The sequence below is a fragment of the Lottia gigantea genome, assembly GCF_000327385.1.
Source record: "Lottia gigantea unplaced genomic scaffold LOTGIsca_48, whole genome shotgun sequence".
Lineage (NCBI taxonomy): Eukaryota > Metazoa > Mollusca > Gastropoda > Lottiidae > Lottia > Lottia gigantea.
The window spans coordinates 993,653-1,058,964 of NW_008709663.1; the positions used below are offsets into that span (position 1 = coordinate 993,653).

General features: G+C 32.9%; 4 protein-coding genes across 4 annotated transcripts; 3 read left to right on the forward strand and 1 right to left on the reverse strand.

The window, feature by feature from the left end:
• Positions 1-4,033: 4,033 nt before the first annotated feature.
• LOTGIDRAFT_124813 (hypothetical protein) lies at positions 4,034-4,255 on the forward strand (the record flags this gene model as incomplete). Its single annotated transcript, XM_009061424.1, has 1 exon — positions 4,034-4,255. A coding segment is annotated over one exon (222 nt), but the record flags the coding sequence as incomplete, so codon positions are not given.
• A 1,124-nt stretch (positions 4,256-5,379) lies between these two features.
• LOTGIDRAFT_164919 (hypothetical protein) lies at positions 5,380-6,533 on the reverse strand (the record flags this gene model as incomplete). Its single annotated transcript, XM_009061425.1, has 2 exons — positions 5,380-5,852; positions 6,482-6,533. 2 exons carry the CDS (start codon positions 6,531-6,533, stop codon positions 5,380-5,382), a joined length of 525 nt encoding a protein of 174 aa, XP_009059673.1.
• Positions 6,534-20,633: 14,100 nt separating this feature from the next.
• On the forward strand, positions 20,634-42,265 carry LOTGIDRAFT_204318 (hypothetical protein). Its single transcript, XM_009061426.1, has 17 exons — positions 20,634-20,716; positions 20,804-20,865; positions 22,281-22,331; positions 32,681-32,743; positions 34,750-34,846; positions 35,370-35,490; positions 36,106-36,186; positions 36,777-36,882; positions 37,355-37,437; positions 37,847-37,913; positions 38,199-38,233; positions 38,630-38,809; positions 39,182-39,280; positions 39,480-39,666; positions 39,977-40,117; positions 40,425-40,556; positions 40,785-42,265. Exons 1-17 carry the CDS (start codon positions 20,695-20,697, stop codon positions 40,899-40,901), a joined length of 1,644 nt encoding a protein of 547 aa, XP_009059674.1. The 5' UTR covers positions 20,634-20,694; the 3' UTR covers positions 40,902-42,265.
• A 3,643-nt stretch (positions 42,266-45,908) lies between these two features.
• On the forward strand, positions 45,909-58,212 carry LOTGIDRAFT_179001 (hypothetical protein; the record flags this gene model as incomplete). Its single annotated transcript, XM_009061427.1, has 10 exons — positions 45,909-46,306; positions 52,296-52,428; positions 52,987-53,136; positions 53,542-53,712; positions 54,394-54,519; positions 55,035-55,255; positions 56,006-56,228; positions 56,463-56,567; positions 57,083-57,199; positions 58,180-58,212. 10 exons carry the CDS (start codon positions 45,909-45,911, stop codon positions 58,210-58,212), a joined length of 1,677 nt encoding a protein of 558 aa, XP_009059675.1.
• Positions 58,213-65,312: the final 7,100 nt, after the last annotated feature.

Genomic DNA, 65,312 nt, shown 5'->3' on the forward strand with positions numbered 1-65,312 from the left:
GACTGAATTTACCAGTCATGTCTGACTAGAGCTCTAAACTGTTGATTCGGCTGTATTTATCAGTCATGTTTGACTAGAGCTCTAGAATGTTGATTTGGTTGTATTTATCAGTCATGTCTGACTAGAGCTCTAGACTGTTGATTTGACTTTAGTTACCAGTCATGTCAGACTAGAGCTCTAGACTGTTGATTCGGCTGTATTTATCAGTCATGTCAGACTGAAATTGATATAAAATGTTTAAAATACATGCAGAATGAAAGCTAGAGAATTAGATATAGGTTTATATATTTGAATAGTAAAATCAATCTAAAAGCAAATAATAGCCAGGTAAAAACGTGAAACAAATCATTAGACTAATCATATATAATATCTCAAGTAAACATACAACACATTTTAATTATAAAATCAATTTTTATTGTATTCCATGTTTTTAAATTACTAAGAAAATGTCTGTATCTTTCAGGAAAATCAATATTAAAAGAATAACGATGTAATTCAATGGCACCAAAATGTTTTAAATGTTTGCAATCAAAGATATTGATACCATAAAAAGGCGTAAAGGCAGGTATGATCATTATCAATATAGAGATGATCAGACCAAGAAATTTGCCAAGCTGTAGATAGGATCCTCCAGAAACTAAGTAGTTATCCTTGTAAAATCTATTACCAAGAGATTTGACCAAAGACCAGCTGGTAGACAGGATCCTCCAGAAACTAAGTTGTAATCCTTGTAAAATTATTACCGAGAGGTTTGACCAAGGACCAGATGGTAGACAGGATCCTCCAGAAAGTAAGTAGTTTTCCTTGTAAAATTATTACCAAGAGGTTTGACCAAGGTCCAGCTGGTAGACAGGATCCTCCAGAAACTAAGTAGTTATCCTTGTTAAATTATTACCGAGAGGTTTGACCAAGGTCCAGCTGGTAGACAGGATCCTCCAGAAACTAAGTTGTAATCCTTGTAAATTATTACCGAGAGGTTTGACCAAGGACCAGATGGTAGACAGGATCCTCCAGAAAGTAAGTAGTTATCCTTGTAAAATTATTACCAAGAGGTTTGACCAAGGTCCAGCTGGTAGACAGGATCCTCCAGAAACTAAGCTGTTATCCTTGTTAAATCATTACCAAGAGGTTTGACCAAGGACCAGATGGTAGACAGGATCCTCCAGAAACTAAGTTGTTATCCTTGTTAAATCATTACCAAGAGGTTTGACCAAGGACCAGATGGTAGACAGGATCTTCCAGAAACTAAGTTGTTATCCTTGTTAAATCATTACCAAGAGGTTTGACCAAGGATCACCTGGTAGGCAGGATCATTAAGTTATGATCAATGAAGTGAAAGGTATCACTGAGTTGAGGCAAATAATGGTTTCAGTGCATCGTATTCAAAAGAAAATTTTATTCATATGACACACTTCTCAGGGTAATATGTCTTGTCACATGACAAATCAGTATTTATTAACCCGATAACATGATCCAAATTAAATCTTTCAAAAAGATTATTATTCTGCAATGAGATTGAAGAGATTCATATCTGTTTCTGACAAATGGATTCCTCACAACATTCAGATTATAACTGATTCACCTAACTCTATTGATACTTTTAGTTGATCAGGCTGTAACTAGGCAAAAATCCTGTTGTCTTTGAATTCATGTTATTTCTTTCATCGCAACCCTTTCAGTACACTTTAAATAGTAACCACTTTTACTTTTAACATAAAATCAAGATGATATCACATGTATATTTTTAATTTTCAAACAAAATTTATTGTTTGTTAAATTCAGCGTGAGGTATTTGCCTAATTTGCCTTGATAAAGTTACGCCCCTGTTGATAAATAATATTATTTAATAGAGGTAGGATATTTTAACTGATGTTTCTCATTTCTAGATTTCTATAGAAAAATTCTTAAAAACATCGTGATGGATATAATACCTAGATTCTAATACACTGGATAATATATAAAAATGAATTGACATGAATGGAGTTTTACATCCTACTTTTTTGCACCATGTGGGCTAATGAAGACAGGCAACACCATGCAGTGTGCAATGAGGGAAATTATGCCAGGACAGCAGCATTAGCCTGCTCTTTTTTGATTTCTTACTGTCAAGGGATCTTTACCATTGTAGCACACAGGGACCTCGGTTTATTGTTCCAGTGATAGAATGAACATCAATATTACATAAAACAAGTTGATGCTTCTTATATAATTTGTACAACATGCACAGAATACTTCATTAGATTAGCAATAGAAGGATTTTATTAACTGTCAAAATATATGATTAAGATTATTGAACTTAGAGTTCTTATTACTTATTGCATTGAATGGCGCTTTACACACACAGATATATCTACATTATAGTCAATATCTATATATATACACACACACAGTTGTTATAGGTAAAGGTTCTTGTAAAAAGATATGTTTTTAACTTTCTCTTAAAAGAGTCAACAGATTTACAGGTTTTAAACTGTTCAGGTAACTTGTTCCATAACTGTGATCCTGCTACACTGAATAACCTTTTCGTAAAGGTTTTATATTTTTTTTGTTGGTAAGACAGCTTAAGACTGTTTTATACTTTTACAAAGGTATATTTCAACTAGATTCAGAAGTATTACTGGAGTCACGTGACTGAATGTGACATGATTATTTCTGTCTGTGTCTGTATTCTCTTTTTGACTTTCAGGATTTATATCTCCAAAATTTCAAATAATGATCAAAGGGAAATAACTCTGTATTATTTGTACTTAATCTGACTACTAATAACTACCTAGTGTATATACCAGTTCCATATTATCATATCATTTGCTCATTTGTTAAGCATTATTCAATAACTAAATTAATTAGGATAGATTAATTTGTTAGGATGAGTTGGTGTTTAGGCAAAGGATAAGTAGTATAGTTTTAGACTCTTTGCTATATTTTGCTGATATTTTTTCACATTGTATGACTGTTAACCATCACTCGCTAACCTGAATGTCCAGGGATCAATCCAGGCATAGGCCGAGATAATACCTTTAGATTTTTCAACCCGGTTTCTCCCTGTCAGTGATGCAGGTAAGAGGGGCTATCATGGAAAAAGCGTCTAGTCGTTCGGATGGGACAATAAACTGAGGCCCTGTGTGCTACAGTCTGTAACCTCGACAGTTGGAAATCGAAAATGAGTAGGCCGCTGTCCTGGCAAAATTTCCCTCATTGCACCCTGCATGGTATTACCTTTCTTCATTAGCCCACATGGTGCAGAAAAGTAGGACGTAAACTCTATTCATTTTTATGGCTGTTGTAGTGATAATATGTACTAATTTTTTAATTAAATTTAGCAATATACTGGAAAGGAGTCAGAGCTTGCTCACCCTTGCAGCAAAACTATTGTGTTATAAATTTGGCATCACTCTGAGAGCCCAAGCGGCTAGTATTATAATATAATAGTTGGAGTAAAAATATATCAGAATTTAGCAAGAAACAGATGTTACAAATAATTTCAATTTTTAAGCTCAATTTGTTTTAAATTTTTTACATAATTTATTTATTTTTATTTGTCAAAAATTAAAGTACTAGTTACTGGATAAAAATATCAAACCCAAGGTTTTTTGTTAGACATGTTAGAGTAAATCAGAGAACTGTTAAAATGAGAAATAAAAAGTTTTTTTTCTGTGTGACTTTTAAAGAGTTATTTTATTTTTATAGGTTTTTCTGATTATAAACACAAGACAATTTAACCGCGAATAAACAGTGTCCCGTGTGGTGTATGGTGCAGAACAATCGATGTAAACAGAAATAGAAGAAGTGAACACATGAGGACACAGTGCAGACACGATTGGTTTCTTCTATTTTCTACTGTATCAATAATCTCGCACTGTACACTGTACATCATCCATTCCCACCTTATCATGGAAGAAACAATGGAGTAGCCAGGATTTCATTGAGGGGGTGATTTTAGAGGATTTCATTGAGGGGGTGATTTTAGAGGATTTCATTGAGGGGTGATTTTAGAGGATTTCATTGAGGGGGTGATTTTAGAGGATTTCATTGAGGGGTGATTTTAGAGGATTTCATTGAGGGGGTGATTTTAGAGGATTTCATTGAGGGGGTGATTTTAGAGGATTTCATTGAGGGGGTGATTTTAGAGGATTTCATTGAGGGGGTGAATTTAGAGGATTTCATTGAGGGGGTGATTTTAGAGGATTTCATTGAGGGGATGATTTTAGAGGATTTCATTGAGGGGGTGATTTTAGAGGATTTCATTGAGGGGTGATTTTAGAGGATTTCATTAGGGGGTGATTTTAGAGGATTTCATTGAGGGGTGATTTTAGAGGATTTCATTGAGGGGGTGATTTTAGAGGATTTCATTAAGGGGTGATTTTAGAGGATTTCATTGAGGGGTGATTTTAGAGGATTTCATTAAGGGGTGATTTTAGAGGATTTCATTAGGGGGTGATTTTAGAGGATTTCATTAAGGGGTGATTTTAGAGCATTTCATTGAGGGGGTGATTTGTTGTTATCACATGAAATGAGGAAAACATTTTTCTGTTGTTTTAAAGAAAAAAATGAAATGCTTTGATGAGGAAAATGAATTTGATAAATTTGATAAATTGTTTTATTTTCCTTGTCATTGACCTGTTGTTGTTTGTTTTTCATTTCGTCAGTTTTTGTGTGTCAATCAAATTAAGAAATTAAAGGGGTTTTAGAAGATTTATATCTTTCTATGTTTTTTCTAATTTTGTCCTACCTGTAGGGTAAAACTAACCTGTCTTACGAAGGTTGGTAAATAGATAATATCAAGATAAAATGTCTTTTTGTCACAAAATATTCTTTATGTCGACATGTTTCATTACATACAGTGACTATGTCTCACTATGGGGGAGCCGCGGTGGCTCAGTGAGTTAGACGCTGAGGAAGGTCCAGGGCTCAATCCTGGCATAGGTTGAGATAATACCTTCGGATTTTTCAACCCCTGTTTCCCCCTGTCAGTGATGCAGGTACGAGGGGCTGACATGCAAAAAGCGTCTAGTCGTTTGGATGGGACAATAAACCGAGGCCCGTGTGCTACAGGCTGTGCACATTAAAGATCCCTCGACAGTTGGAAATCGAAAAAGAGCAGGCTAATGCCGCTGTCCTGGCAAAATTTCCCTCATTGCACCCTGCATGGCGTTGCCCTTCTTCATTAGCCAACATGGTGCAGAAAAGTAGAACGTAAAACTCCATTCATTTCATTACATTTTTTTCAATATGTAATGAAACATATAAAAGAATATTTTGTGAAGGTATTTTATGTCTATATTATCTATTTCTATATATATATATTAATAAGTATATTACTTGTTATTTTATTACCAGGAATAAATTGATGGAGCCTTTTCGTGTCTGTAACATGTTTTTTTATGAATAATTAATCAAAAAGAATAAAACATAACTTACGGATGGTGATTGTTCGATCACAGCAATCCCAGAATCCACTTCATCATTCTGATCCTGACTTCCTGATTGGCTGTTGATTAAATTATTGCTTTTGGTAGACAACTGTGGGGTCAAGGTCGGGTCACTTAAGCTTCGTTCCGGAGCGTTTCGTAATATTCCGGCCGTGGCTGATTCGTAAAAATTTTCAATTTCCTCTTGATAATTAGAAATATTTGGCTGACTTGCCGAAAGTCTTTCTGATTGTACATCGTTTTCTTTACTGTTTTTTGTTCCTCGGAACCACTTTTCACGTTTCTTACGAAAACTGTTCAGTAATTTTTTACGACGGGGTGCATGTGTCCCAGGAGTGGTGCCCCCTGGTGTTATAGTTCCATTGTCATGTCTCACATCACTGGCGCTTTTAAATTTCTTTTTGTCTCTAACTTTTTTAGGGTCTGGAAAAGAAGGTAAAAAATTTAAAAATACAAAAATTATTGTCTGTGTTTTAAGACTGCTATCTGATGCAGACATTATTACAGAACATGGTGGCAGACATTATTACAGAACATGGTGGCAGTCATTATTACAGAACATGGTGGCAGACATTATTACAGAACATGGTGGCAGTCATTATTACAGAACATGGTGGCAGACATTATTACAGAACATGGTGGCAGACATTATTACAGAACATGGTGGCAGACATTATTACAGACCATGGTAGATAGTTTGTTTTGTGTCTGTGTTGTCATGACACTCATAATTCAAGATCTGACAACATGTTTAAATCATGTATCATTATTGTTAAAACAAAAAACAAAACCCCAAATTTATCACTTGTAGTCAATAATATTTCCTTTTTTAAACAGTTGATCGAATTGGTTGTTCTGACCTAGAACAGGAGAGACATGACAATTTTGTCAGATCATGGATGGTAAGAGGAAATACCTATAAATAAAAACAACGAAAAACATGCAGCATTAAGATCTTTATTTTAATCAGATTGCAAAGTCACTACACTTTTTCACTCTTAAAAATATGTAAGCCATGTTTAAATTCGTTAAAAAATCATAAGAATTCAAACCTTCATCTGTATCATCGCCAAAAGTGACATGACCAATTTTCTTCCCACCCATATTCAAAACAGGATGGCAGAAAATTTATAACAGTAGGTCCACAGAAAGACCTGGATTTTAAATATCCTTGACTAATACACTGATCGATCACAGCCAATGAAATCGAAACACTGCATTGACCTATCACAGTTAGATTATCGAAAAAAAAGAGTTATGATCGTCATTTAAACTCAGAACATCCGTGATACGCTCCAAACAAAGCTAAAATAGCTAACTGAGCAAGGAAATAACATAAAGCTAGCTTAAAACAGCACCAATGAGCACGAAAACCACATGAAAGCGTTGATACTATTAACAATAAACGAAACACAGTTACAAAGGAACTAAATGCTAATAAAAGCGGTGAATAACGAAGTCCCAGTTTAAATGATCTTTAATTAGATTTTAGCAATAAGCATTGTTGACCAGCTGTTGTATTTAAATTATACCAGAATATATATTACTAGAGCTAACAATAATTCTAAGTTTCAAGTATTTACAATATTAATAATTCTAAAGCCAGTCAGTTGAATAATCAAATTTTTGTACAGTGAAGTTATTCAATTTTTATAATACTGAATATAAATTTGGGTCATATTTTTGAAAATTATTACTGGTATGCTTTGGTCTTTTTTGAACTTTTTTTTTTAAAAATCTATTTTACACTGACTTCTATTAGCTAATACAGAGGTTTTCAACTTGACGGTAATTTTGACATTTTTAAGGGGGTTTTTTAGTCTAGCATGAAATTTTTAGACAATTATAATTTAGTTGTTCTATTCTGTCATCCATTATTTTCCAATATGGCAGGTAAAACCTAAAAATGAAATGAAATGAATAGAGTTTTACATCCTACATTTCTGCACCATGTAAGCTAAAGAAGACTGGCAACGCCGTACGGGGTACAATGACGGAAATTTTGCCAGGACAGTGGTTTTAGCCTTCATATTAGGGAGGGGATAATGTAATTTATTAAGGATCCTGAAAGGGGTTATAGAATTAAAAAGGTTGAGCTAGCATATATTTTGAATTGTCAAGGGCAATAACTGGATTTGTTGTTTTATATCTGGCAACTTGGATACACTTTGATAATGGTGAACTTTTTGACAAAGTGCCTATTTTCCACTTATTTTGACTTAGTGTCTATGTTCCACTTTTTGATTGGCTAACAAAAGTTTTACCAGCACTTTGTCAATGGCAATAACTGTATATATTCTCTCTTTCTGCACTCTTTGATCAACCATATATCATATGTCAAGGGAAATAACTAGATTCAGTGGACCATTCTTTCCCTCTTTGAAATTTTACACATATTTATTTTTTCTACACATATTTGCATAGTTGATATAGTTTTTGCTTTTATTTGTAAAGTGTACCAATTAAAAATTCTCGTGGAGGCATCACACCACATCAATTCTTAGCCCTGAGATTTTCATTCTCTAAAAGCCTGATGAATATTGAACAAATCACCATGGACAAGGGATTATTAGTATGGATAATGATATAAATTTGTATGAATAGCAGAAATTTGTACCATTAAAGGGTTCAAACACACAACAATGGAGCTTATAGAGTATACGAGGTAATTTGATCAATATACTCTAGAGGTCTATTCACCTATATTCTATCCATTGTGTGGAATATATCTAACTCCTATCAATCTAATATTAGGTCAACAAAAATACAATAACACATTTTCGCTATCAATGTATTTATAATGACTAAACTTTTACAAATTATACAGAATAACTGGAAGTAAATTGTTTTACTGATATAACTATGCTCACTCTTCTAGACACCTAATACCTCTTTTCATTATGAAATACTCACTATGATTGATATAATTCCTCATATGAAAAGTTCATTATCTGCTACCAATGTTTCGCCAGTATGTTGTTTGGATTTCAGGTTTAGTTTTGCAGTTCGGATTGTTAGTACTTGTTTTTATTATTTGTAAAAAATTAAGGGCAACTTTTTACTGCACTAAAATAGCTCCAACACAGTGATGACAGAAATATTTCAGAAGTAGAAATCTTCGAGATGATATTCATATGGTTATGCATGGGTGAGGATGAATAAGGGTTGAAAGCTCACACCAGACTCAGCGATTTTGAAGATCACTGCAGAAGAGACCCCTGGATTGTACTTGAAACTGGGTTTGAACAAACAGCACTGAATCGTTTAGCAGATGACAATGCAACTCACTACCATCTGAGCTTTCCCAAACTCGATATAATATTGATCAACCTATCATATTACAGAAGTATTACATTATAGAAGTGTAAGTGAGAATTTTTTAATGTTTGAAAGTTATTAAGTAATGAAATACTTTTCTGCATCAAGCGAGATAATGGAGACAGGCAACACACTGCAGTGTACAATGAGTGAAATTTTGTCTAGAAAGCCTACATTGTTTCTTTTTGAATCTGTCAAATGAAATGAACGGAGTTTTACGTGCTACTTTTCTGCACCATGTGGGCTAATGAATACGGGCAACGCCATGCAAGGTGCAAAGAGGGAAATTTTTCGATTTCCAACTGTTGAGGGATCTTTAACATGCACAGCCTGTAGCAACAGGATCTTGGTTTATTGTCCCATCCGACGCTTTTTCCATGTCAGCCCCTCGTACCTGCATCACTGACAGGGGGTAACCGGGTCGAAAAATGAATCTGTCAAGGGATCTTTAATATCCACTGTAACACAGTTGATTGACCAATCTGTACTAGATCCTTTTTCTATCTCAGCCTCTGTGACCTACATTAAAAGCCCTTGATCATAACAACTACATCATGCACAGAGGAGGGGGAAGATTTGAACCTATAGCGCTTATATGCCTAGCAGACGAAGTGTGAAGTATTGAAAGTTTATAACAGTTTATTGAATTTTACGTGTTACAACACTGTATGATAAGAGTTCTATTATAACTTTTTACAAATAACCTGGACTTCTCTCACTGAAGTGGGGGAGGATTTGAACCCATAGCGCCTAAATGCCTAGCAGATGAAGATGTAACTATTGAAAATTTATAATGTTATAATTTTAGTGTTCCAAGACTGTAATAGGTCTATTATGTTTCACACTACCCTGCACTAGAAACTAGTATTGATTATTGAAAATGAAATGTAAACAATTTAGAATTCAACTAGTTTTTAAGTGTATTTGACTTAAATTAGTCGCATAATTCAAACTCAGCTTTTGAAACAGAATGTAAGTCTGGTTTCACGTTAACTATAACATCAGCACTATGGAAATTTGGTATACATTCTCCATAAAACTCCAATCTATTTCATTAGTCCAATAAGATACAGAACAGTAGAATATAAAACTCTATTTCATTTCATTAGTCCAATAAGATACAGAACAGTAGAATATAAAACTCTATTTCATTAGTCCAATAAGATACAGAACAGTAGAATATAAAACTCTATTTCATTAGTCCAATAAGATACAGAACAGTAGAATATAAAACTCTATTTCATTTCATCAGTCCAATAAGATACAGAACAGTAGAATATAAAACTTTATTTCATTTCATTAGTCCAATAAGGTACAGAACAGTAGGATATAAAACTCTATTTCATTTCATTAGTCCAATAAGATACAGAACAGTAGAATATAAAACTCCATTTCATTTCATTAGTCCAATAAGATACAGAACAGTAGGATATAAAACTCCTTTTCATTTCATTAGTCCAATAAGATACAGAACAGTAGGATATTAAACTCCTTTTCATTTCATTAGTCCAATAAGGTACAGAACAGTAGAATATAAAACTCCATTTCATTTCATTAGTCCAATAAGATACAGAACAGTAGGATATAAAACTCCTTTTCATTTCATTAGTCCAATAAGATACAGAACAGTAGGATATAAAACTCCTTTTCATTTCATTAGTCCAATAATATACAGAACAGTAGGATATAAAACTCCTTTTCATTTCATTAGTCCAATAAGATACAGAACAGTAGGATATAAAACTCCTTTTCATTTCATTAGTCCAATATGACACAGAACAGTAGAATATAAAACTCTATTTCATTTCATTAGTATAATAAGATACAGAACAGTAGGATATAAAACTCCATTTCATTTCATTAGTCCAATAAGATACAGAACAGTAGGATATAAAACTCCTTTTCATTTCATTAGTCCAATAAGATACAGAACAGTAGGATATAAAACTCCTTTTCATTTCATTAGTCCAATATGACACAGAACAGTAGAATATAAAACTCTATTTCATTTCATTAGTCCAATAAGATACAGAACAGTAGAATATAAAACTTTATTTCATTTCATTAGTCCAATAAGGTACAGAACAGTAGGATATAGAACTCTATTTCATTTCATTAGTCCAATAAGATACAGAACAGTAGGATATAAAACTCCTTTTCATTTCATTAGTCCAATATGATACAGAACAGTAGAATATAAAACTCTATTTCATTTCATTAGTCCAATAAGATACAGAACAGTAGAATATATAACTCTATTTCATTTCATTAGTCCAATAAGATACAGAACAGTAGGATATAGAACTCTATTTCATTTCATTAGTCCAATAAGATACAGAACAGTAGGATATAAAACTGCATTTCATTTCAAATCTGCTCATATTGTTAAGACACTTAGTGCTACTCTGTGACCGGTCTGTCAAGTTGACATCCTATTTAAAGTTTATCTGTTGTGTGTTTTGTATTTTCATTACAAAGTACATGTTTATACTAATAGTAAATGAAATAAGATAGAATAATATTTATAAACATAATTACCGGTTCTTATTGAATTTCTAAAATAACATTATTATCTTAAAACATAATTTAACAGATTTTTATCTTTTATATAAATTACTATCAAGTAATAAATAAAATATTATAAAATTTGTTAAAACTATAGTATTGGGAGTTATAGAGGATACTCTACTATAACCTGACACAGGAAAGAACAGTCCTTTCTATATGATAACAGAAGGCTTAATGACAAAAAGATAAGTGAGTTGAACAGATCACATTGGTGAGTTGAACAGATCACATTGGTGAGTTGAACAGATCACATCGGTGAGTTGAACAGGTCATATCGGTGAGTTGAGTTGAACAGATCTCATTGGTGAGTTGAATTGATCACATTGGTGAGTTGAACAGATCATATAGGTGAGTTGAGTTGAACTGATCACATTGGTGAGTTGAACAGATCACATTGGTGAGTTGAACAGGTCACATTGGTGAGTTGAACAGATCAAATTGGGAACACATCACAATGGTGAGTTGAACAGATCACATTGGTGAGATGAACAGATCGCATTGGTGAGTTGAACAGACCACATTGGTGAGTTGAATTGATCACATTGGTGAGTTGAACAGATCAAATTGGTGAGTTGAATTGATCACATTGGTGAGTTGAACACATCACATTGGTGAGTTGAACAGATCACATTGGTGAGATGAACAGATCGCATTGGTGAGTTGAACAGATCACATAGGTGAGTTGAACAGATCACATTGGTGAGATGAACAGATCACATTGGTGAGTTGAACAGATCTCATTGGTGAGTTGAATTGATCACATTGGTGAGTTGAACAGATCATATAGGTGAGTTGAGTTGAACTGATCACATTGGTGAGTTGAACAGATCACATTGGTGAGTTGAACAGGTCACATTGGTGAGTTGAACAGATCACATTGGTGAGTTGAACAGATCACATTGGTGAGTTGAACAGGTCACATTGGTGAGTTGAACAGATCAAATTGGGAACACATCACATTGGTGAGTTGAACAGATCACATTGGTGAGATGAACAGATCGCATTGGTGAGTTGAACACATCACATTGGTGAGTTGAACAGATCACATTGGTGAGTTGAACAGATCACATTGGTGAGTTGAAAAGGTCACATTGGTAAGTTGAACAGATCACATTGGTGAGTTGAAAAGGTCACATCGGTGAGTTGAACAGGTCATATGGGTGAGTTGAACAGTTCACAGTTCACCAATGGAAAAAGTATAATGAAGATAGAAGAGAGAGAACAGATTTAAGTTGATTGTTAGTATTTGTGACTATGTGTTTTGAATTAAAGCTGAGATAAAATCAAACCTTACTTTGAAAGGATGTGTTCTTATCTTTTCAAACGGACGGTGGCAAAGCAGTGTTGTGTTTTGTTTACATGACCTAATTTCTGTTCTACCGATCGCATTGGTCAGATTTAAATGCCACCAATTTCATTTCCACGCCCACAAAACGAAGTGTAGTGGGCTTTGTTTAATATGCGTTAATAAAACCATGTTGAAACCCGTATTCGTGATACGATGGAATTTGCCATACTTTGGACGTGATTTTTGATTAACAGAATTATCTTGTCTAGCATTTATATTCAAGACTATATAAAGAATGGCTACAAGTAAAAAGATACACATAATTCTCATCATCTTTAAAAATTTCACAAAACTCCATAAGATTAAATAAACCAACACCTTTGGGACAAAGTAAAATATTGAAATAAGGGTTCAAAATATGTGGGTTTAAAACAAAATATTTTCAATGCCTGTGGGTTTAAATAAAAAATATTTCCAATGCCTTTGGGTTTAAAATAAAATAATTCCAATGCCTGTGGGAATAAAATAAAACATTTCCAATGCCTTTGGTTGAACGGGAGACTTTAGCCTCTTACCTGAAATTTCTTCGGAATTGTGGGTACTGGTTGTGTCGCTACGACTACGCATAAGAGACCCCACAGATCTGGTTTTTTCTGTAAATAGTTCCAAGTCAAAAGTTAAAATCTTATGTCTTAAAGAAAAACTATCTCTTAGAATGAACATACAATCTATCGCATACTTGGCCAATAACAATTAGGATTTATTAGATTATACAGGGATTCTGTTATGGCACCTTTAAGTTCACTGATGAATATAGACTTATTTTGGCCAAGTTGAAAAAAATAAAATTTATTGGTCATCCTAAGAGATAGTGAATGTGTTTTTAGCTGAAAATAATGTTCATTTTGATTCAATTTTTGATTTCCTGACTTACATCTACATCTCAATACATTTTAAGTTGGTTTGGTGGTTGGTGGTGTTTGTAAAAAAAATCATTCCGATTCTCTTAAATTCAACCAATCAATTCTAAATCTATTTGTACAGATTCAGAACAAAAATTTATATCACTTTTTCTCATTCTTCATATCATTCAATAATCCCCCCAACCCTTTTTCCCGAAAATATCTCTCAGGAATTCAGTAAACCATATAATGTTATTAGATGACCAGTAATTAGTACACAGTCAGAGAACAAAACTTTGACACCCCCTATATCCTTTATATCCTTCACTAGGCTTCCCCTTCCCCTCCTCCTCCCCCCAAAACTTTTACCCTTCCAAAAAATATCTCACGGGAGCTCAGTAAACCATACAAGGTAATTCCATACAAGGTAATTAGATGACTAGTAATTAGTACACAGTCACACAAAAACATTATGACACCCCTTATAAACTTTTTAATTTATATCAAATCCCCCCCCCCCCAACTCCCTTCTATAAAAAAAAAATCACAAAGCTCAGTGAAGCATACAAAGTAATAAGATGACCATGAAATAAGGAAAACAGTGGAAGTAATAAAGCCTAGTTTGTTTTTTATAAGATTAATGAGTTATATACAAATAGTGGACAAGAGTATACTAGAGATCACGGTTTGGTCTGTGGTCAGCGACCCATTTTATTACAATTCAATGACGTCCAGGTTCATTCAGCTTTTCATCCATTTAATTTGATTCAACGCATGTAAAACATACATAAAGCTATGTGAATTTTTTAGCTTTAGCATACCTTAGTTCAGTGATTCCCAACCTTTTTCAGCCTTCACACCCCTGGAGCAATCACCTAGACCTTTCACACCCCCAAAAAATTTGTTTCATCCACATTTCCAGCATGTGATGATGTAAGGTGCTCTCTCAATTCCAAATAAATTCTTCTCCTACACCAGTTGGCTACACCCCTGATATCCTAGTCCCCCACCCCAGGGGGTTGAGAACCAAGACCTAAGTTGTTCATTTTGAAATGCAAAATATTTTTAAAGTATTCTGACATAGACACAATCCGGCTTAATCATAAAATCTGAATTTAATGCCTTTCATTTTCTTCTATAATTGAAGCTAACAATAATCTGTGTTTTATAAAATTTGGTATTTAAATGTCCTGTGTCTTTCAATGCTAAATATTTGGAAAATTTGAAATAAAAACAGACCCAATTTCTCGCTTATCCTACCAAATCTTCACCCTTTCAAATCGTTTGATAACTAACAATGAGTTAGTATACAGTCAACCCACCTCCACACCCATCGTACTATCCCCAACCCATCCTCCATGCCTCTCACTCACCCAACCCCTGGGACTCCCTGCACATATAAAACTGTAGTAAGTAATGAAATAAATTATTGAAGTGATCGATATTGGTGAAGATTTAGCTACATTGATAATTCATGAAGACACTTTGATGTAACTTGTCTAATTCTGTGTATCCTGATTGACTGTGGCTAATTGTAGCTCCACCAAGATATCATTAGAGTTCACGTTGTGTTTATCATGTTTAAATTTAACTGAATAACTATTGAACATCATTTTACATAATCATCACAGTCAAGTTATAAGTGCGACTGATCTGTGCAAAAGGCATCGAGAACATGCGGTTTTAACAAGGGTTGCACCCCTTGGAGGAAATGGTTTAAGACAACTACTATTTCTAGAATATTCAGACAGCAATATATATTTAAATTGTTCGAACTATTCCACATTGACTAACACATACTAGTTAGCATTGGCTCACCTTTATTCTACCGTATACGTGGCTATATGGCTATCCCCTTGAAGTGAACAACTTTCCTTTAGTGTAACTTCTTTCTGAAGCTGAATTAATTAACATAAACATCCCAAATAAATAACTTTTGATAAGTGGACTCTCTGAAATACAGACAAGGTTTTAATTGTTCTAGAAGAGTGAGAACATCCTAAATAATATTTTTTGCAGTGGACTCGAGCTTCAAGGGACATTCTGCTCTTTTAAAAGGTCAAACAATTAATGATCTATAAAATATAGGAAATGACGTGTCTATGTGATTATACTAGGAGATTGGCTAGACAGGACATCATTTATTAACTCTCTACAATACATTATTCCTGATAAATTGGTGCCTGATGATTCCTGGAACCATTGGCACAAAAATAACACTTCCCCTGACAGGATTCCTGTTTCACAAAAAACTTATGATATGAAGCTGTTGGTGCAGACTTTAAAAATACCCCAAAATTATGGAAAATTGAACAAAAGAATTTTTGTAAAAAGAGTAAGGAACCCAGTTCCCTAATCACCAGATTCAGAACACCTTAGCATTATTAGGAAATGACAAAGTCCAGGTAATTGGCCAGACATGACATAATAAACACTAGGTTCCTAATTAATCCTGGAACTCTGGCACCGGATCAAATCATCAATAATTCAAACACTGGAAATAATTTAACTTCAAGTTAACCAATAGCTTCTAATAAATTATGTAACTTTAGATATTTTTTAAACTGACTATTCCTAATAAATCTCATCTGATCATCTGAACTCTCAGAGTTTATTTCACTCTTCCAAATGTCTAATTAGCTCTATTTGGTATTAAGGTTTGTCAACTCAACATCCCTTACAGGGAGTCCACATAGCTTATAATGTTAGTCAACCCGGCATCCCTTTCAGAGAGTCCACATAGCTAATTATGTTAGTCAACCCGGCATCCCTTTCAGAGAGTCCAAATGGCTAATTATGTTAGTCAACCCGGCATCCCTTTCAGAGAGTCCACATAGCTAATAATGGTAGTCACTCAGCATCCATTACAGAGAGTGCACATAGCTAATAATGGTAGTCACTCAGCATCCATTACAGAGAGTGCACATAGCTAATAATGGTAGTCACTCAGCATCCATTACAGAGAGTGCACATAGCTAAAAACTTTAGTCAACTATGCATTCCTTTCAGAGAGCCTTTGATATTATTGGTCAAAAAATGGCCCATCTGTCCCTTTAAGGTTTGTCATATTGGCATCATTTTCAGGAAATCTATGTTTGAATATTTTTATTTGGTAATTTTATACAGTTTATTATTGACAAGACGACTGATTTAGGTCAGAAATAAGGATAATTAAATACTTATAGATAAAGTCTTATTGAAAAATATAGTCAAATCAGCAATCCTGCTTGACAGATAGACAGGCAGACAGATAGACAGATAGATAGACAGATAGGCAGATAGATAGACAGATAGGCAGATAGACAGATAGATAGACAGATAGATCAGATAACTCACCAGTGGGGGCTCCAGTGGGGGCTCCAGTGGGGGCTCCAGTGGGGCTACAATAGCATTTTCCACCCCTAGAAATATCGGTTTAAATACCCCCACTTCATTTTTAACAATTTAAAAAATTTGATTTTTCTATACATTTTTTCCAAAATACGTGTCAGGATGTGCGGTCCGTTGGAGCCTGCAAACTATGCACTTTCCACATAGCTGCCGCATTTTGAATTCAGTCTGTCACTGTAACTGTCTATCAATCGTAAAGATTCCTGATTTCTGTGATATGGAACCAACAAGTAAATTTCAAAAGACATCATCAAATATTTACTTCCACTAACACAAAGTGCTATCTATATAACAGATAAAATATCAGGAAAAAATAGAATTATTCAAGGGAATCCAATTAGGCAGTTAATTTTTAATGAATACAGCATGTTGATGTATATTCAACCTGAATGTAATGTTTTACCCTCGTGTCCTTACTATGTTTAGGCTTATTGCTAGTGCCAAATTTGCAAAAATAGAAATAACAAATCTAACAAAAAAATTTGTTACACATATTCAAGAATTAATATAAATTTTAATAACTAATACACTTTTAATTTGATAGAGGAATATTAATTAATTAGGCAAACACTTCTGGAATCTTAAAGCCTACAAACCCTTTGCTACCCCCCCAAATATCTCAACAACAATAATTTGGCAATCATTCAAGAAAACATTTTCAAAAACATGTTATTTTTTTAACAATGTCTTTTTTAGAATTATAAGTTCCATCTACATTTGATATAATCTCAAACCCTTCCTTTTCCTTTAAAGGAGTATTCCACTTTTTTTTAAAGAAAGATTTCATTATCAAAAACGTTGAAAATTATACCTGAAAATATTTCTGAGGTATGCTATTTATATCTATGTATGGTATCTACTTGATCAAAATGAATTTGTTTTAAAAGGGTTAATGAGAAACCGAGAGTACTAATTGTTAATTAAGCAGTTTGATCTAGTTTCAGTGTTTGGCTTTATAATGGCTCGATTTATTAGTTAAAACCTTTAGAATATGTAGGAGACATATTTCTCTAAAAGTACGCGTTTATTTTACTCAAATCCGTACAGTGGTTTTCTTGAAAAAAGCATAAAGAACATTAAAAACCTTACACAATGTTTTTAAATATTTTTGGCTGGATTCTTACAGTTAAAACTATCAGATATATTAAAGGGAACATTTCTCTGGATTTTGGTGAATAGTTGTAACAACTTTGAGTAAAAAATTTAAATTGAATTTGTTGATCAGTTAATGAACTAAGAATTGTGATAAACCCAAAAAAATCTCAGATTCCCATTACTATTTTGAAGTTTGTTTTAAAATTTCTAATAAAGTCCTTTCGAATGTATATTTAATGCTTCCACGTTCAGGTACAAATCGAAATATCCCCATGAAATTTGGCTACAAACAATGGTCCCCCTTTTTCTAAATGACTTCATTTCCTAACAGATCAGATGACTGCATTAATGGTTGACAATTTTAGGGGATTTTAGCAACCAAAATGAAATAATGAAATAGATATTCTTGACATTTCCCTAAATTCAAAGCATTTCATGTACCCGAATCGGGTAGTTCATTTTAATCACCTGTAAATTTTGCAATTAACTTTTGGTGCAGATTGCTTTCCGTAAATTTTACCTGTAAATTTCGAAATTTATGATTGAAATTATGGAATAATAACATGGCAACCGATCGATAGATTTGTCATCAAGATCTTTTTTAAATTATTCACAAAATGATGCCAAAAAAGGTGAAAATTTACAAATTTATCAACTTTGGTTCATTTTCAAATTTAATCAATGAAAGTGAAATCCAATAGAGTTTTTTGAATAAAAACATTGTGACAGGTGTTAAACGCATTGACAGTTCTTTTATCGCCAACTACAACAATGAAAATTCAATCTACTGACAGATCCAAAATTCCTCAAAGCTTCTTCAAGTCATCAAAGAGTTAAAATTCATTTAAAAACTTAAAAACAAAGAAATTCTCTCACCTTTCGACCCGTCCATTCTGAACACACTGCAACGTGATAACTTAGCTACGCATGCTCAACTAAATAGTAAACAAAACAACACAGCTGGCTCGTTATGGACAGACATCTCAGACAAAATATATCTTGTCGACAAACATCAAAGAGATTTCGTAATTAGCTACCGTAATAAAGCAATCAATAATTCCGATTGATAGAATGCTAATTTATGCAAATAAGGCCAAATAATTCTATCTATTGGTCTTTTTTTGATAAGAGACAGGATTAACCTACTTTGGATGTAGGCCTTATTGTAATGGAACACTCAGTTTTAATCATTTTTCAAATTCAAAATCAATCAACAATGACAAATTTAAAGGTGAAAATGTAATTAGTCACAAAAGCCGTAATGCCCTGATTCTAAACTTTGCTACCTCTGGGGGTTACCATATTGAACACAACTGGTAGTATCATTAAGTACATCTAGGGGAGTCATCAAGCACAATTGGCGGTACCATCGAGTGCCACTGTGGGTACCGGTACCATCAAGCCAAACTGACAGTATCATCAAGCACAATTGGGGGTACCATCGAGTGCTACTGGGGGTACCATCGAGCAAAACTGACGGTAATATCGAGCACAACCGGGAGTACCATCGAGCAAAACTGACGGTAATATCGAGCACAACTGCGAGTACCATCAATTACAATTAATATTATTACAATCGATCCTAACTGAGGGTACCCGTACCATCTAGTACAATTGGGGGTACCATTGACTACAACTCGGGTAAATCGGGCATGACTGGGACGTACCACAGAGCAAAACAGAGCGTACTATCGGGCATAACTGGGGATGGCAACTAAAGGTTTTTGTCCAGGACAACTAAGGATACCACAACTACATTTCTCCGCCCTAATTTCAATGGATAAACTTAAAACATAGCTTCTACTTGCACCATTCACGCTACATCGATTTTGAGGATGTGTCATCGTGATCTGATCAAATTTTTCTAGCCCCCCCCCCCCCCCATTGAGTCAGTCTGCCCCCTATTTGTACCTCCTGTTTCGTAAGGCTGGCCCCCAATGACAATTCTGTGGCCGCTTCTCGGCCCTTCTGATTCATCAAATCGTCACTGGACCAACATTGAATTGAGCTAAAGAAGAAGGCAAGAGTGTTTACACCCAAATGACTGAATACAATTAAATATTCCTTGTTGTTAGAAACTAAACAATGAATTAACATGTGTCGGTGATTTAATAATATATTTAACAGTATCGAGTCGATAATTCATTATAAATATGCTAATTACAATAACTAGCAGGACTATATTAAATGGTACACAAACTAAATCTTTAAAATACGTGTCTTTCCAACCAGCCTGCTTCGTACGTTTTCTGTTCTCTGTTTAACTCTATTTTTGGGGGTATTCTAATTAGAAGTGGACCCCTGAAACATAATCCCAAATCTTTTTTTCATATGAGTCCTTTCAATAAAACTACCAATTCTGCCACCTGTGCTTTTAAAATTTGTTGCCAATTGCATCTTACACTCATTTTGCTAAATGAGTTCCATAATTCTCAAGTCTATGTGATTTCCTCTTTATAGTTATATTATAACATTTTAAGAAAGGAGATTACATTTCAATTTGAAGATCAGTTTCTAGTCGATTGAAGAGTAATTTAAAACAGTAAGCCCACATTGTCGGTAAGAGTCAATATACCCTACGGTACATTATTCCCAGCTCTCCCCTACTGATAAATTGACAGAATAGGGGAGACAACTCCATTTAATTTACTCACTAGGAGACAGCACTGTTTGACGCAAGCTCATTCCTATCAAACAAACAAGCATGGCTCAGATCATAGTCTTGAGTAAGTTAGAATTCGTCTAAATCAATCGTAAGATGTTTCTTTATTGACTCTCAGACCTTCCCTAATCGTACCTTTATTTCTTTTCAGATCAGAATACCAGACGAGAATCCGGCCGAAAGGTCCAACTCGGAAATATCGGCGCTGGAAAGGTGAGTCGCGTGTTATTTCTGGCCGTCGCCATTATTTTCTTCTGGAAGATTCTTGTCAAAATCTTAGCTGAATGAAGGAATTCTGAGTTTCAAGACATTTACGCCCTCTGAAAGGACATTTGTCCATTGTCTATTGGAAGGTCGTAGCATATTTTGTGTGATCAGACATGGATGGAAAAATGACTATAGATTGAGAGTAACATGATCCATTTTATCTGCAAAAAAGGTGGGGGTGAGGGATTATTTGAATGACTGACCAGGCTACAGTACAGGTCTAGACACCTCATCTAGTTCAGCGGTCCTGATGATAGTTAGCTTGCCCAGAATGTTATGTTTGAAGATAATTTCTTTGATTAATCTAATTATGGCAGATTTGCAGAGGGATTCATGCACAAACAGGTGACAAGATGGACCTTTTTCTTGAGGCTAAATTTATCAGTGAAATTCAGGCGAAGTTCTTCGGTTTATTTCATAACCGAGTAGATGAATTATACAATTAAAAGATGGCGTGTAAATCAAATATTCTAGACAAGCTGTATTATAATATTCTGAAAAACATGAGTCATGGAAGAATCTGTCATCATGGGAGATAACCCTGTCAACTTTCATTCATTATGGTTAATGAGAAAATAACCACAAACACAAGGCAATATTATGGAATAAGCACACTTCTTTCATAAAACTTCATTTCATCTGATGTCGACACGTGTAATTTCTGTTGAAATGTTATGTGTTCCTGTGCTTATTCCATGATATTGTCTTGTGTTTGCCCTTCAAGTTGTAGAGTAAATAACCAGTTACCAAAATATCATGTGGCAATTCACCTCTTCCCAAGTTACATGGCACTTTTCAGTACATTTGTCAGAGGTGACCTCAAGCAAAGATATATTTGTGCATTTGACATGTGCAGTCAAATGGAATCAGGACAACCCTACTGCTTTTTTTGGAGACCCAGACCACTTTTCATCACACTTGGGACCACCAAAGTGCTGTCTGTTTAACATTGGTCTGAGTATGAGTTGCCTTTAGCTTAGTACTTTTAATTTGTTCAGAAAAAAAAGGTGGTCCAAGTTTGCAATGTCATTGGTCTGAGTCTCAAAAAAAGTGGACTGAGTCTGTAATGAAAAGTGATCCGAGTTTTCATGTATTCAGTCAAATATATTTATAGGTAGTGTTAGTAATTACGTACAGAATAAGTCTGGCTTGTTTGGTTTCAAATTTTATTTGTTCTACCCATAAACTAAATGGACTGATCATGGTTATGGTTTGAACCAGACCCAGATGCGCCAATATAGTTTTGCAGGACTTATCTATTTATAAAAAATACCGACAAATATTCTCTTTTATTTAGGATGCAGCATTTATGAACTTTTGAAGTGATGAAAGTACTAATATTAAACTATTTTGTATTTTAGGCTATAGCTGATGTTATAAGAACATGTCTTGGACCAAGAGCTATGTTGAAGGTGAGTGAAATAATTTTGAAAAATAGGTGATTTATCTTAACAATATGACAGTTATTTACTGGTTCAATCTCCACCAGACTGTCACTTTTGAGACTAAAATTATTCCTTTTGGAAAATATGAATGGTGCTACTTAAAGTGATAGCACCAATTTGCACCTTTCCAATTTTCAATCAGCCGTCTGTGGTTCCTGCGTTTATTTCACAGCAAGTGTTTGATGACGTCGCTTATCGCAAAATATGCTTAATAACATTGGGTCTTCGTGATTAGCAACATTATCAAACACTTAGTTATAGTTGAATGGCAGGAACCAAAGACGACTGATTGCAAACTGGAATGGTGCACATCAATGCTATCAGTGGTACTGATACACATAAGTTAGAAAATTTAGAAAACCTCTTTACAATCCCTTTAATTGTACTAGTGACATACAAAGACTGGAAAATCTATAAAATCCTATTGAGCATATGAAGATTTTAATAGAACCCCTGGTTTGGCCTACATTAACGTGTCTGGCCAGCTTTTCTTTCCTTTAAAAACATAAAACACATTCACCATGAAAGTTTAAACCATAGAAATATTGATTATATTGATTATTCATTAGTGATCAAATATTCAAAATAGTCATCAACCATCAAGGGAATCTATCCTCCCATTGTAATATGTTATGGTTTGCCAAGTTATTGCCCTTGATTTGCTAAACATTCAGTCCTGATTGTAAATGAAAAATGAAATGAATGAGTTATACGCCCTATATTTCTGCTCCATGTGGGCTAATGAAGATGGGCAATGCCATGCAGGGTGCAATGAGGGAAATATTTTGCCAGGAAAGTGTCATTAGCCTGCTTTTTTTCGATTCCCAACTATTGAGGGATCTTTAACGTGCACAGCCTGTAGTACACAGGGCCTCAATTTATTTCCCCATCTGAACGACTTGACGTTAGTCTCGCCCCGACCTGCATCACTTACAGGGGGAAACTGGGCTGAAATACTAAAGGTATCATCTCAACCTTATTGTAGACACTGCATTTAAAACATGATATACAATTTCTGAAGAATAAGACAATGATGTTATTGATTGATTATTGATTTTTAATTAGTGATCAATCAAAAATGCAAAACAATGATCACTGATAGAAACTAGAAAAAGGCAATGTCCTCGTACTATTTCTAGATTTCAAGATCAATGGAACAGAGTTTTGTCGGCAAAAATACAAATGAATCATGTCTACGAAAAACTGAATCAAACTTCCAGAAATAAATCTAATATGGCACTTTCAGGCAAATAGGTTGATTACTATTCTTCAACCTATCAATTTAATAATTCTTCAATTGCATATTAGAAGCACAACTTATAGATAAATAAGACAACTATATGGATATATACTTCTGGAATATTTATTACTTTTACGTTTCAATGTGGTTCTCACATCATCAGGAATATTGATACAAACACGTAACTAGAAAATATATAGGCAACAACAATAGCAACTACAATGTATAAAACAAAGGTACAAGATATGAAGCCATACTGTGGATTAACTAATTAATTTAAGATCTTGAGTTTATTTTTAAAAAAAAATTTAATGAATGTAAGCTTAATTTTTTGAACTGTACAGGAAACTATTTTGTCTGAGTGATGTATTAAGCTTGAGCTCTATTATTATATATTCTATGGATGTAGTCAATTTATCTAAATATGATAATAAATGACTTGAAGCACTATCTGAAGATGAAGTGTATCAAACTGATATTATACTGATTATAATATATAAATATATATTGATACTTGTTTCACTTATAAACTTCATTTCAATTCATTTTAAGTACAGCTTGATTTGGACAGGCTTGATTTCAGCTTTATCAGTTCAACAAAAACAGACAGAGTTAGACATTAATCATTTCTACATTATTAACTTTTCACATAAATATTTCTATACATATTCTATCAATATGGTGACATTGTTATAATATTGTCATGTATGTTAAAATGACCTGAATGAGAAGGCAGTCTAGATGGAACGCAAGACATTTATTCAATTAACTATGCAGATATAAGATTTAAAGGACAATTAGTAGAGGGGAGTATATATCACTAATACAAGACAATATTATATAATAAAACACACTTCTTTAATAATATATTAAACTAATAACGTTTCAACACAAATTACATGTGTCGTCATCAGATGAAAAAATGTACTGTATATTGTGGAATAAGATTTTTAGAATTAATGAGTATATCACAAATACAAGATATTATTATATAATAAAAAACATTTCTTTAATAACAAAGTACATAACGTGTCGTCATCAGAAAAGATGTACTGTATATTGTACACTAATGTGTCTTCATCAGATAACAACAGGTGTAAAAAGTTTTGAAAGATTATGTTCCTATTTGTATTTGAGAAGTGTGATTATTCCATAATATTGTCTTGTTATTGATAACTGTGCTGATTTATAAAATTGAAAGCATGTTGATATTGCTGTAATTAGGCAGTCTAAACTTCAGAACCTGAAAGTACAGAATCAGAATCTGGTTCCTGATTCTGAATAGTGATACAGCCAGCTCATATTAAACACTATTCCTTTAACTGTGTAGATTTTTAACAATGAAAACAAGCCGATACAGGTGAATCTTGCCTCTTGATTGTTGTGTATGTTAAGAAGTAGTGACTGGTGTGGTGCCAGACAGGGTATGTTTACCCCTCTAGACACCTGATACCACTTTTCATTATGAAATACTTCTTCACTTATGATTGATATACTTCTTCAAGTAAAAAGTTCATTAGCTGCGACCAATGTTTGGCCAAAATGTTGTTTTGGATTTTGGGTTTAGTTTTGTGGTTAGGATTGTTAGTACTTGGTTTATTATATGCTGATTATAATATAATATAAACTAAGATATAATCATCAGATGTTACATTGTATCACAAATTATATCTATTAAAATATCACAGTTATATGTTATATAGGACTGTTTTTATATCAACCAGCCAAGCAATGGGAATATAACTGTCAGGGCCATAGATACTACATATAGGCAGGTTCCTCATGGTCAATTTGACATAAAAAAAGAGGGAATTATTTTGTTTAAAACATTTAGAATGTAAATACCTTCTTCTGACTCTATGGTCAATTTGGTTAAATTAGATATTCCCAGGACCCTTGCCCAAAAATTTTTCGACTCCCTTTAAGGAATTTAACTTGTCAGTCACAACCCGTAATCCATCTACATTGTCAAATTACATGTATATGACAATTATCTTAGACTGCTGTGTTAATAAATCGGTAAATTGAGCGAATGGAATAAACATGTCACTTCCAACCAGACTTTCTAAACCAAAATCCATCTACAGTCAGATTCTATCTATATCACATCAATATTAGTCATATTCTGCAGTGTTTTAATATTGATTAGCAAAACAAGAATATAAAACTCTAAAGTCTGACCATGCTTTCTAAAATTACATAATAAGAGTATATCAACCATTCCAATCATGGTTTTTAAATTCAGAATCTATTGACAGTCAGATGACATGTATATCTTACAATATGTCATGTGTATGGATGTGGTCAATACTGCTGTATATCAGTTGACCGAGCTAACATGTAACATATGTCAATAGGAACAGCATGTCTAAATCATTTCCACAGGAATCTGATTCTCTAATTCTAATCTGGAGTAAAGTCTACAACTGGAAAGTCACACCAATCCAAAAATACATACAATTCTTTCAACTCTTTTAATGGATAACAGTAGGCAGAATATTAGAATGAACTATAAAATGGAAAACTAAACCCCCCAAAACATGCATCAGTTCAATTAAGAAACCTTACACTGGTGTTATATTTTGGCAGAATAACACTAGTCAATACAAAAATGGAAAACCAAACCATCCATAATATGCATTAGTTCATTCAAGATACTGCTTACTCTTGGTATATTTGGCAGAATAAGTTGTCTTACCTTGTCTACGACGTTTAAAACATCCAATCATTATGTCTATGAGGTCGGTAAATCCGTTATCGAATCTTATAGAATGTAAATAGAACAGAATCAATCACTACAACCCACATCGTTGCAAGCTGGAAATTTTTATCTCACTCCAAACAACTATTTATAACTAATAGTCTAGTCTATTTTAGTTAAAATTACACACATTAAATACACTTCTATCAGGAATGTTGTGTTGAATTCACCAGTCATGGCTGACTGTATCTGACTAGAACCACATATAGCTATTAATAGTCTCACCTATAGCTATTAATAGTCTATTTTAGTTAAAATAACATGCATTAGATACAGGAGTGTTGTGTTGATTGTATTTACCAGTCATGTCTGACTAAAGCTCTTGGCTGTCGATTTGACTGTATCACATGAGAACCAATTTGACTCAATAAGGGCTAGAGTTTTAATCCTGTTTTAATCTAACAATAATTGGTGTGTATATTCCAGTTTTGTTTTCATGAATCCAAGGTTTATTGCACTGTTTACACCTAACTTTGACAAACAAAAAAAGAGTGTATCACTGAACTATGTTGTACAATGTATTAGGTACTATATATTAGTGATATAATATATTGTTACACTAAGTGATATAATAGTAATATTATAGGGGAGCAGGTTAGTAACAGTAATACATTATGACATTATTAATACATCACTTTCAACTGGTCTATTAGACTGATATTGTTTTATATTGTATATTAATTGACTACAAATAGGATATTTGGGTTTACAGAGCAGTGCTTCTCAACAGGGGAAGAATGCTGTCCAAAAGGAGGATTTGGAAGACCCTGGAGGAATTATCATAAAAGGGTGGGGGTTAATCATCGAACCGGGGAGTATATGGGAGGCAAGGTGATCTATGACTGAAATTGATGCCCTTCACCCCGGACATATAGGAAATCATGAGCGAAGATTCAGCCCCATATCACATTGAACTATCTGTATATGTGGAGTCTGATTTTATATCCATTCATGGTTAATTGTTGAAGACACTTGAGTAAAACATGTTTCAAAATGACAGTTTTTTTTTTGGAAGGAAAATATTTGAAAAAACTCTTTCAGTTAGGAATGATCTCACTAAGGTTGAGAAGCACTGTTATAGTGGATACTCTCATATAGAAGCACTGGCCTAGGAATTGATATTCAACATAGTTGTTGGTCACTGGTGTACAAGAGAAAGGTTTAGAGAAATTGGGAGAGAGAGAGCAATGCCTGAGTTCATCATCACCATGTATCAGTCACTCTGGTTAAAAAAACCTTTGACTAAAAGATCCAAGTGTTTCTGGACTGATTTTCTCAGCCAAGTATCAAGATAATATATTTAGATGCTTTGACACATTCAAAGAAACCTGTCTGGTTGACATTTATGAGAAATATTTAATAGAAACCAAACCAAATCTATTATTGATTTTTCTCTGGAATAGTGGGTGTTATTATTAAAAGATAAGTCTTAAAGAAGACATCTTTCACCATCTTGGCACCAGGATTTCTCAGACTTGATCTCTTGGTAATCCCCCATGGAATAATGATAAGGAATTGTCTCCCTTGAGAGATATTAATCATTTGTTTTTTAATCTCAGAAAGTATGTAAAGATCAACTTTGTTTGGTCTGTTTCATGTTTTAATATTTTGGGTTAAGAAATTGTGATTTTTTATTGTGTTATACGAACGTTACTAAATTTTTCGATTGTTTTAAGATGAGTTCCCGTATTTTCATTTGGCTGTGCACGTTAAAGATCCCTCGACAGTTGGAAATCGAAAAAGAGCGGGCTAATGCTGCTGTCCTGGCAAAATTTCCCTCATCGCACCCTGTATCGCGTTGCCCGTCTTCATTAGCCCACATGGTGCAGAAAAGTAGGACGCAAAACTCTATTCATTTCATTTCCTTATTTTCATTTATGAAAATGAAAATGCTAATACTTATATGAATAGAAGGTAGAGGTGTTCTAATGACTTGTAAAAATGTCCATGATTCCAGCAGAATTCCAATGAGTGGCCGATAAAGAAAGGTCAAAAGTCTTTTTTTTTGTTTATCCAGACTGTACATACATGGGCATTTATGATTGGTTAAGTTATATGCAAGAAACAACAATTAATCAAACAGTTTCTTTAATTTGACACTAAAAAAATAAGGAAAGCCATCTTTAATCTGACGCAAAATATTTTGTAAACAATTGATTAATCTTATATAACAGTCCAACAATGATATTTTTTCAGTGTACTTTAAAGAGACTAGTGCAACATTCTTTTTGACCAATCATACTTTCGTCTCAGAAACCAGAATTTATTTAGCTAAAGCAATAAGTAAGTGTTCACAGCTCATTGTCAAAATTTGAGCCTTCAAATCCATGTGTGTCTAGAATAATCTGCATTTGAAAGTTAAAATGACGACTCGTTAATTTAAGATACTCTGTGATATATAGAACTAGAAAAGACATAAATAGAAATAGTGAGTAAAATTCTTAGTTTGAAGTATTTTTAAATGAATGAAGTGATTTTCATATTTACAAATATTCAAGACTTAAATAAACCCCCAAAATGGCGCATCTATCCCTATTACACAGTAGTATAATAGAAAGAATCTATTGTAACCTGAAAAACAAAGCGAAGCTATCGAAATCAAACCAATGGAAAAGGAACCAATCGTGTGAAGAAGGGAGATAAATTAATTAAAGAAGTATAGAATATCTACTAAATATGTCAGAAAAGATAAAATATTGTTCTACTAGCCTATAGAATGTCTATTTAGAATGATGTAGTGGTTTAAAATGTCTTTAATGACCCTACGTTGATCAACAAATCTATAGATTCCTACAAACTAATAATAGAATCATTTGGTCTCTCATAAGCCCTGTTTACATTACAAAAATGTTCAAGAACAGAACGGATGAAAAATTAGTTGTTTGAACCATTGATTGTTCTCAGAACAGTTTCAATTGGAGACTACTGAGGCAATGTGGTGTATATTCTCAAGCCATGATTACATAAATAGAATTATTTCTTCTTAAAGAAGTTTTGAGAACAGAACAGATGATAATTACTAGTGTAAACAGTTAATTATTCTAAAACAGTTTCGATTCAAAACCATCACGGTGATTGTGATGTTTATGGTGAAAATTTCATGATTTTTATTGTGTCCTGGTCTAGACTGAGAACGGAACTCTTCAAAATAAAACCAAGATATAAATTTTCAATCATTATTAACAGTTTGCTGAATTTCATTTTTCTTAAATTTTAATTGTCTAAAGTTTAAATTAGTTTTATTACAGTGTAGTGTATCATTCTACCAACAGCAGACATTGTTACATTATCATGGTTACACAAAGTTTTTGTCTAATACCAATAAAAATATAAGAAGTTTTTCATTGAGGAATAAAAATCTGTACAAGCAAGACAATTCCATTAATCAAAATCTGGCCCAAAGTATGACAAAATCGAGAATAAAAGTTGTATAGTAGTTGACTCTTCCAAAGAGAAGTACTATCAGGTGTTTCGAAAAGAGTAATCATGGTCTACTACACGCTTGACACCCACCACTACTATCTAGGTCAATATGATAGATATCATATATGTGATATCAGATAGAAATCAGTATTATTAATATTGATTATTATATTCGATTATATAGTTTCATGACAAGATTAACTTTCATTTTATTGGTGGTTGAATTGTTGACACTTTTTAATCAAAATATGTTAGATTTTGGTGACCTGTTATTTGCTAAGTTTCTGTAATACGTTTCATATTTTGATGCCTTGAAACTTTTAATTGAAAGAGAAAATTTTGTGATATCTAATTTGGTACTCATCACAGCATGAAATATATCAGTTGTTGACAGACTTGTTGTTAATATCATTTTACGGAAGAAATTCCCAATTGGGGGATTCTGAAATCAAATGGAAACACAAACAAATTAATTATAGAAAAAAAGGTCATTTACTCTGATTTTCAATAAAATGAGTAATTTGTGAATTAGTTTTCAAAGCTCGTGAGGTTGGTTTGTGAAATGTTTTTGGTTGAATTTTTTATGAGTTGTGAGCCTCAGTTTATTCCCCATTTGAAGTTAAAAAAAAACAGTCTTGTATTTATAATCCCAATTTAATTGATTAAAATAATAATAATAAAATATTTATAACATCTCCTAGTGCTTGATAGGGCTGGGTAAAATAATCAAAATAATCGAATATCATCGCTAGGAATTTATAATTTAGATTATTTCTGACAATTTTGAGGTTCCAAAAAGGTATTAAAATCTACATCTTTTTGATTTTGTACAAAGACACTGTAAATAAATCAATCTCTGCTAAACTGAAGAAGATTTTGCTGGTTATTAATTCTCACATGCTGGGCCAATCCCCCACGAACCCCATCCTAACGACAGGGCGGATTTGAACTCCATTCCATCTTTAAATTAGGGACTCGTGTCACACAGTAGACTTTGGAGGAGCCTGTACTTAGTACAGTGTAGCATACTACTCAGTGAGTCAGTGACTGTTAACATACTTTGGGGTCAAGTTTCACAGATTGAAGGTTGGTAAAAATCCCTCATTCTTAAATGTCACATATTAGTATGTGGCGAATCGGGGATAGCCCAGTGAGTCGCTGTCGCTGGGTAAGCTAATCCAAGAGGTCAAGTTAAAGTGTCAGCGCCACAGGCTGTTCACCAAATATACCTATTTCTAAAAATCGTTATAAAAGTTAACCAGGAAAAAATAATGGGTTCAGCAAATTAAAATGACTGTTGAATGACTTGATTAACCATCTAGACTAGACATGACAGATCTGTTAAATTGTTTCAAATGAATTTCTATCAAAATATAAGATACATAGAAATAAAGTTAGTTCTGACTGAGTTATCTGATAAGATATAGTAAAACTCACTAATAGATAAATTTATTATACTACAATAGAAAAAGGTCGTTATCATATAGATATTCCCTTACTAAAAGCATATCAGAAATTCCAATATCATTACAGTATTAATTAGATGAAAATTAGAGAGTTTTAATTGAACATGAAATATTCTATTATGAAATTGTTAATTTACACTATTGCCTAGATGCTAATTGGATTTTGTTGATAAACTTGTATGTAATAAAATGTCTTAATTCTGGTATGATTTGATGCAATCAATGTTTTTAGCATTAGTCGGAAAGAAAACTGCTTGTGATTATGATTTTTGAAAATCACATTATTTGGTATATTTCTTTTATTATATATATTATTATGGGGTGATATTTAAGCAAATTTTACAGGTAGATTTTCTTTAGTTGTAAAATAAAGGTTGATCTTGAGTCTTCAGACAGCTCAATTTCAAAGGAATCTTTGTCGCTGCTATTTAATTTGCCAAAATATAACTGCAGTATCAGATGACCACAAGCGATTATCTTAAAACTGAAAGATTTCCAAGCCAATTGTTAAACACCAAACCAAAAACAATTTGTCTGTTATCTCCTGCTTAAGAACTTTGATATATATCGAGTATGATATTCTGATCTAAAAGTAGTACAACACAAGCTGTTATCAAGATTTTGCTGTTCCTTTTGATCCAAAGGAACCAAAGTGGTATTAATCATATGATTAATCTTTATATTTGACACCAGGCAGACTAAACCAACAAAACAAACCATTTTATCTCTTCACTTGCTCAATACATTGATTTTAATATTACCAATATTTATATCTTAAAAGTACATGTGGACAGTTGTCCAGACTTTGCTTTCCTATTGAATCTTTGAAACCAGCAATGTATATGATCATAACCTGAGATATGTTGGGTGGGTAACTCCAGGCCCTGGTACCTCAAGGTACCTCAAGATACAATCCCAGACAGCAATTAAACAAAATTTATTTCATCTCTTTGAACTCATTGATTCTGTTCACAAATCCGATTTTTTTTTATCTTGAAAACACATTCATGATTTGGTTTTTATTTTTGATGCCGATATAAACTGATAATTATACGTTTACCGAGACCAGGGTTTGTCTGATAGAAATTACCAGAGGCAATTCACACCAGACAGTTTCTTTTTACAAACACAAAAAATATATATTAATCTCTAGAAGTCGTGTTGTTGTGTTATTTTTTATGCCCTGGATTTATTCTAGTATTTGGTTTAGAAAAAACCCAGGTTTTTTACCATTCTAAATTTGAAATCAACTCTTTTCATTGACCAAATCAGATAAAGAAAATGCACAAATCATTCTATGTTAAGTTTTGATATGAAAGGTATTTTAAAGAAGTTGTAAAATTGTGTCGCGAACAGTTTCATTAACTTGATGAAAGTGAGGACATTTTTGGTGTGTTTGTATTAAATTCTGTTTGTATATTTTCAGATGTTAATGGATCCTATGGGAGGTATTGTAATGACCAATGATGGTAATGCCATCCTTCGAGAGGTAGGTCATAATTCTTCTTTGTCATGCTTAGTGATTGCTCAAAACAATGACCAAATCTACACAAATTCCTGTAATCTGTCCTTGAAGTCGTCCGTATGTGTATACTCTAAAGCTAATGCTGCCAGCACACAAACAGTTGTGGTTAGCGATGTTGTTTCGCCAGCTGGCTGCAGTCACACGGTTGTTTTCACTTTGTTGATAATCTCATGAGGATCATACAATTGAAAAGAAAATGAATCTGATTGGATGATGACGCTCTGTCTTGCAGACGATAAAACAATTGGCGACCAATATTAAACTTTTACATCCGTTAGCAATACAATAATCTTGTCCTGGAAGCTCAAGATTTAAGTCGTCGACAAAAATCTGCGTAAGACTGTTCATGTACTCGCACCATTAGAATATTCTTCAGTCAACTCATATTCTATTGATATTCCTATTATAAATAATGGCTTATTTGATTTAAATGCATCATCTAAAAGTTTAAGAAGCATTATTAAAGTGAATAGTGAATATTGGTCAAATCCTGAAATCAACAAAAATTACCAACAATGATTTATGATTTATTATAAAATGTGTTTGCCTCGTACAAAACTATTAAAAGCTGAAATTGTATGAACTGATGGTAAATGAATATTGATTTTGAAATTCGTACTGCGTTATCTGAATATGACATCGTATTACTAGTCAGTTTGTTCATCGAATGCTATAAAAAGTCATTTCAAAAAATATTTTCAACTAATTGTTTGGTGAAATTTCCATTAGAATTGACATGAAATTCATTGCGTTATTTCCATGAAATATTTAAAATAAATATAATTATATATACCTGCAGTTCATTGTCTTGTTAGACATCAAATATTTTAAAGGTATACTACCTCTTAGAATGAAAGTGAAATTTAAACTCAATAAGAGTATATATTCATCAGTTGGACTTACCAGGTGTCATGACTAAAAAATAGAATCTCTATATAACACGATATATCTATTAAACTAAATAATTATTGAAAAACACTTCTAAGCATGTTTCAAAATTAATTAGTTTAAAGAATTATTACTATGTTTTATGGATTTATTAGATTATAGAGGGATTCTGTTGTATAGTTATAACACCAGGTATATCCACTGATGACCAAAGACTCATTTTGGCCAAGTTTAAAAAATTTTATTTCTAGGTCAATCTAAGAGGTAGTATACCTTTAAATATTTGATATGAAATCTATATAGATGATCTATTTGAAACATGTCGACGCAACTTCAATTTCATTATCAATTGTCTGCTCTACAATATAATGTTATGAATATTTAAATCTGATTGTAAAGAGATTTTTTATATTTTTTATGTATATACGGGACACTTATAGCATCAATTTTCAACAATTCAATTTTCAATCAGACGTCTGTGGTTCGTGCAATCTTGATTTAACACAATATGTCAATGTAACTTTAATTCATGTAAAATAGTTTGTGTTGTATGGAATAATGCTGAGTTTTTCATAACACATTCTTGTTGAGATATACAAGACCTCTTCCATTATGTTCTACAGAATCAAATTTTACTTATATTTTTACCTTCTAATTAATTACTAATTTGAAAATTATAAAAGCCTAAGTACTAATGATCCGAAAAGTTAAATGAAACTCTAAATCCTAAGTGAAGTGCAGCAATACATTAGTGGCAGTTAATTAGCTTTTCATATGGATACACTGCTCCACTTTCCTTAATTTTAGCAACTATCAATTCACACAGGAATCATTAAGCATATTGAGTATAAAAAAAAGTTATTTAGTTTTCAGTCAAATGAACTTGTATTGTTTTAATCATTAGAATTGATCCCTTATAACCAACAGCCCCTCATGTACTGTTATTCCAAATCATTGCTTTTGAGGAATCCACGTTTTTAGTTTTTAACACAATTGATTTTTGAAAAGGCATCCTTATTTCATTAAGGTGAAGGAACTTGGTGTTGTGGGTTCATATTTTTAAACAATTCATCTTTTTCCAGATTAATGTTCAACATCCAGCAGCGAAATCTATGATAGAGGTTGCTAGGACACAAGATGAAGAAACTGGAGATGGAACCAAGTCTGTTATTATCCTAGGTTAGTTCTTGATGTATTATCAAAAAGATATAATAACGGAACACAATTTTATAGAATACTACTCCTGAGTTTTATTATACACAATGTTTCAACAATTTACAATGTCATCATCAGTTTATATGGTATACTACTCCTGAGTTTTATTATACACAATGTTTCAACAATTTACAATGTCATCATCAGGTGAAAAATAGTAAATTGTTGAAACATTGTGTATAATAAACCTCAGGACTAGTATATATTAGAATTGTGTTCTTTTATTTAATGTGATCTCTACCCCTAAATGTCGCTAAAGGATTATTAAAATAACATAGCTGTCAAAATATGTTATTAATTTCAAATGATTTGGAGAGGTTATAATGTATAGAAATGGAAAAAAGAGTAGACTAATGCCACTGTCCTGGCATAATATCTCTCATTGCACAACCAGACGCACAAAAGTAGAAAGTATAACTCCATTTCATTTGATTGGTTTGATGTATTTTGGGCTTCATTTTGACTTTATTTCTGCTCTATTTTACAGCTGGAGAAGTATTATCTGTAGCAGAACAGTTTCTAGATCAACAGATGCATCCTACAGTCATCATCGCAGCTTATAGACAGGCTTTAGAAGATATGTTAGAACTTGTACGAGATAAAATCAGGTATGTAGCTGACTGTCTCTCTCTTCATAGAGCCCTTACTTCACAGTGATTACCAGTTGTGTTTGGTTACGAATAATGAAAATGGTCATGAGTACAGAATACAACTTACAACTCAGTTACATGAGAGTTGCGTTGGAAACTTATGATAGCTATTCTTATTCCACACACCCTACCCCCTAAAAGCGTGACCTAGTGAAAATATTAACATTTTCAGGGTGACAAAATAGATGTTCTTTTAAGTCATCTGCCTTGACTAATATCTTTTATTGGGGAAAAGAGATTTGATGATCAAATTGTATTCATAATCAGGACCTCATTCAGAATCTCTTTTGAGTCAGAAATCTCTGTACTCTTAATACCATGTTTATGCATGTTTCTAACTCTGTACCACAGCAGTTACTTAAAGTGATTGATTAAAATAAATCTAACATGTATATTGTATATTGGAGAAAGGTGGCTCAACAATCAAATAAAACTAAATCACAACCCATGCCAGGATGGAATTTCTAATTTCTGAGTAGCTTTAGAGAGCTCTGAGATGGAAGCTCTAGCTCACTGAGTTCCCAATAGTGTTTGATTGATTAGAATAAATCCTATATATAAATATGTTTTCAGTGTTCCTGTTGATGTAACTAAAAAAGAAGAAATGTTGAAAATTGTTAAAAGTTGTTTAGGAACCAAAATTATCAGCAAATGGTGAGTTTTAAAAACCAGATTCAGATGTTTTAAAATACCGTTATCAGATTGGATAGAAAAACTAAGTTTAAATTCAGTTTCATTGATTGACCAATCAGATGACTGGAACACTAAAACTATCTTATGTTCAGTTTTCAAGATTAAAGCCCTATAATGTTTTAGAAAAAATAATAGCCATATGAAGTTCATACAAGGATTACTACCTTCATTGACATTAATGGAAAAGTCAAAATGACTTCACAACGTTAATATAAATTAATAAATAAATCTATTACCTATGAATTAGTTGCATTAGACATTGAATGCTCTTTTTTTTCGCGTTACAAAATCCGACCGTTAGGAAAGGTAAGAAATTTGACTGCTGGTATCCTCAAAGGGATGAATGTTCAAGAGCGGCACGTTAAGACCCTAACTGAAGTGGTTATATTAGAAATAAAAGCCAATAATGAATCGAACAAAAGTTTGGTCTAATTTGAATTAGACTGTTTATATATTCATGGCTGTTGAGAGGAGGCAGTATTCTAGTTTATGAAGCTGTTTCACACATCCCCTTAAATAAAGTTTATAAAATATGGTGTTCATATTTTCAGGATGGATCTAGCGTGTAAAATAGCGTTAGAAGCCACGTCAACGGTTGCTATAGAAGAAAATGGTAGAAAGGAGATAGATATTAAACGATATGCCAAAGTTGAAAAGGTGAGTAGCAGGGCAATTTCTTTTTTTTTTTTGATATTTTTCGTCCTCCTTGAAAGATAGGCTGTTGTATTGCTCTGCCTTGGGTTTCACTGTCTCACTGTGTCATGACCCGGTACGATATGTTAAAAAAAATATCGTTAGAACAGGAAATCGATAAAAGAATTGTTAGATTTCAATGGAGATGAAAACTATCGGAATAAAAGAATCTCTTATTATGACTGAAAGATGAAATCACCTTGCCAAGAAATATCTAAATAACTATTGGTATTCGCAAACAAATCAGTCATGAAATAAAACCTTGATGCATTCCTTCTCATTCGTGATAAATTGTATCTAGAGTAAGAGAGTTGTAAATGAAGTGTAAGAAAGTTATGCCCCTTAAGTGATTGCAAGCACAGTGAAATAAACCCCTAATGCTGTTGCTACCAAGTTAATGGACTAAACAATAAGAGTTATGTCCCTTGTATTATAGATACCTGGTGGTCTACTTGAAGAATCGGAGGTGTTGAAAGGTGTCATGTTAAATAAAGACGTCACACATCCTAAAATGAAAAGGTAGGTCAGAAAAGGAAAACTGCGATTTTTTTTTTCAGATATAACAACTTGATTTCACGAGGATCCTTTCTACTAGCTCCTCCTTAGCAGAAAACTCTTGACAATGATTTTACCTGGATTGAACTTGAAATCACGAGGATCCCTTCTACCAGCTAGTCCTTGGCCAAACCTCTTGACAATGATTTTACAAGGATAAAACTTAAGTTTATGAGGATCCAGTCTACCAGCTGGTCCTTGGCCAAACCTCTTGACAATGATTTTACAATGATAACAACTTGATCAATTAGGATCCTTTCTACCAGCTGGTCCTTGGCCAAACCTTTTGGCAATGTTCGTTCTTCCATTATCTGTACCCATTTATATCCGAAACAATTTTTCAATTGAATTTTGTGTTTTTGTTATTTTTCAGAAAAATTGAGAATCCTCGAATTATTTTATTAGATTGTTCTTTAGAATACAAAAAAGGAGAAAGTCAGGTTAGTTTTTTTTGGGTGTTTTTTTTTTTCATTTTAGTTCTATTTTGCTATTTCATAGTTATATTGAAAAATAGTAGTCTTCGAGATGTGCATCTTCACAATGTCAAGTTTTAACGAACTGTGTCTCATACCTTGACTGCAATATCCAACAGACAAGGCTTGAAATTTCAAAGATTGGAGTTGTAATATCAGATTTAAACTGACTCTATTGAAGTAGAAATATTTAGCATATAGTTTCAAAACATCTGCTTTATTTTACTAATTTTTTTTCCTTTTGTTTTTTAGACAAATATTGAAATCAGTAAAGAAGAAGACTTTGCGTAAGTTTAGTTTTTGAATTATTTTTTATATCATTAAACTGTGTAAATTGTTTGATATTGTCAAAATATCTTGCAAGCAATCATAGATATAAGGCATTGGGAGGAAACTTTTGTCTACAGAAGCACTGGCAAGAAAAGACCATATTTTAGTACAAGGTTGTATTGAGAAGAGTTAATGAAAGCACTGGCCTAGGTCACAGAGCAATAGATAAGTCTATTAATTATGTGAAAATTAGTTAGTCAGTAGTATGATTTTAGTTGAAAAGACACAAACACAAACATACACTGCATGTTATATAATATACTATATATAGTCATGGTACTAGTCCTAATTTAGTATGGGCTGCTTTTTGAAAATGTAAATTTTGACACATCGATATTTTTTTTTTTTTTCAGTAAAATTCTACAGATGGAAGAAGAATATATTCAGAAGATCTGTAACGAGGTCATCCAATTGAAACCTGATCTAGTTTTTACTGAGAAAGGTGTCTCTGATCTCGCTCAACATTATTTTGTGAAAGCTGGTATCAGTGTGATAAGACGAGTTCGAAAATCAGACAATAATAGAATAGCTAGGTAAGATAGGACACTATGGCATAATGACTTATTGTCGAAACATTCTGATAGCCATTTTGATAGTTGTCAGCTGGTGTAGAGATAGAAAAACTAGGTCCTCTGTAGTGAAGATGTTCTGTACCTTTCTTAAACCTATTTAGATACCCCAGATTCACCAAACTGTCGTATATCGGGAAAGATGTATATTTTTGTAGTTCTGTCATATCATCATAATCCCCCTACACCATTTATGTAACGTATGCGGTTCCTCCAAAGTTTTCTTAAGGAAACAACCAAAAGTTAAAGTGATGCCAAAAAATTAGAAGTATTTCCCTCATTTCACACTGCATGGATAGTAAGAGTTGAAACTTGATTTTGATTTTTATATTTCAGAGCATGTGGAGCCACAGTAGCCAACAGAACTGATGAATTGAAGGAAGAAGATGTAGGAAAAGAATGTGGATTGTTTGAAATCAAAAAGATTGGAGATGAGTAAGTGATTTTTATACAAATATATACTCAACATGAATTTATTAACTTACTGTCTTGGCAAGTTAGTAGTGGGGAGCCGCAGTGGGTATTGATATTAGAATGACTTAGAAAAGATATATGTCCATAAAAGCATTGGACATCATGCCACCTTACATTATATTAGCCATCTTAGTCAACTAAACAAATTCTTCTTTTCCAGATATTTCACATTCTTGGTAGAATGTAAGAACCCTAAAGCCTGTACAATCTTACTTAGAGGAGCTAGTAAGGATGTGCTGATGGAGATCGAGAGAAATCTACAGGATGCCATGAACGTAGCCAGAAATGTCATGGTGGAGCCTAGACTGGCTCCTGGAGGTGGCGCCTCAGAGATGGCTTTAGCCCAGGTATGAGAACTCTTTGCAAAGATTGCCAATTGACAAACCTAAATACGAACTAAACATTATTAGCTATATGGACTCTCTGAAAGGAAAGCCAAGTTGACAAACCTAAATACAAACTAAACATTATTAGCTATGTAGACCTTCTGAAAGGGAAGTCAAGTTGACTAACATTAATATAAAATAAGATTTGAATAACATTCAGAAGCAAAGAGAACATAAAACAAATACATAAGGAAATATATTATGGTATAACACACTTCTTTGGTGTTTGTTAAAAATACCCAATAAACAAATATAAATTGTATTGTTCTAGGCGTTGAATGAGAAGGCTAAGAGTATAACAGGTATACATCAATGGCCGTATCGAGCTGTAGCTAGAGCTTTAGAAGTTATACCACGAACATTAATACAGAACTGTGGTGCTAATACTATTAGAACTCTTACAGCTTTACGGGTAAGTCAACTACCTTTCATTTCTAAATACTGAGAGATAACCTTTCTCTATCTGTTCTTTCAGTGTACCAACAATGTCCCTCGCAATTAGTTACGTCATCAAACACTTAGTTTTAGTGGAATTGTAGGAATCACAGATGTCTGATTGAAAATTGGAATGGTACAAATTGATGTCAACAGCGTAACTGATATACATAATAAGTTTAGAACACCTCCTTATAATCACTTAAACAATAGTCATTATTGTCAAATCTAATAGACTGTTGGAAACATGATCCAATTTATTTAATATTATTATAATATTTCAGGCCAAACATCATAAAGAGGGAAGTACAACATGGGGTGTTGATGGTGAAACAGGAAATATTGTAGATCAACATGAATTCGGGGTCTGGGAACCAACCTCAGTCAAAGTTCAAGTTCTTAAAACTGCAGTAGAGGTAAGTTTATTTATCCTACACACTTTGCATTTTCTCTTTGGTCTAGACTTTTCAAATGTTTCTACGGTTATCTTTTATCAGTTTAGCCCATTTGAGCGTTAAAAAAAATATTGTTCATACCAGAAAGATACCAGAGATAGTAATTTACTCATAAAAGTAACTAATTTAAAGATATTCTTGGTATATTTAACAAGTTAAATCATTTGTTTTGTATACCTTATTTTTCAGACTGCCATATTGTTACTTAGAATAGATGATATTGTCTCGGGGGTGAAGAAACAGGGAGGAGATGCTGGAGGTGCCCCTCCCCCACAGGCTCAAGCTTCTGAGGGACCTGAACCTTAAATTATTTTCATATCATCTATTTAAATCTTTATTATTCAAATACTTCAGTTGACCGACAATTCACCGACAGTAAAGTGTGTATTCATTGAACAATAAAATCCAAACAAAAATATTTCTGTTCGAATTAAAACCTAAAACAGGGGCAATCTACTTTCAGGAATCCTACCTCTTAGAATGTACGTTCTTTAACTTGGTCAACAAGTGTATATATTCATCAGTTGAACTTACCAGGTGTCATAAAGCTTCCCTGACAGAACAGAATCCCTGAATATGACAATATAGAGAATTAAAAGTACTTAGTTTAATGAATTATTAATTAGTTTAATGAATTATTAATTAGTTTAATGAATTATTACTAATTATTATTAGATTATAGAGGGATTCTGTTGTATAGTTATAACACCAGGTAAGTCCACTGATGAATTTATACTTATTTTGGCCAAGCTCAAAAAAATATTTTTTGGTCTTACAAATTTAAATTTTCAGGTTTAATTAATGGCATTAAAACTATACATGTCTCTACAAAGGATGTGGACTGGTCGTGTTTGTTTTGATTCATTCTAGAATGTGTTTAAATATTTTCGTTAGACTCACCTAATACTAAATATCCATCAGCTTGTCATATTACAAGTCATATCTATAATATATTATATTATATTGGTTTGGGTTGTATTACAAAAATGATATATATTTTTTTTATGTAAGCAATTAGGAAGAGGCATTATGAAGGCTTCCTATGTTGTGAAGGTTTTGTTTTTGGGTAGAAATTAACTGACTGAAAATGACTATTATGTATATGAAAGAAGACCTTATAATTGTGATGTCTGTAGTAAATCATTTAATTATAGTATCATTATGAATGTGCTTTTCATTGGCTTGTCTTATTGCCTTGTAAGGTTAAGTGACACTGCCCCACTGTAAATGTACAAAGAATTCTTGAATTTGAAACGCAAGCTTGTTTGTTTGTTTTTCATTCACCCATCATAAGTACGTTGATGTCCAGCTCACCCAAAATTTTCTGACCCCAGCACACAAAGAACAAAATAACTCTCAGATCTTGAGTAAAGAATATCCATCACCACCCTGTGAATATTTTGTATATTTTTTAAGATTATTTTATTTTTGTTAATATCAATCCAAGGATATTTTGGAACCTGAAATTTTTTTCTCAGAATCTTAAATTCCCTTAATATGTTGAAAAGTTTGATTTTTCTACCACCAACTAATTAGTGCTATTTCTATTTATAAAATATTAGATGTGATTTGTTTCGTCTCCCATTTCTTCATTGCCATCCATTTTTCTGTTTTTCATATAAAAAAAACATTGAAAAATACAAAAATTGAATAAAAAATATCTCAAAATTGTTTTCTTTATCATTTTCCACCAAGTCAAAGGCCTTGAAATCCCCAGTGGCACCAGGACCACAGAGACTAAAGTTAAATACAGAATAAAACGTATAAACACAGCTCCATTGTAAATGTGTCTTTCCATTGACTCTAGGATGTAGAACTCAATTTAATTCATTTATAATTCCCCATTTACTTCCTGCTGAAAATCCAGCACTAATTTGGGTTAAGAACAGCACTAATTTGGGTTTTCCAAAGGTAGAATGACCATTCTCTTCAGGGAATAGGGTTTTGGATTACAGGCAGGGCATGGTTACTCTTCTGATCACTTGATGCCACTTTTCATTATGAAATAGTTACTTACGACTTGATATACTTTCCCGTGTGAAAAGTTCAATAGCATCTGTCAATGGCAGTATGTTGTTTGGCCCTCGGATGTTAGTACTTAGCTTTTTCATTCAATAGCACTATAGTTGGCCAGGATGACATTGATCTTGCCAGGTGCACGATGAATATTTAATATTGCCCTGTAATAAAAACTATAATAATGGAATTGTTTTGATGGGAATCTGGCTTGATTATTGATTTCTTTGTTTACCTGGAAAACCTGTAATTTCTCTATTCTTTGTCTTGGTTATCATGCACACGGGCCAATCGTTTCTGGAGCACAAAGGCATTCTTTTTTATGATAAGGTTGAGGCAAATTTGAGCAAAAGTAGATTTAACGCAATGGTAGTCCAGAACAACTTGAATAATTCCATGTTGGAATTGAAACCCATTTTGTAGCACAATCCCCCTCCCCCTATTTCTCCTGCTCTTAGACTTCCTGTGGTCAAGAACTGTCGACCGAGTGAATTTTATTTACTTGTTTACCTGTCCAGTTGACTTGAATATTGATTTTCGATCAATGAATATTAATATGTTTGTTCACATGAGATTAATGTGTCGTGGATATTAAATAGGTATATATCATTAACAATAAACATAGTGGTCATTATTGACCAGACGGGGGGGAATCAAAGATCTCTGGTTCGTTTTGCTATGGCAGCGCTCTAAGTGAGGTGACATCCTTACACCCTCCATGTGTAAGGCTCGCATTTCTTGCGCATCCACAGCGCTTCTGCACTTCAATCAGGTCCCAGTCTTTCTGCCCTCTTTAGCCAGGTAGCTAGAGCTGCATCCCCCACCCACCCCTTACAAAGTTGGCTAAAGCGTGCCCACACATAAATCGTTTCGATCCACTCAAAAATGTTAAATATTAACACAAAGTTTTCAAAGGTCAGAATAAACCGATAATTATTAACTGCCATTTTCTCTTATTCATGTCAATTACCATGGTATCGGAATATATTATTATATAAACCAGTTTGGTGGTCCTCGACTCTGATTGGTGATTGAAATATCTCAGCCAATCAGAATAGAGTATTCAAGAGCATGTCACACGTGAGATAATTCTCGGCTATAAAACGAATATATAGAGATGAATAAAATAAATTAAGTGGTTGCCATGGTAATATTTATGTGAAGAGGTATAATTTATTCTGACGTGTACAATAGTATACGCTGTTTCTTTCTTTAGTACAGTTTATGAATCTACCCAAAAATACTACAATCCCCCAAATTCATAATTTATATGTGTGATTCTGACCCATAAAAACAGTCACACGGCAATGGGCAGTATTTTGAAAACTTGAATCGATGTTCAAGTAATTCGGTGCAAATTCTCTTTAAAGGGATAGATGCGCCATTTTAAGGATTAGAAAGACGACTCGCCTTTTTACTTACAAACGCGGATAATTCTGGAAACACATGGATTTGAAGGCTCAAATATCGACGATGAGCTTTGAACACTATTACTGATTGGTTCACCGTTTCTGAGACTAAGGTATGATGGTAAAAAAAAAAGGCTCAGTTATCCCTTTAAAGTTAAGTTGTTCTGTGAGCGATGATTACATCCCTTTAAATAACATAAATTAGAGAGTAACATCCTGTTTTACTCTATTTCGGTGAGAGAATGTGGGTTTATTTCTTTCAATGAGAAATATAACATGATAGTCTATTCAATTTCATTGAAAATCAACTCTACTATATATAAATCTTACCGAATTCATTCAATATTAGAGCTACACCTTGTTAATACAAGAAACGTTATCGATTCATTCATTCACTCACTGTTATTAATGGTGCACCTTTTACAATTTACTATAACGTAGAAAACATTTTACTGTTAACAATTCGGTGGTCGGTGAAATCTTACATAATATACAATTGAATGAAAAACTTATTTAAAGGGATTGTAAACAGGTTCTTTAAATTGTACATATGTATCGGGGACACTGATAGCATCAATTTGCACCATTCCAATTTTAGTAAAATTCAAATATGGATATTCGTTTCGTGTTCTTTTTCTGGGTGATTCCTTTTGATTTTTTATAATAGTGGGTCAAAATTGCACCGATTTAATCTCGTTAGAAACCAGCTGGAAAACACAGAAATTTGCGATCTTTAAATACCTACTTATTGACGAGATTTACCTAAGGTTCCAAAAATAATTATTCGGCTGTTTCTAAAAATAATTGTTTCTTTGATCAGAAAATTCTGGAAATTCTTTTATTGACATCTGGAAACGATAGTGATGGGAGTTATTGAACATACTCTGCTATAAAAGCACTGGCCAAGGTCACTAGAAGAGAACATACTTTTTTTTACATCGATTATCACTTTGAGTAATAAAGATTAAATTGAAAGTGTGCTAAAATATACTTCACTGTCTAAAGAGAAATAACAATGTAAAATCTGAAAAGACTAGCGATAAAGTTAAATATAATTAGTGAACCTTTTTATTGTATTCTGATAATGTATAAGGCTATAGATTGGCCCAATTTATCACTCCATGGTCTTCTAGTTGAAATTTGGAAATCTATTCGATCTCAATTAAAACGTGAAGCTTAATAAATTGGCTTACATCATTTATACAAAATACATGTAATTCCTAAAATTATATAACCCATCCTTCTATGATAAAATATCTCGGACCTTCATTCAAACATTAGTAGGGCTTACCCTATCCTAGCCCGAGATGTCATAATAGAGATGTCAATAACTCCCTCTGTTCCTAATCCGAAGGGTCAGCGAAGGGTGTCAACGAGTGTAAGTGATCCCGTTATACAGTATAACTGATTTGACACTGGCAGCTTATCGTAATCATTCTAACCTGGCTAATTACAACATCAAAGATACCGCCATAATTAAATCAACGTATCGATCTTTGACACCTGGCTTCGTGTTTCTCCCAGTTTTAAACGAGGCTAATAAATTCTGGGTGAAATGACCAGTTATCAGATTTTAGTGGTTATAATCTAAATAGATATTCCAGATTTTGCGGAGTAAACACCTTTTAGACGATAAACGCTTTGTTTGACCTAGAAATCTATTGAAGCGTGTGTGGGAGGCTTGACGCTAGTCTCGATTATCTATAAAGGATACGTAGACATAATCAAGAGACTTGATAATCTGAAACAAACCGGTAAGGTTCCCGTCACGTGACAACAAAGCGCGCGCTGAAACACGCTGGTTACTCGCCGGCCATATTGTCTACAGTTTCTTACTTTTTACACGAAAATAGGATAGATTTCTTAACATTCAGGATTATTCAACAAAATGGAGACCACCAAGACAAAGAAAGTTACTAAAACAACGCACAGACGAACAGGAGGAGGCGATACAAGCTCTACTTCATCCCCACGAAGACGAGAGCGTCCCCCCTCACCGGCTCGGATCTCTCGACATGAGGAGCAACAGGAGTTACAAGGGTTGAACGATCGTTTAGCAGCTTATATCGACAGAGTTCGATTTCTGGAGAATGAAAACAATCGTCTGAATATTCAGGTTCGAACCACCGAGGATATCACAAAGAGAGAAGTAAGCAAAGTGAAGGATTTGTTCGAGGGCGAATTGAACGATGCTCGAAGACTTTTGGACGAAACGGCGAAGGAAAAGGCAAGATTACAGTTGGAAATGACAAAATATAAGAACAATTATGAAGATGTAGCTGGAAAGTAAGTAATCATTTTCATAAATAATCAAATTTGCTAATTTCAATACCGTCTTATGAACTGTCAAAGGATTTAATGTGTTTTGAGTCATTGACATCATGTTGGAATGTGGACGATTTGACGTGGGCGTGGTCAGCATTGTAAAAGTCTTGTTATTCGAGTGTAAATAATAATTATTTGTAATGACCCTCCAGCCACTGACCAGTGACTATTAACTGGTAGTGATAATAAGTTTTATAGCATTTCAAACCTGTTTATAGCATTAATAGAATCAGGTTTGTCAAGGTTGAAGACAATGGTCGATTGAAAACTGAAATCAATGAGACCCTTTCTATGATAGTTTGTCATTCAACAGTTGTTTATCTGATCAGTTGGAAAAACAAAGGGAATGCCCCCTAATTTGACCTATATTGAAATGACATGCATGGAAGAAAAGGTCAACATTAAATTGAACTCCACTGTAAAAGAATTATTCTAAATTATTGATTTTGATTAACATTTGATTAGATTAGCTACAGGGTTGGGTTTTGAAGGCATTGGCCACAACATCAGAAAACTTCCAGCCTTTCCGTTGGGCCTATTGAAGCTAAGGTGAAGTTAACAAAAAAAATGAACTAGTATAGTGTTTCAAGTAGAGTGATGCTTTTTAATAATAGGTCCTAAAATTCAAAGAATGGATAGAATAAAGGTAATACTGTGTATCTTCATGATGTTATTCATCTTTATAAAAGAATCTTGATCAGCTAATATGTAAATTAACATGAAATGACATGTCCCTAAATTACCGTTCAAATTATTAATACAATACAAGCCTTTGTTGATAATCAGTTATTATTTTTTTTTAATTTATTATCCATTTGAGTAAGCCACTAGTTCGTTGTGGTCTGTGTGTACAATGAGCCAGTCAAGCGTCCCAAAAAAGCACAGTAAACAAAATATGACTTAACATGATCATAAAATGTGAAGTCAAAAAGTTAATAACAGCATTTCATTTCTATGAAAGGAAGGTCTAAATCAGAAACTAAAATTATGTAGATATTTTGAACATAGTCAAAGATCCCTCATTGCATACTGCATGGCATTGTTTGATCTTGCCCCAATCTCAAGTAGAAAAAGTAGGATATGTAAAACTTTATATTTCTATGGCAAGAAAGGTAGGACACTAAATATTGCATCTTACTGACAAAGATAAATTGGCTGTCATAGTCAAATCAAACTTAACCTTATACCGAATGGCACTACTTATATTCTTATTATATACCAACCTCAAGAAGAGAGTAAGTTATGAAATTTCTATTATTATGAGTGAAAGAAAGAAGATAATCAAACTTGCTGAATAAGATAAATTGGCAATCACAGACAAATTTTCCCCCATTGTAAACTGCAAATAAGATATAAAATATTAATTTTCTTTTCTATTATTATGAGTGAAAGAAAGAAGATAATCTAAACTTGTTGAGTAAGATAAATTGGCAATCACAGACAAATTTTCCCCCATTGCACACTGCATGTCATTACTCTTGCTAAGTAAAAAATAAAAGTATATATATTCCCTTTCTATTATGAGTGAAAGAACATAATCTAAACTTGCTGAATAAGATGAATTGGTCGTCATAGTTGAGTAGTTTTTCGTGTCAGTCAACTGATGTGCTTGATAATAGAGCGAGGACCATTATGAATTCCATTAGGTTTTGTGATTAATATTTAGGGCAATGTATATAGGCTGGATTTAATGATAAAAATGACATTGATGAAAAAAAATCAGACTTTTGAATACTTATTTTGAAATCCATTCATAAGCAAGAATTTTAAGGATAAACATGTTTACTATTTCACCTTGTGAATTTGAAGAGATTGTTAAGAGGTTTTCTAATTTTTTTTACGTGTTTTGGGGACACTGATAATGTTGATTTGACCCATTCCAATTTTCCAGTTTATCTTAAACTAAGCATGTTACATTAGGATTATGGAAGTGAGTTTTTCGCTCGAAATCTTCTTCTTTAAATTTGTCAAGTCTTAATTTGGTCACATAACATATTAGCCCTTTAATAAGTATGTTTGTATCATAGAAACTGTGTGGGGGTGTGAGATATTTTGTGAAGGTATTATATAAAATTTTATTCAAGTATTGAAACCAGTATTCATCAAGGTTACATATTGAGTTACTCATATTGAGTTTGTATTACAATGTGTAACAACCTGAAAAAACAGTGTGAACAATATTTTCTAGGGTTTGTGTCATTTTGGGTATTCAATTATGACATGGTTTTGTAATGTTCAGGAGGTCTGATACCTAGTTTGCGTTACAATGTAATAACCTGTTTTAAAATTGTATCAACCTTTTGAACATTTCAAAAGGCGTTTGTGAAATGTGAATTTTTCTTTTTGGCCAGGAATTTTAGGTTCAGATTCAGGGGCTGCAAAAAAACTTTTAAAACGAGACTATGACTTAAGTACGTGTCACTAAAATTTGATAATTCTTATGGAATAAGTGAAAAAAAAAAGTTGATTGAATGTCATTATCATGTTTATTTATTTTGCTTGTCAAAAAGTGAAGTTTTTAAGAAATGAAGTGGCTTCAATTTTGATTTTTTGGTATCCCAATACTAGCATTGAAGAAGAGAGAAAAATGTTAGAAAACTTTCATTAAGTTTTTTCTGTACTCAAATACAGAGTAATTATTTTGCAGAATAAAGTTTATAATTTTTGATCACTATTTTGTATCCCATTGGGTGTATACAGCTTTGAGTCGTGCAACACATGTTTCCTATTTTGATAATCTCCCTTTTCAAATATAGAATTTTGGGTACCTCTGCTTTACCAATTGAATCAGTAAATTTGAGGAAAAGGTTTAAAATTTGAAATTATTCAGCAGATTAAACTAGGAACTTGTTGATTGCTGTATTATTGTATCCCATTGAGTGCACGTTGCTTTGAGTCATGCAACACATGTTTCCTATTTTCTCAATCTCCCCTTTTCATCCTTCCTGCTGTTTCACTTGTCACATGGCGTCTGCTTAATACAGTTGTCATAGAAACGGATGTCGGCCATCTTTGTAGTAGGTGGCATTCCTATGTGATGACTGGAGTTTGTGGGGGTAGTGAGTTATTTATAGTAACTGGCTTTATTGACAGTATGTAAATAAACTATTAAACTCATTTTGTTACCATAGTAATTCAATAACGCAATTTTCATAGTAAATGGGGCGTGTAAGATTTTCTTCAAGTTTCAAGATGTTGGCCACTTGTTGCTTTGAATAGAAGTCACTGTTCCAGAGGATTGCTCGCTCATCTGAAGGGCCGAACGTTCAATACCAGCATAGGTGGAGATGATACCTTGTTTTTTTTTAACCTGGTTGCCCACTGACACTGGTGACTATGAACTATTGGACTATCAATGTTAAACAGCCCTGTATGGCATCCAAAATGATTTGAATTCTGAGAGGTTGACATGGATAAAGGTGAGACAATAAACCAAGATCTTGTGTGCTACAGCCGGCGTATAGTTGTATTTATCATATTTTGGTCTGATAGATCTCGTTAATGAGTGTGATGTGCAAAAGTTTTTCATAATAAACAAAATTTTTACCACATTTTTAATACATGTTTTCAAAATGATATCATCTTTCTATCAAGATTTGTTTTTGTTACACATGGGCAGTCAGTTTATATGTTGATTGTAAGCCTCCACGGCATGCTTGACCTGAATACATTTAATACTATTACTAGCTCGCCAAGGTTATTGGGTTCACTATAGTAAACATAGTAACACATTCCTACAACTGATTTTGAATCAATTATATACCTGTATATTGTCTTTCAATTCATCACTATCTGTTTAAAGTTGGTCGTAATTTTTAAAGCCAAAGAAAAATATTTTCTCAAGTGTAACATTTGATTTTGATGTGGAATACTGTTATTGGTTTAATTATATGTTTTTTTTTATTCTACTGCTAAAACTAACTTTAGGTTAAATTCGGTCGTCAGATTGGTCGCTAAAATTGATTTAAATTTAGTTTTATTGACTAATAAGACAGCTGATATAGAAATACAAACATCCTGGTGTAAGTATTGTATTTCAGTAATTCAGTGATGAATGATCAGTAAGAGTACTAACAAGTACTAAAAGTTCAAATTTTATCAGTCACTAGGTTAATATATATTAAGTACAATAGAACTGATATTATAAAATGACCTTGTTGCACTCTTTTTGACCTGTGTAGTACTAGAAAGAATCTATACAAGTACAGTATTAGTTCTGGGTTGTTTTTTTTAAGACCTGTAGAGATTAGAGAGGTTGAAAGATACTTGTAACTTTAAAGTGATATAGAAGGTACTATACAGGGAAGGGACAGGTGGGCCATTTTATTTGACCAATCATACTTTAGTCTCAGAACAAAGAATTTTCTATTGAAGCCAATCAGTAAAAGTGTTCACAGCTCACTTTCGCAACTAGGAAATTTTGTGTTATAATGATGTTTTTTCTTGAGACACTGTCATGACTGTATAGAAAAGACATCTATAAATATAAGAAAAGAAATTCTTAGTTTTGAGATATTTTTGAAGGAATAATGAAGACTATTTACATATATTCAACACTCAAATCAAGACCTCAAAATAGCTCATCTATCCCTGAAACTGAACCATGATTTAGTTGACCTTTTTGCACTCTTGCAGGGTACCAATTGAAGTTCAAGAAGGTTTCTATGTTTTGAACATAATACACTGAAAAAATTTGTTGTTCCATCATCTGTTGCCATTAAAAGCTATAAATCCAATTGATTTGGTCTACAAAGACCATCCAGAAGATGTATAAGACTAAATCAAACATTTAATAAAATAATCTTCATGGATAACTTATTTTTTGATCATGTTACCATTGATATATTGAATTCCATTGAAAGCTATAAAACCAATTGATTAGTTAAACAAAGATTATCCAGAAAACAAAAATTACTAAGTTGTGTAAAATAATATAGATTATATTGAATTGGCACCAGTTTACTGAGTTTTTTTGCTTTAAATTGCAGCAGTTTTTCCCATTGTTTTTGGAAAAATATTTTCTATTTTCTGATAGTTTGATCAAGATTCAAACCTTGTCTCCATATTTTCTTCAAATGCTGTTTTTGCAAAATATGAAATACTACTTTTTGCCAAAATTTTGGGTTTCGTTTTGCATTTCAGATTATGTGTACATGCTTTTGTTGTTTTCTTTTAAATCTAAATCAACAGTCTGTCATTCTGCATCAGAGAATTTCTCAAAAGTGTTTTTTACGAAGGTTAATAAATTGGAAGTTCATGTTGCCTTATAATAATGTCTAGAAACAGTGCTGCCATCTGATAGCTATCAATATAATTAATATTACGGACTCCCTACCAATTGACAGCTAAAATCTATTAACCTGACACTATCTCAACTCATTTCAACTTACTAATCGGAAATTAATAGAAAAACAATTATGTAGATGCTGGAAATGATTGACTGGAAAAAAACAGGATTGTGTCTTGATAAAAATGAAACTCATGGTATTTCAGTATTGATCATAAGGAATATTGGTAGTGTCAGTGAGGATACAGCTAGGGACTTAGTAAAAACACATCAATATTTGTTGGCTTGTGAACGCGATAGAGATGACATTTTATGTCAGAATTTAGTGTTGGTTTAAATGAACAATATCTTGCACGAATTTTGGTATGATTTGACACAGATAGGTGGCTGCCCTTGATATACTGAAAATGTATCAGGGAAGTGGGCATATCTGGCTAGCCAACCACTTTTTTTTTTCTTCAAAATTTTTGTCAGAATGCCCCAAATCAATTCAATTTTTGGAAGGTCCGTCACAGTTGTCTCCCATTGAGTCATTCTGCCTCCAATTTGTACCCTAGTGAGGTCATTGGTAAGAAGTGTTGAGTACTGATTATTTATCCCATTTATTTAAGATAATGGAGTTTGTTCGCAATTTTTATATTTATTTACGTTATTTCATTTTAGATTGGCAAGAAAAGATCGTGATTTGAAGGCAGCGGAAAAAAGAATTTTAGAAATCGAAGTGACGTTAACAGATTTAAGAGGAAGAGCCGAAGATGCCGAATCTCAAAGAAAACATTTTGAAAAAGAAAACAACGTAAGTTTCTTTGTACCTAATTAGGTTTTGGGGTAGTGAAGGACAAAAGCACTGGCACAGGTCTGATGACAATCTAACTTGCTACCAACTGAGCCATTCCACTGCCACAAAAAGACTGTTCCCACCAAGAGATAGAAGAGTAATGCCATTAAATGTACTAAATGCCTGAAGATCATGATACCTCCTGGCCAGTGCTTTCAGAAGTGTCTTCTCCTTCATGCCATGCCAATGACGTGCTTAAACTTAAGGAAATCAATGTGAAATTTTAAATTCTTTGCTAATTAAGCATGTATAAGATAAATCTAGACATCTTGTTGGGACATATTGATTTTTTTTTTCATACCAGTACCTTACTAATTTAACACTTGTGTAGAGGCTTAAGAAACAAACATCTAAAACCACGAAAATAAATTATTTTCCAAGTATGGAAAAAATAACTGTACTGCTGACTGTGAACCTGTAACATGGAATGACGAACCACGTGATATACCAGACAGCGGCGCAAAGATCATTATCTGCAATAATGTTTATATTTCCTAAATTTCTTATATCTTTCAGAAATTACGAGCTGAAATTTCAGCATTGGAAAGACAGTTTGCTGCTATCAAGAAAGAATTGGAGGATGAAACCTTAAAACGTGTTGATCTTGAAAACAGAGTACAGAGTGTGAAAGAGGAACTAAGTTTTAAAACACAAGTCTATGAATCGGTAAGTTAATAATAACTACAAAAATTTCTGAAACCACAAAAGTCAATTTCAGGGATACTGGCATTTTGTCTAGTTAAATTACTATACTATACTATACTATGGTTGCTTCCTAAAGGTCTTCGAGAATAGTATGATAAAAATATTTTAATATTATTCAAGTCCATTATTATTTGGGCACTTGAAATACAATACTGTACCGTTAAAACTATATTGTTTAGTTCTTTATTTTATTTTGTCAAAGTCTGTTCACTTTACCATTTTTCTTTGGGACACAGAACTGAATTTTGGACAATGTTTGTTCAAGTTCTTTTATTTGACTGTATCAAAGTTATCAAATTGTAAAAAATTTTCGAATTCTTTTATTTTATTGTGTCAAGATTCTGAAAGTGTGTTTTATTTTTGTAGGAATTGGAAGAAACAAGATGTAGAACAACTACAGAAATTTCTCAGATTGATGGAGTGATGCAGGATGAATACGCAGCAAGACTTGCAGATGCTTTACGGGAAATCCGAGAGGAGCACGAAACTAATCTGATGTCTGTTAAAAATGAACTGGAAATGTTGTATCAGACCAAGGTTAGTTCATTCACTTGTTCATTGTTATCATTCATTCTTAAATCATTCTTATTAATCATTCAATCAATCATTCATTCTCTCAGCCATTTAATATTTAGATTTTATTGTCACACACCAGATTTGAATAAACTTCTGTGAAAAACGCAAAATCATCTGCATTCATTCATTCATTCATTCATTCATTCATTCATTCATTCATTCATTCATTCATTCTCAATGTTCATCCTTCATTTTCTCATAAAATAGAAGTATTTTAATGAATCTATCTGTTCATTTTATTGATCAAAAACTTTGTCAATTATTTTTGTCAAAATGTGTTATGCTCGGAGATGGAAGACTTCTGATTTTCAGAAATTGAAAAATGATTTCAATGGTCACTTACAACACTGAATGTTAAATAGGACAAAGATCCTACTGAGATAATGGATTGGGTATTCTTACAGATCACAGTTGCAAATAGAGTGCCAATAAACCTATTTTGGTAAAAATTTCCATCATTGCACACAGCATGGCATAGCCCGTCTTCATTAGCTGCAATCAGGACCAGGAAAATAGGACGTATCACTTACAAATAGGTCAGTTGTCTGAAGATTGCACAGCATGAAACTCTGAGTAACATGTTTCAGGTTCTGTTTTAATAGTTCTAACTCACAATTTCATGTTATTTTTATTCTATTACAGTTGGGTGATTTACAGAATCAAGTTGATAGAAGTGGTTCATCAGCAGGTTCTGCCTGGGAAGAATTGAGACTCTCTAGACAGAAACTAGATGATGTTAGCTCAGAATTAGCTAAACTTAAATCTGAGGTATTTATAGACTTGACATTCTTACTCCTTCAAATGGATTATATCTTCAAACTGTTTTTGTTGTTATGAGAACATGGTTTAATTTATAGATTGAACATTCTTCATCGATTATATCTTCCAACTTTTTGTTGCATGGATAAGATAGTTGAAAATGTAGCACTGTCGAGGTTTTGTCTGACAGAGCAGAATTTAAGTGCATTTTGCTATCATCCGTTCAAAATTTATATGAGAAATTTTAGATCCTGGATTATATCTTCAAACTTTTTTTGTTGCTTGGAGAACATTACTAAAATCTTTTGTACTTGAGTGATGACTTGTAGAAGCTGTGGACAGTTTGGCTTGACTGGATGCAGGGCAAGATTTAATTGCATTTCGTTAATAACTGTATGAATGTATTTGAGAAGGTTCAGGTACTAAATTCAAATTTGATTTGTTTTCAAAATGTAAGAATTAGTTACAATATTTACACAAATTCAAACTTGTTTAATTTAAATTTTGAATTTTAATTGTTGTAGAATGCAGGATACGATGCCAGAATTCGTGAATTGGAGGGTCAGATGGTCCGAGAACGAGATATGTACATGTCTCGATTAGAATCAAAGGATATAGAGCTAGCACATATCCGCGGAGAATTGGATGCTCAACTTAAAGAATACGCAGAGTTATTAGAAATTAAGATTAAATTGGATCGTGAAATTATGGCTTACAGAAAATTACTGGAAGGAGAAGAAGAAAGGTTAGTTTTTGAATTTTTCATGGCAACTTCTGCTGTCCTGGTTAATTTTTCCTCATTGCACAATTATATGAGCAAGTTCAGAGGTCAAAAGTCAACTAGTCTAAAAACTATTCGTATCAAAATGTATGCATATTTTACCAAAGATGGTAAAGATGTGTTCCCTTATTTTCATTTATGAAAATGAAAATGCTAATACTTATATGAATAGAAAGTAGAGGTGTTCTAATGACTTGGAAAAATACCAGTTTGTCTCACATGTCCATAATTAATTCATAATTAGCTAAATTAGAAGAGAATTACCATCTGAATTCCAATGAGTGACCGATCAAGAAAGGTCAAAAAGTCTTGTTTTGTTTATCCAGACTGTACATACATGGACATTTATGATTGGTTATAATTCTGAATTATATGTAATAAGAATATATTGATATGATTAAGAATACAGGATAATTCATTAGACACATCAATTAATCAAATAAGGAAAACAATGATTTGTTAAAACTCAATTAGAACATAATGATATGATTTAGAATACATGATAATTCATTAGAAACACCAATTAATCAAATAGTTTGCTTTATTTGACACTAAAATATAATGAAACCCATCTTTAAGTAATAATTATTGTTATATTATTTACTTGATTGGGCACTGGACCCTCAGAACAATATTTATTGTATCAGTTGACAGATATCTTTGTGAATAATCATCTCATCTATTTTCTAAAACATTTTCTTTTCCTATTTTCAGATTGAACATGTCTCAGGAATTCTCCTCACCAAGGAGATCAACAGGTGGCGCTTCAACAAGTTTGTTATCTCGATCGTCGAAAGGTACGAAAAGACGTCGAGTAGAGTCAGAAGAACATACTGAACAATTCTCTAGTCACAGTTCTGTTACTGAACAAGGAAAGATCGGCTTGGAAGCTGATGGAGATGGCAAATTCATTAAAATCTCCAACTTGACTGATGAAGTAAGTAGATTGGAATTTCTTAATTATTATTGAATAACTACTGTATGATTGGATCATTCAAATTTTAAAGCTAAGAGTTGGCTAATGCTAAAACTGCTGTCCTGTCTGGCAAAATTTCCCTGCATGGCGTTCTCCGTCTTCATTAGCCCAAGTAGGAAGTAAAACTCCGTTCATTTCATTTGATATTTTGTCACTCGGAGATGTTTTAACTATAATTTCCATGTATTTAATTAGGATATTCATGTTGGAAACTGGAAGATTGATCATAAAGCAGGAAGTGATGAAGTAACTTATAAATTCCACAGAAATCTGATTCTCAAAGCCAACGCTGATATGACTGTAAGTATTACAATAAAATTGTTAAAAAGTTTGGCAAACTTGTCTGCATATCCTTAAATGTTGCAAAAGAATCTCGTTTTAGGGAATCACCCATTACATAAATTTGTTTCCCATTGATTTGGAGATAAAGAGATGGTTCCTTAAAAGGGAAGTATACATGAGTTTTTTTCTTAAAAACATTGTAAATTATACATGAAAAGTTGTCAGAAGTATGACAGAGGGGATAAAGTTGAAGAATTTTGACTCGGGCCGTCACGTGACACTTTATTGGAAGATATAAATTGAAAGTAGACCTATGACATCAATGAGGAATGTCGTAAAAAATAATTGTCTCATAGACACTTAATAAGCATAACAAATGTTACTCGAAATATGATTCATTGTCTCCGCTGCAGATTGTGTTAGAACAAAACATATTTACATATATACTCTCTACTGATGATATTGAGAGAGAACTACAGATATTTTTATTCTGTTGCCAACAATTGTCTATTTATTTCCTACTTTCTCTCTAGGTCTGGAGTTCAGATCAAGAAGTAACCCATGACCCCCCAACTGACCTAGTGATGAAAAACAAACAATGGGGGTCAGATAAAGACAGTGAAACTGTTTTATTAGATAATGAAGGCAAGGTAAGCAGGAGGTTTCTATTACTATTGGAGCCCTTTGACTTATCTTACAAGTTTTCTAGTACAGTCCTGTTCTAATGAAGTTAAGTTAACCAATCAAAGCATGTTCTGTAGAACCCATTTCTTAAGAGTAATGATGAATTGTGGGATAGCAACATCAGATCAGACATTTGTGGTTCCTGCAATTCCTCTAAAACTAAGTGTTTGATGACATCACTAATCGTAACGATGACGTCTGACTGAAAATTAGAACGGTGTAAATCTAACTGGATTCCCAATTCACATAAAAAGAGTAGAAAACCTCTTTACAATCCCTTTAAATCTTGTTAAAATTAACAGCCCATTGTCAATATATATTGAAGTTAACTTAACATCATATTTATTTTAGATTGAAGGAAAATTAATCCGTCACAATTCTCAAGTTAAAAGTATGTCATCATTCCGATCTAGTATACGACGTCCAGATGAGGGAGAAGACGGAGTCGAGGTGAGACTAAATATAACTTCATTCAAAATTAGCACTCAATTTTTTTGGAACAAAATTTCATTACAAAAATAACAACTTGATAAACCATTTTTGCCTTGTCTTGAGGTTAAAACCCAGTTTCCTACTGTCAGTGATGCAGGTAGTATGGGCTGACATGGAAAACAACATCTAGTCCTTAGGATGGTACAATAAACCAAGACCTGATGCTATCCTTGCAAAATTTCATACATTGCTCACTGCACGGTGTTGTCCACCTTCATTAGACAAAATAGGGATGACTAGCTGGGCCAAAGCCATCAAGAGACAGTTTTACCCTACTGGTAAGGAACTCTTTAAGAATGGTGGAACAAAAGCTAAGATTAGGAAAAAATTTAGTTCTACCCTTGGGTTAGGAAACTCTCTATTACAAGGGGTTAGATTGTTCACTCACCAACAGGGAACATGAGCTGGGTTATGACAGCAATTTATTAACCCAAACTTTTATTTCTCTTTTCAGGAAAGACAAAAAGAAAACTGTGCTATCATGTAAAACCTAGAGAATTACATCAAATATCCTTCCATAAATTCATTATAAAATTTTGGTCAACTTCATGGGGCGGCCATTAAAGGAAAGATAACTCATTATAAGAAATAAAATAACTCTTGTTTATATCTCTATATTAGAAAAAACTTTCTTTAGTCTTTCTGTATTAAACCAAGGTGTGACTTGTTAGAAATTTTAAATCTTCAACTTGTTAAGATTCCAAGTTTTGTTTTGGATGTCAAGCAAGGTTATGACGTCTGACAAAAAAGCCTGTGTACTCTCTAGAATTCTGAGTCTTGGAGATTTCTATTTATTTTCTGTAGATTTTTGTTTTAATTTCGTAATATTAGATTCTTTTAAATGTAGAAATGTAAATAGAGAAATGTTCTCATCCAGTTCTCCACACTGCCATCTTCATTCATCAAGAAAGACAACTCTTCTTGATTTTCAGACCAAGTTTAATTTACATTTTAATAAGCTTTAGTTTCATTATATTAAGTACTGTGGCAGCTCTTAGTTTGACTACAATAATACACTGGGGGTCAAATTATGGCAGGGTTTGCTCATACTTCTTCCATTTCTATCATTGTGGGATTGGTATAAGCTACCATTTGGGTGAATTGTCAATACATGAGAGAATGCCTTAGTCTATTAGATCTAAAATTGATAAAATATAACTGCAGATAAAGAACGGGGAAAAACCCAGCTGCAATAGCCAACAGAATAAACAAACTCTTAACTAATATTGATAAAGACTCATTTATAGAAATATGGGTGAATTAAGATATATTCATTAAAAGACAAATTCAAATGTGTCAAAGACAAGTAGATAAAAAGCTTTATCCAGAATTATTGCCTTCGGGAAGCATAGATTTACTTTGCAAAAGAAATTGTGCAATTTTTACTACCTCTGACTTAGAAATTGAGACAAAATGAACAACAGAATGTCTGTTTCATGAAATGCGTTGTGAATTTTAAGGCTGTTAGTCTCCACGTAAATAATTGACCTTATGAAATCTTGCCTCGTGTATATTTTGTTTATTAGATTTTAAAATCACCTCGTGCACGCTCCAAATTTCCCACCAAATTTATGACGTTAAGAAAGGGTTACTCTACATGTCTGTATACTAAGGTTTATTAATCGTCTTGCGTAAGATATTAATAATTTACATAATGCAGGGGATACACTAGTCCTTTCATATTAATTGTAAAACGTGTAGACCACAGGTTTTATACTGTAAGAAACCTTTTCTCGGAGTAAAACTAAATATTGAAGAAAGCTTTATCGTATCATTTGGGTCCAGAGCTTGATTGAATTTTGTATTAGTCTGCTTTTTATATGCCTGCACAAAATAAATTAACAGTAAACAGAGATCAAGTTTTAAATAAAACTTACTGAATTTTGTGCTATTTTAAGTGCTCGAACAGTTCCTTGATTTCAAATGTAGAATTTCCTTCTTTTTGAAACCATTAATTATTGTGAAAGTTCAAAATGTGGAAATTTTCATTTGAAATTAAAAAATCCTGTTTTTGTTGATGCTAATATGATAATCTGGGAATTAAGCTAGTGCTAAGCTTGTCATAGTATAGTATAATACACATAGAAATATATATTGTTTATTATTTTGAAATAAGCTTTAGAGAACATAGATATGCTATCGGAATTGAGAATTCTGTGTTGCTGTAGTTTAGAGTATATGCTGGTGATTTGTAGATCTAAACTTACTTTAAGTTAAATGTCATTGATGTATTTTTCTTGTTGGTTACTTTTCACTGACTTGGCAAACATCTGGAAAAATAATTGAAAGATAAAGATGAAAGAGTTGATGAATCCAGGACAAATATTTTGTAGTGAAATTAAACCAACAGAGTACAGAACAAAGTTTCAATTTAACCCTGTAAGACTTGTCAAGTCATCAGAAAAAAAGCTTATTTCAAAATAATTTATAATCCTTAACCTTTTGTCATCTCCAAATTATGTGACAGTGTAATTTGGTTGAGATCAGACAATTTTTGATGACAAAAGGTAAAGGATTTTCATGCAAAAAAAATATGAAAAATATAGAATAATTATATGAATATATTCTTTGAATGGCATTTAGCAATTGTGAGTACGATATATAGACACAGTTTTATGGGGAAACACGTCGAAACGTTGCATAAAACTTTAACCAGTGATTGTTGTTCCATAAAACTGTGTCTATAAATATATGAATATATGATAGAAATTATATTTTATATTATTAATGATATTATCATCCAGCGTCTTTTTAACTAGAATTTATCTTTTTAATCTGTTATTAAAGATTATAACAATTATATTTCAATTTGTGTTGAAATCCTGAATAACATGAGCAATAAACATTCTATAAGGGCATTTAATTTTCAAACTTACTAACACTTTGTAACAAAAATTTTGCAGTTTGATGATGGAGTTGAAAGTTTTATTGATATGAAGTATTTTTGTAACCTTAGATACTTTATTAGATAAAGGAAGTTTAAGATTGGTAAAATGGGTCCAAACTCTTTCAAATGAATGAAATTTATTGCTGGTTAAAAGACGGCCCAAAAGTTTGTTGTGAATTACATTTCACAGAATGGACCCTTACTTTGTGAGATTTAGTATTGGTAGGGAAAGTAGACCCTAACTCTGTGTAGAAATATAATTCATTATGGCTGGGGGAAAGGAGCTTTTTATTGTGCTTTTATTTACCACTCAATATATCATTTATGTTGTCATATTGTTTAATATTTTAGATTAGAATACAGCTTGCATAATTTACATCATCTTGATCAAGAGTTATTGAATAAATTTCATGTTGGTTACTAATTATGCGCATATGATTAGATCTTTGTGCATAAATTATATTCAACACACTTTTATATTTTTGGAACTAATCATGTCATATTGTGTGCAAATTTGAATTAAAAATCTAAATAACTATAATGTATAATTATATGCGCATAAATTGAATAACTTGTGAATAATTTTTTGGAGCCAAACACTCATTCAAAAATATTGTCTTGGAATTTGTCAGAAGAAAATTTGGGATATTTTAATTCAAAGGATTTAAATCTGTTGGTGGATGTAGAATATCAAGCAGATTTCTCATAACAGATGATCTTACAGTTACGATATTACTGACGAACAAATGTATAGGTGGTGTACAAAAAAAAAAAGGGGAGAAAAAACTTAATATTCTCTTAAGCCTGTGCTTTCCAAAATAAATTGCTTTTACAACCAATCAAACGAACCAACATGAAATTTGCTAGCCAGGCAATAAAATGTCATAGCTGAAAAAGGATATTGAAATTTTATAGATTATCTTTAACCAACAAACATTTTGTTTTTTTGAACTCACATTTTTTATTAAACATTTACAACTTGAAATAAAAAACTTGATCAATAAGATTCATTGGTTTTCCTAATTCTGTGTCAAACAATGCCCCCTTATCAATATATAGACAGGGAAATGGTCCCCTACTACTAGTGTCTGCGCCAGCCTTCAGAGTTGGGGGTAACAAGTAGGGGGCAGAGGTGGGATTAAAAATGCGGCAAATTGGTGGAGGACTTAATTCGCAAGCCTACCATGGAGCATCTGAGAAGGTATTCCCAAGAAAATTTTTTAAAAAATGAATTGATTTGATACATTCTGACACATATTTTCTGGCAAAAATGTATAAAAATCATATCTTTCAATTTGTAAAAAATATAGTGGGGGTGCAAACCATTTGTCTTGGGAGGAGGGGGCATGCTACTGCTGTGCCCCAACTGATGCAGCCACTATTTAACATGAGAACAAGGGAATATAGAAAACTACACCTGGTGAGGTCCCATTAGAGGATGACCTCACTTCCATCACAACTGTCATCAGCACTAAAAGGTCGTAAAACTCGATTGGATTTGCTGTACAACGAAGATAGTATTTCTAATATTTTCAAAATATGTTTGGACTGGACTTTCAGGTCAAGTTTATTAAATAGAGTTATTTCCCTTACACCGGCAAACAATGTCGGCGATAAGAGAACGAAGATGACATTAAGATTTTTCGCATTTGTTCATTTTGAGGGAGAGGTTTTCAAGATAAGGTTTGTATCTTTTATATTTCTGGTAAATTTTAGTTTTCGTGAGAATAGCCTCCTTGATGTCCGTAAAAATAAAGTTTCTGCATTTTCCACTACGATTATCAGTTTCTTCAACGACTTCATTTTATTCCGCTCGATTCTATAAGACTATATTCTTCTGGTCTGGTCGAAGTGACTGATCATGATGTGAATAATAATAATAATAATATCTTTACTACAAAAGGGTAACTTAGGCCATACAATACAAATGAGCATCAAGATATGATACTGAGTAGCGGTACCGGGTACGGTACCCAATAATATAGACCTGTCTTCCATTACTAGACAATACAAACAAAACAAACAATTAAAGGGATTGTCAAGAGGTTTTCTACATTTTTTATATGTATATGGGACACTTATAGCATCAATTTACACAGTTCCAATTTGCAATCAGGCGCTTGTGGTTTCTGCAATTCTATTAAAACTAAGTGTCTGATTACAAAGGACCTTATATATGTGCAGTGGTGTGGTGGCGAGGGGCAAAAGTTTGTCAAATGGCCAACATCTTGATGCAGATGAAGTAGAAAGTTTTGAAGTTGATGAAGACCCTGAATCTGAACACACAGACATATCAACTAGTTACGAGGAAACTCTTCGACAGCTGAACTCACCTTTTTTGCCCCCCTGAAACGAATACTTCCTAAGCAGCTACGACGGGTGTGGCGCCAGGCAGTGTATGCTTACTCTTCAAGACACCTGATATCACTTTTCATTATGAAACCTTTTTTTACTTATGATTGATATACTTCCTCATGTGAAAAGCTCATTCACCAATATGTTAGGATTTTGGATTCCTTTTGCGGTTCGGATTGCTAGTACCGGTACTTGGTTTATTACCCTCCAAGACTGATTAGAGGGACTGTTGCTGATGACATATGAGCGGTGGATTTGCTGGTAACTACAGTGAACTAATTGACAAGGGCCTTGAGAAAAACCCTGTTACTCCGGCTTGGTCAACAACATGCTTGAAGAAAATGCTAGAAAAAGCCCCTCAAAAATAAAAACTTTACATCAGTTGCTATCAACCTGCGACATATTGTGAACATTTTGTGTTCCCAGGGTGCATTTCTAATACCATCTATTGACTTGGTGTACTTCATTTTTATTGTGCTTGTCTAAAGAATTTCTCTATTCTGTGGCAATCTCAATGGCGTATTTTGGCTACAATGGCGCCAACAGTACGATATCTGACACTCCCTTCACGCTTATATGACGCTTGGGGCAAGGTGACCTTAAAGTACTCTGAGTTTATATATCAATCTAGAACTGAATGATATTCTAATACAATGCTCTTATAAAGAATTGATTTAACTTAGCTACCATAAGTTGTATAAGTTAGAAGTTGTTTTTCGAGTTTTGCATTATTGATTAAATGTTTTATTTATATTGGATTGTACCAAAGGCGCAGTTGTATAGGGGGTGCAAAATCGATGTCCCTCCAACCAATTTGGAGCCACCACACCACTGCTTATGTGACAAATTTCACCATTAGTGATATCATCAAACTTTTAGTTTTAGTTGAATTTCAGGAACCACAGACCATTGATTGGAAAATTTGATTGGTGCAAATGGATGCTATCAGTGTTCCTGTTATACGTACATGCATTTTTTAGAAAACCTCTTTACAATCCCTTTAAACAAATTAAAAACAAGTTTAAAATTAAAAATCTCTACACAAATTTAGATTGAAACCAATAAAGTTTAACAAAAACTCACAAGCTGATTATGATGGTGTAGAAGATTCACAATTTTAGTATAAACAAACAGCAACATTTTGGAATCCGAAAGAGTCAGTTAAAGTGGTGCTGCCCAACCCCACTCCATTTCGTAATCATATCTTTTTTTTATTGGATTGGCTCTGTCAAATGTCAATTCTCTAAGGTAATATAAAGCCATCAATCACTGCTTGTCATTACAATAACTTTATAATCAACACCATAACTGATAATCCCTTAATTACCTGTTATAAGTGTTGAATTAATAATCCACTCAATTGTCTACTGATCATGATAACGGTAATTGTTTTGTTTACATTTAGATATTGAACATAGTTGTCTCCCTGAATAGAGAAAAGAGAATATTGAAATACCTGTACTCTGATCATTTCTCATATCTCAGGCTAATATTTTCTGAAACTGAATGCATTTATGGCATTTTTTATAATTTCTGAAAGAGAATTCAATAGAACAGCCCCAGAATATGAAAAATTCCTGTTTCTGTTTTTGAAACTAAGATACACTTGGTCCATTTTGATAGTTTTATGGTTGTTAACATTTGGATGGGTTAAAAGATTTGGAAAGATTTGGAAGTTTTAAAAGATTTAGATGGTTTCGTTGTTCTAAACATTAGGAATTCAGTAATAGAACTAACTTTAATATTATATTATAATCAATCAATAATAATCATTATATTTATATTATATTGGTAACTGGTGGTATAATGTTTTTATTAAATATAATATTACATTATATTGTTTATAAGATATATAGAAGTAGGAAGATTATAATAAAATACTAGGATATATAGATATACTACTTCTAGGTTTATTACATACTACGTTTAGAAACACATACAGGTAACATTAAAAACACAAGATATATAGATATACTACTTCTAGGTTTATTACATACTACGTTTCAAAACACATACAGTTAACATTAATAACACAAGATATATAGATATACTACTTCTAGGTTTATTACATACTACGTTTCAAAACACATACAGTTAACATTAATAACACAAGATATATAGATATACTACTTCTAGGTTTATTACATACCACGTTTAGTAACACATACATGTATCATTAAAAACACAAGATATATAGATATACTACTTCTAGGTTTATTACATACTACGTTTCAAAACACATACAGGTAACATTAAAAACACAAGTTATATAGATATACTACCTCTAGGTTTATTACATACTACGTTTAGTAACACATACAGTTAACATTAAAAACACAAGATAA

Bases quoted from the DNA above. Each gene is read 5' to 3' on its own strand.
- LOTGIDRAFT_204318 (XM_009061426.1), top strand. From the start codon at position 20,695: ATGGCTCAGATCATAGTCTTGA. The intron at 34,847-35,369 runs GTTAGTTCTTGA...TCTATTTTACAG, and splicing joins CAAGTCTGTTATTATCCTAG to CTGGAGAAGTATTATCTGTA. The intron at 39,667-39,976 runs GTATGAGAACTC...GTATTGTTCTAG, and splicing joins CAGAGATGGCTTTAGCCCAG to GCGTTGAATGAGAAGGCTAA.